This window comes from Rutidosis leptorrhynchoides, chromosome 8 (genome assembly GCF_046630445.1).
Source record: "Rutidosis leptorrhynchoides isolate AG116_Rl617_1_P2 chromosome 8, CSIRO_AGI_Rlap_v1, whole genome shotgun sequence".
Classification (NCBI taxonomy): Eukaryota; Viridiplantae; Streptophyta; class Magnoliopsida; order Asterales; family Asteraceae; genus Rutidosis; species Rutidosis leptorrhynchoides.
In genome coordinates, this window is record NC_092340.1 from 98,678,615 (window position 1) to 98,750,703 (window position 72,089).

Here is a 72,089-nt window from a genome sequence, read left to right on the forward strand (position 1 = left end):
TTAATTAGGATAATATATGTTATTATATATAAATGCTAATACTAATAATAATAATAATAATAATAATAATAATAATAATAATAATAATAATAATAATAATAATAATAATAATAATAATAATAATAATAATAATATTAATAATAATAATAATAATAATAATAACAATAATAATAATAATTATAATAATTATAATAATTATAACAATCAAAATAGAAACTTAAAAAAAAATTGTAACAATAAATATACCATAGGTGACAATTAGGCTTGTGAGTTGATTTGTTAATGGATCAAAAATTGGCCTGCTTAGCATTGGGCCTTCCCTTGGTAACCCATTTAAACACAGCCTCATTTTATTTAATCAACAACTTGCTGCAAACAGGTTCGTTAGGGTTGAGGTTATAACAGGAAATGGTTGTTCCTTGTTCACCACCGATCCATCATCATCAATAGATAAATCGAACGGCAAACGTCACTGGATAGCAGGCCAATTGATTCGTCATCATCCTTGTTCAATTTCATCATCAATCTTCCTCATCATCGATAATCATCATCCTCCATCAATCGATCAGAATAGTCGATTCATTAATTGATGATATAGGTAATTTGTTCTTTAATATTCTTTTAATTTCTTCATCCCTCAATAAATTTTCTGTGCTTTGATTGAATCGAACACGATTAGTAACAGTAGGAAGTTTTCAAATGATGTTGATGATAAATCATGGCATTTTTAAATAGGTGGTGATGGTGATTGATTGGGGGGTTTGATTGTGCAGAAATTCGAAATAGAACCAGCAAGCGTGTAACAGCATCATGTAATTACAGATCTGGTAAGGGTTTCTTTCTTTTGTTTATTTATTTATTTAATCATTTATAAAAAAAATGAATTGCAATAGCAGCATACTAAACGCAGGTTATGGGTTGATGATAATAGGATTGTTGTTGAAGTGGAATGACAGTATGAACATGAATTTGTTTGACAGGAAAAGTAAAAATATATAAAAAAAAAGTAGAAATCTGCAAACAACTGTATAGTAGTTTGTAGGATGTTTGGTTTGATTGTGGAAAATAGTGGTGTACTGGACTGAAGATGATGATGGTTATCAATGATGGAATTATGGTGATGATAGAATGAAATAAAGACAGCAGTGGATGCAGTATGTGACGCCCCGTACTAAATCATCATGTACGGACCATCAACAACAGGATCATTACAAGGTTAAGTACTATATGCGTTTTCAAAACAGAGTTTACATTCATAAATAAAAGTGACGTCATAACATACGTCAATTGTTTTACAAATCAAAAGTATGCTTCGCTAAGTAGAAGCATTAAATAAGTGTACGTGACCATAATGGTCGTTACATAACATAAGTTCATAAGTAAAAAGTTTGAATGCAACATAAGTAGTCATGCGATAACAACTCTAGGCAGCGGGTTCTACAGCACGACTAGTAAGATAGCGGAAGCGACTTCAAGCACCTGAGAAAATACATGCTTAAAAAGGTCAACACAAAGGTTGGTGAGCTATAGTTTAAGTATAACAGTAATGTAAGTAGGCCACGAGATTTCAGTGCTACAACGAGCGTTTCAAAAGTATGTAAAAGTATATGCTTAACCGTGGGCACCCGGTAACTAACTTAACGTTTAATGTACCCCCTTAAAGTGCACTTGGCAAGTGCGTATAACCTCGAAGTATTAAACACTCGTTAAATGCTAGCGCTACTAGCCCGAGTGGGGATGTCAAACCCTATGGATCCATATCTAAGATTCGCGTTCACGGTTCAAAAACCAATGATTAAACGTTACCGAGCTAAAGGGAATGTTTCTGCCGTTATATAACCCACACATATATAAGTTTAAGTACTCGTGCCTAGTATGTAAAACATAAAATCCGCATGTATTCTCAGTTCCCAAAATAAGTTAAAGTAAAAAGGGAATGCTATAACTCACAATGATTAGTAGTAATGGTAAGGTAGTAGTCGGAAAGTGGTGTGCAAGTAACGGTCCAAACGTCCTCAACCTAAGTCAAATAGCACTAAGTCAATAAGTCATCTCAAAAGGTTTACAAGTACGTAATTAAGGTCATAAGGGTCATCATCAATCATCATTAAACAAAAGGTAACAAGTAAGACTCGTTTATGAAAGTCGTTTAAAACAAAGGCTGACTTCGGTCAGTCACCACGGCCTCTACCCTTACTGAATTAAGGTGAGACCAGTGGTCATGGCTCCGTCTATGAGTCCCTTAAGTGTGGTAAAATTTACAGAAGCAAACTCGTCTTGGTTTGACCGTGGCGACGGTCTAAGTGCGAGTAGGTCAGAAATTTCTGCACAACGTTAAAGGACATGGTAACGATCGGAGGGCCATAAATCCTAAACCGTAACTCGGATTAAGACGAGTCCTATATGAAAAGTTATCTACTCGAAAAGTTCTATCTAAAAATCAAGGTTAGAACAGCCCAGGTCTACTGGTCTGTTCCAGAAGCATCAGGTCAGTAGGTTTTGGACAGAACAGTGGGTTTTGGAGAGTTCCGGTTGTCTCGGTGCTTGATGTTCATCACGGTTCTCATCCTTGATGCGTATAGCTTCAAGTGTACAACTCGTTGAGGTGTTAACATCATTTTGACCAAGGTTTGTCCATCATAACTCAAGTGCAAGTCTAAGACATGGAGAACAACTCATCTAAGTGTTGTAAGTGTTTTGATGAACCAAAGTTACACCAATGGTCTTAGATTTAGCATAACATGAAATGTAAAAGTAATACAACTAAATTTTAACAACTATAACACAAGTGGGAGTCCTAAGACATGTAGATCAACTCACTTAAGAGTTGTATGAGGTTTGATGAACCAAAGTTGCATCAAAGTCTTAGGTTCAACACTTATATGAACTTTAGAAGTAAAGACAAGTTACAAAACTTAATTTACCAACTAGTAAAGTGTATGTAAGCTTAGTAGCTCTTGTTTATGACAAATAATGAAGACCATAAGCTAGATAACTTAGATCTTTCAAAAGTATTTGAAGTTGTAACTAGTAAGTTACACTTCTATGTTCTTGAAACTTAATAAAGTTAACTTTTGTTCAAGAGAAATGAGATCAAGACCAACTTGTAGTTCTTGACCAACTAACCAACAAACAAGTAATTTAAAGTGCTAGTAAACTTAAATAAACAAGAAAGATTCATGGTTGTTCATACTTTAAAGATTCAAGCCTAAGTCTTGATCTTTAAGGAAAGTAAACTTGAAGTTTACATTCATGATTCACAAGTATGATTTTAACAACAATGAACTTATAACCTTTGAAACATTTTATGTAGAACATAAACTAGTAAGTTTAGTTCTTGTGTTCTTGATAAATACAAGATATAAATGAAGAATCAAACTAAAGAGTTGATTCTTGAAACATGTATGTAAGTAACAAGTAACTACTAGAAATCAACACAAGTAACAAAAAGATTTAACAAACAAAGTATGATGATGATGATTGTGGTCTCTTGGTTTCGGTTTTTCTCAAAGAAAAGAGAAGGAAGAACAAGTTAACTTACTTACAAAAGTTAAGAGAAAAGAAAGAAAAGTTTGAAGGTGTTTATGTGTGTGTAAGTGAGAAATGAAGACTAGTGAAGAGTAATAAGGAAAAAAAAAAGAAAAAGAATCCCCTTGTGCACATGGAGACCCACGGTTTGCAGCTCAAAAAAGAGGGGAAGGGAATGTTTGATGGTTACAAGCAAGTAAAGCTTTACAAAAGTGGTTATTAGATGGCCATGTATGGGGATTAGTTGCTAACAAGATTCCTTCAAGTAAAACTAGCTAGTTACCTCTAAAATGGTACTTACAAGTGCATGGAATGGGCTAACTAAGTCCACATGTGATGTAGGGTGGGCTTACAAGTCTAAATTCATGAGTTCATAATGCTAACAAGGCCCAAGTTCAAGTATTCAACAAGTTAAACCAATTAAAGCCCAAGTAATTAATCTATCACCTTAGTTAATTAAAATGATTAATAAAATTAATCATGAATGTAAATAATATCTTAAAATATTATTCGTGCAAGTTCCGGGTGTCACAAAGACGTTTCGGGCATTTAAAGTTCAAGTACGGGCAATCAAAGCAACATGTAAATGTAATAACATACATTCGTTTAATCAAGCGTATTAATAATAATAATTATTAATAAATAACGTTGGTAAAACCAGGGTCGTTACATTACCCACCTGTTAAAGAAAATTTCGTCCCGAAATTTAAGCTGAGGTAGATGGAGGAGTCGGGAAAAGGTGAGGATACTTTCGCATCATTTGATCCTCTCGCTCCCAAGTAAACTCAGGTCCTCGTTTGGCATTCCATCGTACTCGTACAATCGGAATCTTGTTGCGTTTCAAAGTTTTGATCTCACGATCCATAATCTCAACAGGTTCCTCCACAAAGTGGAGTTTGTCATCAATAGTAAGTTCTTCCAAAGGTATGATGAGTTCGGGTGCAGCAAGACACTTCTTCAAGTTTGACACATGGAAGGTAGGATGAACTGAGCTCAATTGTGCTGGTAGATTCAAACGGTAAGCAACTGGTCCAACACGTTCCAAGATTTCAATGTATCGTGGGTTCAACTTTCCACGTTTTCCAAAACGGATCACACCCTTCCAAGGTGCAACCTTCAACATTACACGATCACCAACATTAAATTCAAAGTCCTTCCGTTTAAGATCGGCATAGCTCTTTTGGCGATCACGGGCAGTCTTAAGTCTAGCTTGGATCTGAGCAATCTTCTCCGTGGTTTCGTGAACTATCTCGGGTCCGGTGATTTGCTTTTCGCCTACTTCGGCCCAACAAATAGGAGATCGGCACTTACGACCATACAATGCTTCAAAAGGTGCAGCATTAATGCTTGAGTGATAACTGTTATAGTACGAGAATTCGGCGAGTGGCAAATGCCTTTCCCAGGCCTTTCCAAAATCAATGACACATGCACGCAACATGTCCTCCAAGGTCTGAATCGTTCGTTCACTTTGCCCGTCAGTCTGAGGATGATAAGCAGTACTCATGTCAAGACGAGTTCCCATGGCTTCTTGCAAAGAACGCCAAAATCTGGAAGCAAAACGGGGATCGCGATCGGAGATGATTGATAAAGGTACACCATGACGAGATACAACCTCTTTGATGTACAGCTGAGCAAGTCTTTCCATTGTATCAGTTTCCTTCATCGCTAGGAAGTGTGCAGATTTGGTGAGGCGGTCAACAATAACCCAAATAGTATCGCATCCGCCCACCGTCTTCGGCAGCTTAGTAATGAAATCCATTGTGATCCTTTCCCACTTCCATTGTGGGATTTCCGGCTGTTGAAGTAACCCAGAAGGTCTCTGATGCTCGGCTTTAACCTTCGAGCAAGTCAAACACTTACCAACATAAGTCGCAACGTCCTTCTTAAGATTCGGCCACCAATACTGTTCTTTAAGGTCGTGGTACATCTTACCTGCACCGGGGTGAATCGAATATCTCGATTTGTGTGCTTCATCAAGTATCAGGCTTCGTAGATCTCCATAGTAAGGTACCCAAATTCTTCCGGCATAACATCGGAGTCCAGACTCTCTAACCTCGAATCGAGAGACAAGTATGTTCAAATGCTCGTGAGATATGTTCTCCTCCTTGAGAGCCTCAACTTGGGCTACTCTGATCTGGTTGTTGAGGTTCGAATGGATGGTGATGTTCAGAGCCCTAACACGGAGAGGTGCCGTCCTCTCCTTTCGGCTTAAAGCGTCAGCTACAACATTGGCCTTGCCAGGGTGATAACGGAGTTCACAATCGTAGTCGTTGAGCGTCTCGATCCATCGACGCTGTCTCATATTCAATTGCTTCTGATCGAAGATGTGCTGGAGACTCTTGTGATCGGTGAAGATAGTGCTCTTAGTTCCATACAAATAATGTCTCCACAATTTGAGTGCAAAGACAACGGCTCCAAGTTCAAGATCATGTGTAGTGTAGTTCCGCTCGTGAATCTTCAATTGGCGGGAGGCATAGGCAATAACCTTTGATCGTTGCATCAGTACACAACCAAAACCACTCTTCGATGCATCGCAATAAACAACAAAGTCGTCGCTGCCTTCAGGAAGTGATAGGATAGGTGCGGAGGTTAACTTCTTCTTCAAAATTTGGAATGCTGATTCGTGTGTGGGTTCCCAAATGAACTTCTTGCCCTTGTGAGTCAGTGCGGTCAAAGGACGCGCAATCAGAGAAAATCCTTCGATAAACCTTCGATAATAACCGGCGAGACCTAGAAATTGGCGAATATGCGTTGGAGTAGTGGGGGTCTCCCACTTGCTGATGGCTTCAATCTTGGCGGGATCAACTTTGATACCCTGGTCGCTCACAACATGACCCAAAAACTGTACTTCCTTCAACCAAAATTCGCACTTGGAGAATTTTGCGTAAAGTTGCTCTTGTCTTAAGAGTTCAAGCACTAGCCGAAGGTGTTGCTCATGTTCTTCTTCGCTCTTAGAGTAGATGAGGATATCATCTATGAAGACGATAACAAACTTATCCAAGTAAGGCTTGCAGACACGATTCATGAGATCCATGAACACGGCAGGTGCATTTGTCAAACCGAATGGCATCACGAGGAACTCATAATGACCATAACGGGTCCTGAATGCAGTTTTCATCACGTCACTTTCCTTCACCCTCAGCTGGTGATATCCGGATCGCAAATCGATCTTTGAATAAACGCTCGATCCTTGTAGTTGATCAAAAAGATCATCAATTCGTGGAAGAGGATATCGATTCTTGATAGTCAATTTGTTGAGTTCACGGTAGTCGATACACATACGGAAGGATCCATCCTTCTTCTTTACAAACAACACAGGTGCGCCCCAAGGCGAGAAGCTTGGTTGGATAAACCCTCGATCTAATAGCTCTTGTAGTTGACTCTGTAATTCTTGCATCTCGGAAGGTGCGAGTCTATAAGGTGCGCGAGCTACAGGTGCAGCTCCTGGCACTAAGTCAATCTGAAACTCTACTGCTCTCTGCGGTGGTAATCCAGGCAGTTCTTCGGGAAAGACATCGGAAAATTCGTTCACAATACGCACATCGTTCACGTTCTTCACCTCAGTTTCTACCGCTTTCACATGTGCTAGGACAGCAAAGCGTCCCTTCTTCATAATCTTTTGCGCTTTCACGCAACTAATGAGATTCAACTTCGAGGTACATCTCTCTCCATAGATAACCAGTGGTTCGCCATCTCCTTGTGGTATGCGAAGTGCTTTATCTCCACAGATAACATCGGCCTTTATCTTGCTCAACCAATCCATACCGACGATCGCGTCAAAACTTCCCAGTTTGATAGGTATCAAATCAATTTCGAAATCTGCACCATCTATGTTGATAATAGCTCCACGACTAATATGGTCAACCTTTTCAAGTTTTCCATTGGCGACCTTGACAAGCATACTTTCCTTCAAAGGAACTAACGACCAATCTAACTTATCACAAAAATGTCTACACACATAGCTCCTATCGGCACCAGTATCAAATAGAACAGAAGCTAAAAGATTGTTGATCTTGAATATACCTGTCACCAAGTCGGGGTTGTCGCGAGCGTCCCTTGCATTAACGTTGAAGGCTCTAGCACGTGGTGGTCCGCCATCCTTACGCTTGTTAGGACACTCGTTTCTGAAATGGCCCGTCTTTCCACATTCATAACACTTCTTAGGCCCATTGTTGTTGTGGTTTGGCTTCACGTTCAAAGTGGTAACCTTGCAATCCTTGCCAACATGTCCAGATCGTTGGCACTTCTCACAGATAACATTGCAATACCCAGTGTGGTGCTTGTAGCACCTATTGCATTGTGGTAAGGTTCCTTTGTAGTTCGGATTGGTGCGGTTGTTGTTGTTGGGGTTGGTGTTGTTGTTGTGCATGTTGTTGTTTTGCCTGAACCCTTCATGTCGTTTTGCCGGGTTTTGATCATAGTTCCTACCCCTGTTGTTGTTGTGGTTGTTGTCCCATTTCCTCTTTTCACCACTAACAGTTTCAAACTTAGCCTTCTCCGGCTCGTCCAGGATGATTTGATTCAAGAGAGTATGCGCCATGCGCATTGCTTCGGGAACACTTGGTGGCTTGGATGAGGTAACATTACCCTTGATGGACTTAGGAAGTCCCGAGAAGTATTTCTCCAAACGCTTAAATTCGGGGGTGACCATGGTTGGACACATAAGAGCCAATTCCAAAAACCTACGGTTGTAGTTGTTAAGGTCGTTCCCTACGGTTTTCAATTGCATAAATTCGATTTCCATCTTTTGAATCTCGGTTCTCGGACAGTATTCCTCGATCATAGCACATTTAAATTCTTCCCAAGGCGTAGCATACGCCTCATCAATTCCTTTCGCTTGGGCCATGGTATTCCACCATGTAAGCGCGCCATCCGAAAGTGTGCAAGATGCAAATTTCGTTTTGTTAGCCTCAGAATAGTTGCTAACCCTGAATACCGATTCCAACTTTTCGAACCATCTGGTGAGACCGACGGGTCCCTCAGTGCCACTGAAGTAGTGTGGCTTGCAGTTTTGGAATTCCTTGTAAGTACACCCATCTCGGACGACAGGTGGATTGACAGGCGGTGGTGGTGGAACTTGGGGTTGTCTTTCAGCTAGTGCAGCAGCGACTCGCTCGTTAATCATTTCCTCAATTTGTGCCGCGGTGGGGATAGATCTCCCGTTGGCCATGATGTTCTATACAAACATTTTGACTCAAGTCAAAATCCATTATGCAAATAATAATAGTACATTATATAACAACCAACATGAAAACAGCACAACACATGTTGATTAAATAACGCAAGCAGATATAGGTACCACAAAACCATGAGATGATAATGTAAATAGAACACTTGCGCAAGAAGTAAGCAACACAAATTCCATTCATTAATGATAATAAGTTCATACATTACAATAAGTTCGTACATTACATAAGTGAAATATGAAATTACAAAAGAGATTACAATACAGAATCTAGTACAAAGTCCTACGGCGATGGTGGGTACAAGATGTCCAAAACATGAGTCATCTGCTCCTCGAGCTCAGTAACTCGAGTCTGGAGAATCTCAATCTCCCGCCTCATTTCCTCATTAGAGGAAGATGGTGGGGCAGGTGGTGCTGGCGGTGCAGGTGGAGCAGGTGGTGCTGGCGGTACAGGTGGAGCCGGTGGTGCTGAAGTGGATGGTCCGGCTCTGGGTGGAGACGGTAATATCAGTGGGTCGGCGGGGTACGGCACCAGCCGTTTACGAGCAGTGATCCTACGACGCCGACCATAAGCGTCAGTGACAGTACGACCAGGAATTATGCCAGCGAAGCGATACCGCTTCTTCGGCGGGGTAGAAGGTGCCTGAATCGGTCGGTCAGCGGGATCCTCCTCATCACTGGAGTCGTCAGATGAGGTGTCGTCTGAAGAAGCATCGGTGGAAGAACCGTCGTCTGAATCATGCGGTGGTGGTGCGGGTGGCTCAACATATCCGAAAGCGGCCAACATCTGTCGGTGTCGGCCTGGCGTGATCACGGCTAAGCGGCCGTCGGCAGTGCGTCGGCAAGGTGTGCGCCAGTGATTACGGAAGGGTCCTTCCCCGAACTCCGCGGGGATCTCCATGCCACCAATGCGAGCCAGTTGCCTCAGGGGTCTGGAAGAGGACGCCGGGATAGGCACACTAGAGCTAGCTCTAGAACTAGAGGCGCCGGGGTCGCCAGTAGGTGTCGGGGCCGGAATGTCAGCAGCAGCAGCAGCAGCAGCAACAGGTGCAGCAGTGGGAGGAACAACGGGGCCTGAGCCGCTCGGGATGTCAGTAGGTGGAACGTCCGACATCTGAACAAGGAAAAATAAATTTTCCATGTCAGTATGTCATAAAGCAAGCAAATAATAGGCCAACAGTTTAAATCATGTATAACAATAAGTAGCATGGCGATATCAGTAATCGTACGAAACTAGCATGCAATCGAAAGCAAGTAATAGCATGCAGTAGTGAAATCATGTAGTAGCATACGGCATATAGCAGTAACAGTAAGCAGCAGCATGCAATAAGTTCAGCGGAAACAAGTAAACTAACAAGTTGTAGATTAGCCCTATTAGTGAATCCTACTCGGGTCGGTCTTAGACTCACTAATGCATCCTAATTCCCTACAACCAACGCTCTGATACCAAATGTGACGCCCCGTACTAAATCATCATGTACGGACCATCAACAACAGGATCATTACAAGGTTAAGTACTATATGCGTTTTCAAAACAGAGTTTACATTCATAAATAAAAGTGACGTCATAACATACGTCAATTGTTTTACAAATCAAAAGTATGCTTCGCTAAGTAGAAGCATTAAATAAGTGTACGTGACCATAATGGTCGTTACATAACATAAGTTCATAAGTAAAAAGTTTGAATGCAACATAAGTAGTCATGCGATAACAACTCTAGGCAGCGGGTTCTACAGCACGACTAGTAAGATAGCGGAAGCGACTTCAAGCACCTGAGAAAATACATGCTTAAAAAGGTCAACACAAAGGTTGGTGAGCTATAGTTTAAGTATAACAGTAATGTAAGTAGGCCACGAGATTTCAGTGCTACAACGAGCGTTTCAAAAGTATGTAAAAGTATATGCTTAACCGTGGGCACCCGGTAACTAACTTAACGTTTAATGTACCCCCTTAAAGTGCACTTGGCAAGTGCGTATAACCTCGAAGTATTAAACACTCGTTAAATGCTAGCGCTACTAGCCCGAGTGGGGATGTCAAACCCTATGGATCCATATCTAAGATTCGCGTTCACGGTTCAAAAACCAATGATTAAACGTTACCGAGCTAAAGGGAATGTTTCTGCCGTTATATAACCCACACATATATAAGTTTAAGTACTCGTGCCTAGTATGTAAAACATAAAATCCGCATGTATTCTCAGTTCCCAAAATAAGTTAAAGTAAAAAGGGAATGCTATAACTCACAATGATTAGTAGTAATGGTAAGGTAGTAGTCGGAAAGTGGTGTGCAAGTAACGGTCCAAACGTCCTCAACCTAAGTCAAATAGCACTAAGTCAATAAGTCATCTCAAAAGGTTTACAAGTACGTAATTAAGGTCATAAGGGTCATCATCAATCATCATTAAACAAAAGGTAACAAGTAAGACTCGTTTATGAAAGTCGTTTAAAACAAAGGCTGACTTCGGTCAGTCACCACGGCCTCTACCCTTACTGAATTAAGGTGAGACCAGTGGTCATGGCTCCGTCTATGAGTCCCTTAAGTGTGGTAAAATTTACAGAAGCAAACTCGTCTTGGTTTGACCGTGGCGACGGTCTAAGTGCGAGTAGGTCAGAAATTTCTGCACAACGTTAAAGGACATGGTAACGATCGGAGGGCCATAAATCCTAAACCGTAACTCGGATTAAGACGAGTCCTATATGAAAAGTTATCTACTCGAAAAGTTCTATCTAAAAATCAAGGTTAGAACAGCCCAGGTCTACTGGTCTGTTCCAGAAGCATCAGGTCAGTAGGTTTTGGACAGAACAGTGGGTTTTGGAGAGTTCCGGTTGTCTCGGTGCTTGATGTTCATCACGGTTCTCATCCTTGATGCGTATAGCTTCAAGTGTACAACTCGTTGAGGTGTTAACATCATTTTGACCAAGGTTTGTCCATCATAACTCAAGTGCAAGTCTAAGACATGGAGAACAACTCATGTAAGTGTTGTAAGTGTTTTGATGAACCAAAGTTACACCAATGGTCTTAGATTTAGCATAACATGAAATGTAAAAGTAATACAACTAAATTTTAACAACTATAACACAAGTGGGAGTCCTAAGACATGTAGATCAACTCACTTAAGAGTTGTATGAGGTTTGATGAACCAAAGTTGCATCAAAGTCTTAGGTTCAACACTTATATGAACTTTAGAAGTAAAGACAAGTTACAAAACTTAATTTACCAACTAGTAAAGTGTATGTAAGCTTAGTAGCTCTTGTTTATGACAAATAATGAAGACCATAAGCTAGATAACTTAGATCTTTCAAAAGTATTTGAAGTTGTAACTAGTAAGTTACACTTCTATGTTCTTGAAACTTAATAAAGTTAACTTTTGTTCAAGAGAAATGAGATCAAGACCAACTTGTAGTTCTTGACCAACTAACCAATAAACAAGTAATTTAAAGTGCTAGTAAACTTAAATAAACAAGAAAGATTCATGGTTGTTCATACTTTAAAGATTCAAGCCTAAGTCTTGATCTTTAAGGAAAGTAAACTTGAAGTTTACATTCATGATTCACAAGTATGATTTTAACAACAATGAACTTATAACCTTTGAAACATTTTATGTAGAACATAAACTAGTAAGTTTAGTTCTTGTGTTCTTGATAAATACAAGATATAAATGAAGAATCAAACTAAAGAGTTGATTCTTGAAACATGTATGTAAGTAACAAGTAACTACTAGAAATCAACACAAGTAACAAAAAGATTTAACAAACAAAGTATGATGATGATGATTGTGGTCTCTTGGTTTCGGTTTTTCTCAAAGAAAAGAGAAGGAAGAACAAGTTAACTTACTTACAAAAGTTAAGAGAAAAGAAAGAAAAGTTTGAAGGTGTTTATGTGTGTGTAAGTGAGAAATGAAGACTAGTGAAGAGTAATAAGGAAAAAAAAAAGAAAAAGAATCCCCTTGTGCACATGGAGACCCACGGTTTGCAGCTCAAAAAAGAGGGGAAGGGAATGTTTGATGGTTACAAGCAAGTAAAGCTTTACAAAAGTGGTTATTAGATGGCCATGTATGGGGATTAGTTGCTAACAAGATTCCTTCAAGTAAAACTAGCTAGTTACCTCTAAAATGGTACTTACAAGTGCATGGAATGGGCTAACTAAGTCCACATGTGATGTAGGGTGGGCTTACAAGTCTAAATTCATGAGTTCATAATGCTAACAAGGCCCAAGTTCAAGTATTCAACAAGTTAAACCAATTAAAGCCCAAGTAATTAATCTATCACCTTAGTTAATTAAAATGATTAATAAAATTAATCATGAATGTAAATAATATCTTAAAATATTATTCGTGCAAGTTCCGGGTGTCACAAAGACGTTTCGGGCATTTAAAGTTCAAGTACGGGCAATCAAAGCAACATGTAAATGTAATAACATACATTCGTTTAATCAAGCGTATTAATAATAATAATTATTAATAAATAACGTTGGTAAAACCAGGGTCGTTACACAGTAGCAGGTAAAAGTTTCCATCTTTGATTTAGTTACTCTTTGTCAAAGTAACAAATGATAAACGACTTTGGTTTGGTCTAGTATTTTGTGGTTTTAACAAAACTTGGATCTTTATAATCAACTTCACTAAATTGTGTATAAGCAGAAATATTATAAGGTTGATGAGAAGATTTTATATGTTATTGCAGATTGCTTGAAAAGATAGGAGTTGAGGTCTTGTTTGAAACAGAAATCAAATGTATTTCGATGGTTATTTGGGTGATGTTAATTGCAAATAGAAACATAAGGAAATGAAGATGATGGTTGTAATTTAGAAGTCCTGTGTATGTGTAATTATTTATCTATGCTATGTATATGTATACATATATATTGGGTTCGTTCGATCAGGGATACAGATAAATAAGTGCAGCCATTTTAAGATTGTGGTTGCAGGTCTTCATAGATCGAAGGTGAGTACAACAGCAATTATGGTGTCCGATTGTGATGGTGGTTGTGATTATGGGTTGAAGTGGGTTGTAGTTTTTTTTTTGTAAAGATGACCAAGGTAGTCAACAGGTTAGTGTTTGGCTTGATGAAAATGGTGGCTGCAAATAGAAACCTTTCGTAGCAGTAGTAACAATAAAACAAAATAGTGAATGTGGTTGTGTGTTTAAAACAGAAAGAAAAATTGTAGTAGGTGTTTTGTTTGTTATGGTGCCTTCACTCACAGACACAATAAAAAGAAGAAAATAAAAGTTTGAAAATGATTCTTAACTGACTTTGTATTATATCGTTTGTCTTATGGTATAAATAAAGTTCGATTCCATTATCCTATCAGACAAGAACAAAGTTTTGAAAAAGTTGATTGAGATGGGAAACAAATTTGGATTCCAAAGATTACTCATATGATTTTTATATAATTATTATTAATATAATTTTAATTATCAATTATTAATAATAATAATTTAAATACAATAATAACATTAATAAAATATATATATATATATATATATATATATATATATATATATATATATATATATATATATATATAATGATAATAATAAGTCACGAAGATAAAAATTTTAATGAAAGTGATAGTAATTATTATTAATAATAATATTCATATTAATATTAAATAATAATGTTATTAATAATAAGAATATTAATACTAATAATAACATTATTAATAATAATAATATCAAAATATTAAAGATAAATAGTGATTCTGATATGATAATATTTATATACAAAAAAGAAGTTCAATAATAATTAATAATAATGATGCTAAAAATAATAATATTATTAATGATAATAATAATTTGTCTTACTTCATAATAATAATAATAATAATAAGGATAACTATAATAATAACTATAATGATTATTGGTAATGTAACAATAATATTTAATAATAATATAATTTATAATGACGATATAACATGTTACATATTTCCAATTTTTATATAATAATATTAATACTACAGATTTTGGTATAAGAAAAATAATGATAATAATATTCTAGCAAATATATTTTTAAATTACAATTATATATTATACGATAACATATGTTGAATATTTTATATTTATTCATTTTAACAATACCTAGTTATTCTGTTTAATATCTTATATTTTATTATTTCAATTTATTATATATACTTTCGTTTATATTTATTTGTATACATATATATATTTACTTACATACAATTGTTCGTGAATCGTCGGGAATAGCCAAAGGTTAATTGAATGTATAACAACAGTTCAAAATTTTGAGACTCAATATCACAGACTTTGCTTATCTTGTCGGAATCATATAAAGTTTACGTTTAAATTTGGTCGGAAATTCCCGGGTCGTCACACTAAGAAGTAGTGAGATTTGACGGAATAAAAAATTAACTATCTTGCCGTGTTACGAAGTGCTAAGTAGATGTGTTGAAACCTATTTCCGTTGCCATATATTTATTGGCGGAATAGGGTATTAAGACCTTTAGTTTATAAACACGTCTAGAATTGAAGGTGTAGAGGTGCATAAATGTACATGTACTACCACCAATTCTTGCTGGTTTTTTTTAGTATTTTCAACAAAATTGGCTTAATTAGAAAAAACAAACAAAAAAGAATGTAAAGTAATTAATTAAATCAAATGATTTTACAATGAAGTATAAGCCAAACTTTAAAAAAGGAAGCCAAACTAAAATCTGTACGGACAAAGACTGATGGTTAATTAAGGATATGATATTAACCTCTCACCACTCGACACGTGTTACGCACATTGAAACTTGATGACAATTTGACAGATTTCTACGCGCTACTACAAGACTAAAACCTACTACTTGTATGACATAACTCATCACGCGCTACATTGCATCTGGTGGTCATACTACACTTAATATATGGAGTAGTTTGCTTGTGTTTATCAAATAGGTTTAAGAGGATGAAGAAGCTTTGAAGGTAAACACAACATCCTCCCCAAATTTCATATGTTTTTTTTCGCAACAGAATCTTTGAACCCTAAAACCATAAAATCAACCAAACCCATCTCAGTTTTCATGTCTTTTTCAATCTTTTTTATAAACCTTATAATCAAATATTCTGTCTGATCAGTCACAATCCATCACAGATTTTAAAAAATAGTGTATAAAATGAAAAAAGAATTGATCTTTTTCCTTAAAAATTTGATCTTTTTCATCTGGGTAGCAATAGTTTTGATCAAATAAAGAGAAGGTATCAAGAATCAAGAAAATAAGAAATGGGTAGGGGAAGAGTAGAACTGAAGAGGATAGAAAATAAGATAAACAGACAGGTGACTTTTGCTAAAAGAAGAAATGGGCTTTTGAAGAAAGCTTATGAGCTTTCTGTTCTGTGTGATGCTGAAGTGGCTTTAATCATCTTCTCAAGCCGTGGCAAGCTTTATGAGTTCTGTAGCACCTCCAAGTACTTTACTATCTCTATCTCTATATATATGTATATGTGGTGTGTATATATGTGTATGTGTTGGTGTTTTGTTTTGTTTTACAGATTTGGAATATGGGGGTGGTACATGTTTTTATTGTTGTTTTGATGATGGGTTTAGTTGTTTAGTTTTGTTAAAAAGTATAGATTTTTGCTCAATTACATGATTTAGTATTCATATAGGGTTAGAGTTAGGCTTTTTTAATCTGTCAATTTGTGTGAAAAAATCTTGCAAGTGTCAGACTTATTCAACAATAAGTTGAAAGAATCATAACACAAGTGAGTGGAAATATAGGATCTAAGAAGAAGAAAAAAAGTGTAATATTTCTTGCATATTTTTTTTCTTAATATGGAGGAATTGAAACACCCTTCTTGGGTTTGTAAACATGATGTACCGGTCTTTATGTTGAATTATGGTGAAGGATTTGGTTTTTGCAGCTGCAAGATTTACTTGAATCCTTAAGATTTAGACATGGCCTGAAGAAGAAACCTTTTATTCTTAACTAACTTTTTTGAAACTATAAACTGGCTTATCTTTTAAATATGAAGTCAATCATGAAATGGTCTTATTTATTTATTTCTTTTTTTTTATGTTTCTCGGATCTCGGATCTTAATTAACATCTTGGATGTTGTCATGACTTTCTTGATTCTCAATATAATCTTTCACCCACCCTAGGAAGTTCACAATAGTGAGTTTGTATAGTTCAAGTTCTATTGTTTGGGTTCATATCATTATGCAAGATGCGTTTAGCCTTTTTCTCGAGCCATGAGTCTAAAACATATCTTGTGGGAAAGGGTCGAAAACCATTACAAAATGACCTGATTGGGCCAAGTACTTTGGTGTAAATATACCCGCACTCACCGAGTATTCTGAACTGGAAAACTGTTGGAGATAATCAGTAAATAGTTGTCCCACATAATACATTGAAAGAAACAAATGTGTGCATATAAGTCTAGGAGAACCTTCCTCTACTATCAATTGATTTTAGAGTATTATGGAACTCGTAGGTTTATATTAAGGATAATTTGTTAGGCTAATACGAACCAACAAATATTATTAGAGCTACGGGTAGCACACCCTAAATGGAGAAGACATACGGGTGTAATCATTGTCGGTGGGGGTGTAGATGTTACAAATGTGGTGCGGATAAACGATTAAGGAGGTTAATTGTTAGATATAATCGGTTACAAGGTGTCCCAATAAGTCTATAGAAACCTCCGTTAATCCATATACCCGACTCGTTAAAAAGTTTCAATAATATATATATATATATATATATATATATATATATATATATATATATATATATATATATATATATATATATATATATATGTTTGTGTGTGTGTAAAATTAATATTATATTAATGGTGTAAAATGACGAAAATATCTTTTCTGATTTATAAAATCTGATGAACAGTTAACGATATGTTCTCTAATTATAATATTTGTAATGTATGCAAAATTAATAATATACATATTGATCATATACATAGCATTGTATATGTATATTTTATTGGCTAAAGGCCAAAGGAAAAACTACGCGAATTATAATGCAAAGTTGTGGAATATTCGCTGAAAGTAAGTTCAGCGGTTATGTTTTCGCATTAATGCAAGACCGCGGTTTAATCCGCTGAATTTCTGCGGATAGTTAAGTAACTCGCAGACCGCGGATATTTCGATTCCTATAAATAGAGAGCTTGGCCTCTCATTTATGGGTTGTTGATTCTCTGTCATTTTGCCTAAGCCTTTGTAATTTCCACTTGTGATCTTGCCCAAGGGATTTTTACACCGCGCAAAGGTGAATTAAGCTAATTAACAATCAAGACCGGGTCGGGGTGGTTGATCACTTGATAGTTAAAGTGAAAGACGATCATCGGGGCCCAAAATAATCATCAAACATTCCATCCTCCATTACAATCTTATTGCACTCAATCCGTAATTAAGTAACATCATTAATTAAGGATTGATCAATTGGCGCCATCCGTGGGACACGTTTTACGAATTAAACTGAAAATTTTTTGTTTTATGCCGTTAAAACAATTAATTCGATGGTTTAATTTTTGTTGTGACGATTTGCAGGTGCATACATTTAAAATCGGCTGCGAATTGCTTGATTGCTTAGAATTATGAGTAATATTGGAAATAATAGTGATGTAGTGGTCGCTGTGCGAGCGAATGCCCAAAAAAGAGGAAAAAAGCGAAAGTCCGCTAAAATGTATCATAATTGGCAATTTGCGCCAATTAGTTTTCCGAAAATGCAGAGCGATGATTTCTCTGAAATGCCGATAATGGTATCGTGTAAAATCGCGGAAGCTGATATCACAGTCATGAAAGTCCATGTCGACAACGGCAGTAGCGTTGATATTATTTACGAACAATGCTTCGCTCAGTTGCCAAAAAGTATTAAAACAAACCTGCAAACAACCGCAGTTTCACTAACCGATTTTGCAGGAGAATCTTCATTACCTATAGGTGTTTTGTCATTAAACATCGAGTTAGCTGATGTTAATGATGACGCTTTGGTGCGACAAGCGCGATTAGATTTTTATGTTATGCGAGCCTCTTCTCGCTATAACATGCTGCTGGGGAGAACCGCTATAAGTAAATTTGGAATTGTCCCGTCTACAATTCATGGCATGATTAAGTTTCCAACATATAAGGGAGTTGCCACAATATGTTCAATGAGCATTATGCCTATTTGTGCGGCTGTTAACGTAAAAACCACAGGGCAAGAACCTGTTGATGGTGCGGATGCTTTGGAAATAATTAATCCAGCATATCCAGAACAGAAAATCAAAGTAGGACGCAATGTTAGTGCGGATACTAGAAAGCAAATTGTGCAATTACTTGTCCAGTATATGGATGTTTTTGCCTGGTGTGAAAACGATATGACTGGTGTTCCGCGTCATATTGCGGAACACAGGCTTAATGAGAATCCAGCTCTAAAACCCTTAGTGCAAAAGCGAAGGGGCATGGCCCCAGATCGCGTAAAATGGTTGTGTGAAGAAGTAACAAAATTGGTAAGAGCCGGAATTTTGCGCGAAGTCCAATACCAATCATGGATTGCGAATCCAGTATTGGTGAAAAAAACCTGATGGTTCTTGGAGAATGTGTATTGATTACAAAGATTTGAATAAAGCGTGCCCCAAGGATAATTATCCGCTTCCAGAAATTGATTTAAAAGTTGAATCTTTACATGCTTTTCCATATAAATGTTTTCTGGACGCGGCAAGAGGATATCATCAGATTCCTATGGCTCAAGAAGACGCAGATAAACCGCATTTCATACGGGCAAAGGCATATATTGCTATATAATGATGCCTTTCGGTTTAATCAATGCGGGTGAAACATATCAACGGTTGATTGATACCGCATTTGATAAACAAATAGGGCGTAATCTTGAAGCTTATGTAGATGATTTAGTCATCAAAAGTGCGAAACAAGAGCGAATCATTGAAGATATGCGCGAAACATTTGACAGACTGCGAAAAATAAACATGAAGCTTAATCCGCTAAAATGTAGTTTTGGCGAAACTGAAGGAAAATTTTTGGGATATCTTGTTACAGAGCAAGGTATTCAAGCTAATCCGAAAAAGATCGCGGCTATAGAAAATATGACCGCGCCGAAAACGGTCAAAGAAGTGCAAAGTTTGACGGGAAAACTAGCCGCATTAACGCGCTTCTTGTCTAAAGCTGCCGAAAGGCAGTTGCCATTTTTCAAAACTTTGAAAGGGTGCTTGAAGCAAAAGAATTTTGTTTGGTCCAACGAGGCAGAATCTGCATTTCAGGAGATGAAAACGTTGCTAAAAACTTTGCCTACACTAACAGCGCCGGTTCATGGCGAAATTCTTTATCTTTATATTTCAGTAGTAAACGAAGTTTTTGGTTCAGTTTTGATTGCGAAAAGGGACAAAATACAAAAGCCAGTGTATTTTGTTAGTAAAGCTCTTACGGGGAGTGAAATAAACTATGCGCCGATTGAAAATTTTGTGTATGCGCTCATTTTAACAACGAGAAGGCTACGAAGATATTTTCAAAGGCATTCCGTGCATGTATTAACTAATCTACCAATCAGGCAAGTCTTAACAAAGCCAGAGATATCTGGTAGACTCGCATTATGGGCGGTAGAATTAGTTGCTTATCAAATATCTTACCTTCCGCGTAGCGTGGAAAAAGGACAAGTTATGGCGGATTATCTCGCTGAACTGTCTGGAGAGTTGGAGGTGATTAATGAGCGAACTGCACTAAAACCTGAACACGGTGAAACTTGGGATTTATTTATTGATGGTGCTTCGTGTGCAGAAGGTGCAGGTGCGGGTTTAGTTTTGGTAAGTTCAAGCGGTGAAGAGCATACTTATGCTCTGCGGTTTAATTTTGACGTAACAAACAATGAAGCAGAGTATGAGGCATTGCTTGCAGGTTTAAATATTGCGCGAAAAATGAATGTTGTTAAGTTGCGTGCATTTACGGATTCGAAGTTAGTAGCGAATTAGTTTAATGGATCTTTTGACGCGCATGATCCCTCTATGCAAAAGTACTTGCAATTGTTGAAAGAAATGGCAATGCGATTTGAGCATTTCGAACTCGCACAAGTCCCAAGAAGCCAAAACAAAAAGGCGGATGCGTTGAGCAAATTGGCTGCGTTGACGTTCTCGCACTTTCAAAAACAAGTATGGGTTGAGGAATTGCCAAGTAAGTCAATAGATAGTGACTTAATGGTTGCATCTGTTACAGAAGAACATCAAAATTGGATGGATCCAATTTTACAATATATCCGCAGTGATATTCTGCCAGATGATGGTCGCGAAGCCCGTTTAGTAAGAGAGCGAGCACCGATGTATATCATCCAAGATGATATCTTATATCGCAAATCATATTGCGGGCCAATGATGCGTTGTGTCAGTCCAATCGAGGCAGAAATGATTATAGAAGAAGTGCATAATGGTACTTGTGCACTGCATTCAGGCTACAAAACTATCGCAGCAAAAATTATGCGAATGGGATACTTTTGGCCATCCCTATACCACGATGTAGCAAAAATTGTTAAACGTTGTAAAAGCTGCCAAAGGCATGCTCCGCAGAATCGAATTCCGCGGCATGATATGATTCCTGTTAATTCACCATGGCCGTTTAATAAATGGGCTATTGATATTGTAGGGCCATTTCCTGCAGGTCCTGGAAATTTTAAATTCCTGATTGTCGCGATTGATTACTTTACCAAATGGGTTGAAGCTAAGGCGGTTCGCACTATTACTGGTGTGCAAGTGCGAAATTTTGTATGGGAATACATTGTTTGCCGATTTGGCATTCCGCGAGAATTGGTTAGCGATAATGGTGCTCAAATAGCGAAAGATCCTTTTAAGACATGGTGCACTGATTTAAATATTATACAAAAGTTTACATCAGTGGCGCACCCGCAAGCCAATGGGCTGTGTGAAGTAACCAACCGCGATATTGTAAGTGGTATTAAAAAGAGGTTATGCGAAAGGAGAACTGGTTGGGTAGATGAATTACCCAATGTGTTATGGGCACATCGCACTACTTTCAAAAAGAGTACAGGCGAAACACCTTTTAGTCTGGTATATGGTTCTGAGGCAGTAATCCCCGCAGAAATTCTGGTACCAACGCATCGAATTGCTAACTTTGATGGCGAAGCAAATGATGTTGCGTTGAGCGAAAATCCAAATTTCATAGAAGAGCGGAGATTAGTGGCTGCTATTAGAGAAGCGAATAATAAAAAGCAAATTGCTAAGTATTATAACAAAAGAGTGCGTGCTTTGTCTTTCGCAATAGGCAAATGGGTGCTGCGAAACAATGAAGCAAGCAGAGCAGAAAAGCTTGGCAAGTTGGGTCCTAATTGGGAAGGCCCTTATCAAATTGTGGCAATTAATGCCGCAGGCTCATATAAGCTCGCGGATATGGAAGGGCGAGTTTTACCTAATGCGTGGCATGTTGTTTTGTTAAAGCGACATTATGCGTAGTTTTGCAAAAAAATATCAAAGATATATGTGCAAAGTGTGACATTGGATTCAAGGCATATGGCTGATATGCTTATTAGGTGTTTTTGTTTTTTATTTTTCTTGCAAGCCTTGATCACGCTTGTAGGAATTTTAAAAATAAGCACTTGTAAAAATATGCGAAAAGCTTATTTGTGACATACGAATAGTTATGAAATGTTTTAAAGATTGTTTCATAATGATTATAGTATTTCGCAATGTTTAAACAGCAAAGTGATGAAATTGCCCACTTTTGCATACGAATTATTGTGAAAGGAATTTTATATCCTAAGTGTTTGATTTTGCCAATGCTTAGATGCTTCGCAATGCTAATTAACTGCCTAAGGATCGTTTCGGCAGACTTAGAAGATTCATAACGTATAAGCATATATGCATACAGATTGTTTCGCAAAAGTACGCATTTATTATGTGCACAATAATATATGTTGGAAATTGCAAAGGACAAGTTTGTGTTATGAATGTTGATAATGAAAGCGCTATAAAAATAGAAGTATTTGCAAAAATATGAAACAGCGAAATTTTATTAATAATGTCGCAGAGGCAGCTGCGTGCTGTTATACAAAGTGCGTACTAATCCTTGGTTAAGTCAAGCTTGATGATGTCATCTGCAGTGACATCTTCTTGCTCACTTATTGCGGTTATCTTGGGGAGGGGAATTTCGGCTATGCCCTGCTGAGCAACCGCGTATGCTGATTTCGCGTCTTCCAGTGAGCAAAGGCGATCAGCTAATGCAGATGGTAGTGGGTCTGGCAGTGGGCAGCGAATAGCAATCTCATCCATAAATTCAACCCTCTCGCATAGCCTTAATGCGGCGGCAAATGTTGAAAAATTTACAGAAACAGGCTTGGAATTGAGAATCTTTCTAGCCAGTTCAGGGAGATGTTGGCGAACCTTGGTGAACTCAAGTTCCTCAGAGGCTTTAGCAGCAAGAGCATTGTCTCGCTCTGTTGTTAGTTTCGTCACATTCTCTGACAGTGCTTTAATGGTGTCCTGCAGTTGGTTTTCTTTCTCAGTCGCAGTAGCAACCTGTTGTTTCAAGTCATCAACGGTGGTTTTTGCTACGGTTAGCTCATGAGAAAGATTAGCACAGCGTTTTTCGCTGTCTTCAGCTTTGATCTTCTCAGCATTATACTTTAGTTATTCAGCTTCAAGAACATTGAAAAATTGTTCTTGACGGCATATAACGTCATATGCTGAATTGAAGCACATGTAGAAATTTTGAACAAAACTATTATGCGCGTCCAGCACAGAGAGTTTAGAGAACTCGCGGCGAAGCTCGCCGGGACAGCTAACTTCTTCTGTTGGCGCTGATCCAGAGCAGCAGCAGATGAAGCGCAAGTATATCCTGCTAAACCATCAATCCGCACTCCGTAAGAGTCAGGTGGAGTGCGGAACAATTCGATGATTTGATCAAGAGTGTTCGGGCTTACAAAGAAAGGATCACCAGAAGAATCGCCTGCAAAATAACATCGTTGGTTAGTTGGTGAAATAAAACTAATGTATATTTTACGTATGCAATAACAATACGCAATATACCAGTTTGCTGGTCCCCTTCGTGTTCCGATATAACTGGATTGTCGTGAGGGGGGGTCTCCTGTTGTTTATGTTTTTTGCTTTGCGAAGACGGCGGTGTTTGTAACGGCCGCTTGGTAGAGCTTGGCTTTGTATAGGGAGATTTGGAGGTTAAATCGACGATTGGAATGGGTTGCTTTTCTTTTGATGATGACGATTTAGCTTCTGGGCTTGTTAATAGTTTGGTGATCAAGGTTTTTGGATCAGCCTTCCTATCTAACTCGTTAATCTTCATTTTAAATTAAAGAAGAGCTGCAAGTAATAATTAAAATGATAAAGATTGACTGACGAGCTGAGAAATTTTCTGATACTTTGGAAAATGAGTAGTGAATTTGTGATTTCAGGTCACAATATATATAGGCGACGGGGTTAATTATGTTAATTATCTATTGAGATAATTCAAACGGTAACAATGACTGTTATAACGGTAACAAAGATAATGCGAAATATGTTCAATACGAATAGTGGTCAGATCAAACTGCGAATTTTTAGAGTTTATCATGATGCATTTGTTTCGCAATATGTATCATAATAAACTGGGGGGACTTGATCATATACATAGCATTGTATATGTATATTTTATTGGCTAAAGGCCAAAGGAAAAACTACGTGAATTATAATGCAAAGTTGTGGAATATTCGCTGAAAGTAAGTTCAGCGGTTATGTTTTCGCATTAATGCAAGACCGCGGTTTAATCCGCTGAGTTTCCGCGGATAGTTAAGTAACTCGCAGACCGCGGATATTTCGATTCCTATAAATAGAGAGTTTGGCCTCTCATTTATGGGTTGTTGATTCTCTGCCATTTTGCCTAGGCCTTTGTAATTTCCACTTGTGATCTTGCCCAAGGGATTTTTACACCGCGCAAAGGTGAATTAAGCTAATTAACAATCAAGACCGGGTCGGGGTGGTTGATCACTTGATAGTTAAAGTGAAAGACGATCATCGGGGCCCAAAATAATCATCAAACATTCCATCCTCCATTACAATCTTATTGCACTCAATCCGTAATTAAGTAACATCATTAATTAAGGATTGATCACATATGTTAGTAAGTAAATGAGAACCCGGAAATTTGTGTGGATATCCGTTTATTCGCGAGTTAGTTTGTAAATGAGGACGCGTCAGGTATGCATCCGGGTTTGAGGCGGGTTTTCTTAATCGTGTTCGAATATGAGATTACCTATACTCAGCCCATATCCGACCCGATAACATCCCTGACTATCAAATTAGTAAATAAAGGTCTGTCAATTGATAATAAGTGCATTGAGGTTTGTATGAAAAACTTGGATATAACCTCTTAATCAGAAATACTCAATCACTTTTCAAAGTTAATATTATGACCCTATTAAATTGCCGAGTTTCATGAATTCCTCAAGAGATAATTATAGAGTTTTTTCTATTAGTATGTTGTAAATTGTAGATACAAAATAGTAAACTAGAATGTCGTAAGTACACCAGTGTCTCTTATGTAGGTAATATATGTAGTATACACGAATCATGAAAGTTACCTATAGTTGAAACTGTTCAAAAAATGGTTATCACTAAGTTACAAATTAGTTGTAACTGTAGTTGCATCGTTAGTCAGCTAGACAAAAAAAGGGTGCTCAAAGTTTTCAGAAATAATTAATGGTGTTACTGATCAAGGTGAAATACCTAATTTAGTTTTAACAAAACCTAAAACGTTTGATAGGTTAAGTATACGTAAAAATAGTGGGTCGTCTGGCATCACATTAAGATTTAAGATTTAAGATATATATGGTAACAAAACTAAGATGCAAATTTAATGTAGATATGGAAGATGGATATACAGTTAACCGCAACCATTTATTAATGCATACCATTTTGGTTTTAACATTGCATATAACTAAAATAGTGTACCCGCGATGAATCCGGGCTATCCGCAAAACTGGTAGCCATCATGAGATTTATAGGTTCAGAAAGCTGATTTAGGGATGACAATGGGCGAGAAAAAACCCGTGACCCGCGGGTACCCGATCCGCGATGGGCGGGTAAAATTATTAAATCTTACCCGCGGGCACGGGTACGGGTAAAAATTTATACCCGCCGACGGGTCACGGGCGGGTCGCGGGTATATACCACCCGTCGCGGGTAAAACCTGAACCGTGAATACATGGAGACTTTTTTTAATTTACCCACGAATTAATACTTACAATTATTAAATTGAAAAGCTATTTTACAAGTATATGAATAATGATTAAAAATATAATATTATATACAAGTAAAAAACTAAATTTTCATGTCATTATGCATATAGCTTGTACATATACTTTTATAATTAATAAAATTATGTGGATTTTCTAATAAAAAGCTGTATATTATTATTACCCGCGGGTCACGGGTATCCGCGGGTCACGGACATGGGCGAAAAGTTTTTACCCGTGGGCGGGTAACAGGTCTCAAAGTGCAAAAAAGAAACCTGACGGGCTGGTATATAGAACCCGTGCTCATTACCCGCGGGCGCCATCCCTATTCGGATTGAAAACCTAGGTAAAAAAAAAAACCAGTGTATAAGGGCAAGTTATATATATATTGCTAACTATATGTACAATAATATAAGTGGAGAGGACGATCTTAATTAATGATCGGGATTTTACATTAGTTATATTGTATTTACTAAATATCATCCCAATAAAAAAAAATGGTGAAACTCTCTAGATGTTCTAGATTTAAATCCCTCCTAGTGCAAAATAACTCATCATGTGGCTACGGAAGTTCACCCGCGATGACTCCGGACTATTCTCAAAGCGGGTGGTCGCCCTTAGATTAGTTGGTTCGCAAAACGAAACGGAAACTCAGGTATACGCAAATAAACAAGTATATAGCCAAAAGTTCAAACGAGAACCATAAAAAATGCGAGAACTGCGAGAACTTTTGATTTATAAAGATTTTCACATATAACTAGATTGAATCACACATAAACATTGATGAAGAGTATGAATGAACATAAAATACTTGAAAACCACTTATATTTTACCTATATAATTAAATATATAGTTTCTCGTTCACTTGTGCATATTTGTTTTCGAGCATGTGAACAGTTTCATATAATTAACAATTTAACATGTAATTTGAGCTAATGAACATATGTTTGTTAATGATATGTACATTAATTAACATTTGTATGTAATTTGTTGGATTTAAGCGCATAAAAACTATTAAATTGAATAGTTCTCGCAGTTCTCACATTTTTAGTGGTTCTAGTTTGAACCTGCCCCCTATATATATATTCCCTATGTCCCAACTGTCTCACTTTAGTTTTTGAGATATTTCTTTATCAACTTTGACTATAGATATTTTTGTTTGTATAATATAATGTTTGATAAAAATTATATGAATAAGTTGAGATTTAAATGTATTTTTCATTGGTATGACTGTTGTGAAATATTTTATAATATAGATAAAACAATTGAAAGTTAAATTTGAAAGAGAAAGACTTTGAAAAATCAAATGAGACCATTTTATATATCTTTTGCTAATATTAAGAATCAGTTTTTGATTAGTTCTCATGATGTAGGAATATTCAACTTTTTTATGAAGAAAACGATAACATTGAAACAGATTCAAAGATCAGCCGAAACAAAAGGAAATCCATAACATAGTCAAAAAACGTGTCAATAAAACAGTAACCTAAATTAAATTTTCAGTCAGCGGAGCGAAACGTAAATGACAAAGAATGTAAATACATGTCTAACGAGCTAACAATGGAGACCTATTTAACAGTAGTACTAAAAAGCAGAAAAATAAACAGATACAATAAACATCAACGGAGGTCGGGAGAACGAAACGTCGTTAGGGATGACAATGGATTAGATATAGATCGAGTGATCCTATATCCATATCTATATTTATTTAATTTTCTAAATCCATATATATCCATTTAAATATAATTCATCCATCCATATTAGTTGGATTAAGCAGGTTAATAGATATCCGTTAGATGTTAAGTTTTCCTAAAGAAATTACTTTATGAAATGACATCATGAAAGTATTTTTTAACAAAGATATGTAATATATATTTATTTAATACGATTCACATATTTCTATAATCACAATCTATATTTCTAAAAACATTTTAGTAATTTATTATGTACATGTATAAGGATATGTATTGTACATGCGAATATATAAGTAAATATGTATATATTCGTATGTATATACCAGTGATAAACGGATAAGTGGATGATAAACTGTCATACATATCCGATCAACTAATTTTTTACATCATTCATATAAACATCCATATCCGCTTATTATCCATTTATATCCATTTAAATGGATCGGATTGGATGAATATCTCATGGATCGAACATCCATTGTCATCCCTAACTATCCTAGTAACATAAAAAAAACCTGCAATCGCATGCAACCTGAGCCGTCACCAGATGAGCCTAAACTGCAAAAATTGAATACTCCTTCAAATCTGCAATTAGATCTCCAACTGAAAGATCGTCGTCGGGTCCAAACATAGAGGCACCCCCGAAAAGGAAAGGGCCTCAAACGCACCCACGACATTAGTCAACACAAAACCACCATGGACCCCACAATTTCTAGTTGATGGAAGAAAAAATTAATATAATATAGACCTATAATATGCTGTTCACTTAATTGTATAACCAAGTTAATATAGCCTACATCAATCTTAGAAGCTGAGTATAGAATAATAATCTGAATTTCTTCCTGATTCGTGTAAATACTTTCTTTGTGAAGTATTTTCAACAATAAAATCAAGATTAATTTATTAAAGTAAATGCATGTGTTTCTGTGTTTTCATATGAAAGTTTACTATTGTTTTTTTAGAGAGAAAAATAGTTAAATTAAGTTGAAAATGAATGGGTTCAATCCTTCGTTTTGGTGGAAAAATACAGCTCGGTATATGGCGAGAAAAACATTTGGGACACAACTTTTCATTAACGAGTATGGTAAAATACCATTTTGGTGGAGTGCTTCCCCGCACCTTGCGAGGGGCTGCTTGCCTACTTCCCCTCTACCTCCACCCCTTAGACCCCTGCATGGGTCGCTGCCTCTTGAACCCCGCTATTTACGCGACAATAGTTAACTCTCAAGGGCTTACACTTCACACTCTCCACACCCGTTATTAAGTAGATAACTTGATAATCATGCATGAGATAAAGGTGTGAGAGAACCAATTCGTTTTCATGTCGGGGCGATCTTCGAAGGAGGCAGTTCATATTATTAGGAGCTTTATGGAGAAGTATAGGAAAAGCCAAAAGAACTTACACATGGCTTGCTTAAATTTAGAAAAGCTTATGACAGCGTCCCCCGAGAGCTGATATATTAGATATGTTAGAGTTATTAGAGATATGTACGAAGGGGTCAGGACTTGCGTACGGATGCCAGTGGGAAGCGCAAAGTTTTTCCCATAGGCGTAGGTTTACACAAAGGATCATCCCTTAGCACATACCTTTTTGCTCTGATCCCTGACGAGGTGTCTCGTGAGATTCAGGAAAGCATACCATGATGCTTGATCTTTGCCGACGATATTATACTAGTTGCAAAATTCAAGGAAGAGCCAAATAGAAGACTGGAGCTATAGAGGGAGGCCTTAGAACGAAATGGTTTGCGTATTAGCATAAAGAAAATGAAATATCTTAGGTGTGATTTTGACAGGAACGAAGACGATCATAGGGATAGAGAAAACATCCACATTGGACGTCAGATCTTATACCTGCAGGATTCTTTTAAATACCTAGGATCGGTGCTCCACAAGTTGGGGAGGATTGATGATGACGTGTTCCACCATATAAAAGTAGGATCGTTAAAATGAAGAGTAGCAACAGGGGTCATGTACGACAAGAAAGTACCTTTCAAATTGAAGGAGAAATTCTTCAAGGTGGCAATTAGACCATCTTTGTTATACGGATTATAGTGTTGGCCAATGAGGAATAGGGATAGCAATGGGCGGATGAAAAACCTGTGACCCGCGGGTACCCGTGCCCGTGACTCGCGGACATTTATAAAAAAATGTACCCGCGGACACGGGTCAGGTAAAATTTTATAGTCGTTGGCGGGTTGCGGGTATCTCATATCCGTCGCGAGTAAAATCCGACCCATCAATCCGTGATGCCCGTTTCAGCTACTCGCGGGTATCAGTGGCGGATCTAGGTTTGGTAGTCACTGGTGTCACTAGCTAAAAGTTCAAAAAAAATTACACTATCCAGTGGTATAACTAGTTAAAAACCCCGAAATTTTCCACTGTATCGCGTATTTCAGTGGTAGCCCATGCTACCACTAAATATTATATACATCCGCCTTTGGCGGGTATACCTGTTTACCCGCATACATATACTTAATTATATAATCTATAATTTATTTTTTTTATTGTATTTTCCTAATTATTCGCGGGTTTACCTGCGGGAAGCGGGTACTCGTGATTAAACATTAGTTAAACTGCATATTTTGTAAACTCACGGGTTTACCCGCGGGTCACGGTTACGGGCACAAAATTTTACCCGTTGGCAGGTAAACGGGTACCCGGGGGTACAAAAAAATCCTGACGGGCGGGTCGCGGATATTAAGCATCCGTGCCCGTTACCCGCGGGTGCCATCTCTAATGAGGAAAGCTCAAAAGAGAAGAATGGAGGTGGCCGAGATGAAGATGCTTAGGTGGCTGTGGTGTAAAACAATGTCGGATATGATTCCAAATGGAGTTTTTAGACGAGACTTGGGAGTCAGAAGCATCATCAACAAGATCATAAAATGTCGACTTAGATGGTTCGGCCATGTTAAGAGACGACTACCTACGACATCTTATATGATTTTTATTTGTGTGTGTGTGTGTATGTATGTATAAGTAGGTATGTTTATGTATATACGTTTATGTATGTTTATATGTGTTTATATATGTCTATCATTCTTCTTCCCGTGGGTGTGGCAACATGTCTAACATATACGTCCATGAGTTCCTTAGTAATCTTAAACCAAGGTGATAGAGGTAGGTTCTCATAAACTTAGATATCGAAAATATTTCTTTCCAACCAGAAATGTGGGATGTTTTTCATCTATAAGCTTATATAGTGACAATATTTCTTTCCAACATTCGATGTGGGATGGTGTTTCATCTATTTATATCCAATTATACTCTAAACACCCTTAATCGGTTTGGCTACATGCTACATGCTTGCTACTGCTTTCTTTCTACTAACCTGCTTCGATGTTGCACCATCCACATCTGTGCTTCAACCTTAGCTCTGATATCATTTGTAGGATCATTTAAGTCCAACAACATGTCTAATATATAAACCCATGAGTCCATTAGTACTCTAAACCAATTGGTGTGGTAGTAGAGGGATGTTCTCATAAGCTTATATACTGACAATATTATTTCCAATTCCAATGTATGATGGTTTTTCATATTTTTATAACTGATTATGCTCCAACAGTTGTTGTTTTCAAGTAAATCACAACTACCTAAATTAATCTTTAGATGAACAAAAATCTCGAAGAATTGAGAAAGCATGAACATGATGAAAATAAAAAGGGGTGCGCAATTGTAGAAGCTTCATTTTTAGTTGATTAGGGAGTCTCATATTTCCATTTTTTCAAAAAATCAATATTTGAATACTATCGTAAGTATCGGAATATTGTAATACATGCAGAGTTTATGAAATTAAATTGCATACTTGGCGCTTTGCAAAATGCTGCAAATTAATTCAGAAGTTTATATCTATATAGTTTCTATTAAAATTCTATAATGATGATGTAAGACCCGAATATTTATCTTGCTTGTTTGTGTATTAAGACATTCGAGATTGGGTTTCGCGGATTATTTATATAAAGTTTAAAATGAAAAAGAATCTGTTTCAGAGAGGCCGCGCGCCGCGCGGGGTAGGGGCGCGCCGCGCCGATTGCTGCTGACAGAACTCCCTTGTTTTTATTTAAATTAAATGAGGGGTAAAAGGGTAAAATCACATGGGGCCGGATTTGTGTGCCATATTAGCTACTTTGGATCAGTTTTGGATCATTTTTCATGTCCATTCATCCCTTCCAAATATTTAGAGAGAGATTGGAGGTTTTGGTGAAGAAGAAGCTCGAATCGTTTAAAGTCTCGGGTTTTAAAGTTGTTCCTTTTGTTCTCGGCTACGCGGTGATAGTATTGGTAAGCTCAAACTCCGAATTTCATTTATCTAATTTGATATTCAAGTTAGGGTTTTGAGTTAATTAGTTGTAAAACCCTTTTAGGTGATGAAATGAGTTTAGTGATGCTAGTAATCGGGTTTGTTGTTAATTGTTGGCGGATTTCGGGTTGGTGAACTATTTGGCCATGTTTAGAACTTGAAATTAGTTAAATCACTTAAGTTAGTGATTATGGAAGTATTGGAACCCATTTAGGGTTATTTGGTTGACTAACTTTGACTTTGGGTCAAATTAGGGTTTCGTGGTGATTATGACCCAATTGGCGATTTAATGAAGTTTATAAACTTAAAATGGATTAAGTTGAAGTATAAAACCGAGTTAAATGTGTTTTGGTGTCAAAACTTGCAAAGAATGAGATTTTGACCTTTATGGGTCAAAATTAGGGTTTAAGTGTCAAAATGGGTATGACACGTGTTTAACACTTGTGTTCGGGTTTAATTGGCATATTAGGACCATTCTCACTTGTGTTAGTGACTATTGGTTAGTTTGGGCACGGTTTGTGCTTGGAAGTGCATTTGGGTCGAAATTGAACTTAGTGACGAATTGGGTTGATTTGTAAATCCACTCTAAGTGTATTATTGTAATTGTGGTAATGGAATAGGTACTTTCCATTGGCGAGTTGCGGATTACTTGGAAGCATTCTTCAAGACTTCAAGGTGAGTGGAATATCTATATATGTATGTATATGATTTATGTGCCCGTGGAAATGGTGTCACATAGCCGTTTGGTGACCATAGTTGTGGGATATAGCCGTTTGGTGACCATAGTTGTGAGATATAGACGTTTTGTCCACATTGATAGTTGCCCGTAGTAATGATGTCACATAGCCGTTTTTGTGACCGTAGTGGTGGGACATAGCCGTTCTTGTCCATAATGATTATTGTGAGTGGAATATGTATATATGTATGTATATGATTTATGTACCGTGTTGATGGTGTCACATAGCCGTTTTGTGACCAAGGTTGTGGGACTTAGCCGTATTAGTCCATGTTTTGTACTAAGGCACATAGCCGTGTTTGTGCATTTAGTGGCAAGTAATAGCCGTGTTTGTGTATTTAGTGGCAAGTAATAGCCGTGTTTTACTCCCACGTTGTTATTTGAGTTACCCGTACACATAGCCGTGTTGGTGTACGAAAGCGTGAGTAATAGCCGTGTTCTACTCACATTGAGCAAGTGATGCCATAGCCGTTTTTGGAACACTTGAGGGGTGATGCCATAGCCGTTTTTGGAACACCTCGGGGGGTTAGCATGCCATAGCCGTTTTTGGAAGCTAACGAATGTTATGAACATCGATGACTTGATTCGCGAAGTCGTTCCCCAGCGAAGAGATTGGTTAACCATGAATTGTAATTGTTGATGCTAGCATTTAATTTGATTTATTATTTATATTTATTTATGCTAATGATGTTGCTAGTTGTACGGTTTGACGTTACTAGCTATTGATTGCTTATGAGGTTGCTAGTTATACGATTTGATGATACTAGCGTTTGGTACGATGAGGTAAGTGATTTATGTGTATTTATGTGATGTCGTGGATGCGAGTAGGTAAGTTGTATATGCATGTATATATTTATTCTACTCACTAAGCATTAGCTTACCCTCTCGTTGTTGACTCTTTTTATAGATTGCATGCGGATTGGTGGCTCGGGTAAGCGCGAGGACTAGAAGACTTGCATAGTTTGCTTTAGAGGCTTGCTTTTGGATTGTTTAGGATTGGGTAGCGTATCCCCAATCGCCATGCTCGGCTTCGTTTTGTATTAAATGTCTTATGGTCAAATATTGCATTTTGGTACTCAAGGGGTAATTTGGGTCGAAGTGGGACCCGCTTCGTAAATTTGATTTTATTAATTAAACGTGCTAGTTTTTCATATATGAAGTCATGGTTAAAAGCGTTTTAGCTAAACGTGTCGGGAACTAGTCAAACATTTTCATTAAATTGACTTCCGGGGACAGCGGGCTGTCCAGGTGGTTTGGCGCGCCGCGCGGCCACCTGGCGCGCCGCGCAGATGGCCTGCACCAGAAATTTTTTTTTTTGTTTGAAATTTCGTCGTGTTTGGTCGGTTACGGTTTGGGTTGTTACAAGTGGTATCAGAGCATGGTCTAAGGGATTTAGGTGACTTGAGATAGGTGCCTAGACTTAGACTTGTGTGTGCTTAAATTGTTGCGGGACTTGTAGGATTACGGGTCGGAATGGGTTTAGTTAGTGCCTTGTTTATAGGTTGACTAACGTTTATATTAGTAATGCGGATATTATTAATATGCTCTTGTGTTGTGATAGTAATTCTCGCGTGTGTTTGTACCGCGTAGAATTTTGGTTATGTTTGTGTATATCATCGAGCGAGACGGTCGTTGTACTAACGAGTCGATGCGGCATGTGTGCGTAATAAGAACTTGCAAACCTTATTACGGGTGCAAATCGTGTCTAACAAGTGATGTACGATGAGTGTTTAGCAAGATGGGGCTGTGTCGTGCGTACGGTTTTATACGTTCGTGATCTAATCGTGTTGCATTCCTTAGAATGGCGACGGGAAGTGGGATCGATACGAACGACGCGGAGTTTAACGCTAGAGTTGCGGCCGCCGTTGCGGAGCAAATGCGTGGGTTGGAAGAAAGAATGGAAAGGAAGTATTCCGAACTTCAAAGTAGTAGTGAAATGGAGCGTTATCTTAAAAGCTTCATGAGGACTAAACCCCCGATGTACGACGGAAAACCGGATCCTTTGGTAAGCACAACTTGGATTTCGGACGTCGAAGGGTGTTTCCGTACTATTGATTGCCCTCCCGAGAGAAAGACGAGACTCGCTACGAGTTTGTTGCGGGGTAGGGCAAGGGATTGGTTGGATGGTAAGATTGATCTTGTCGGTGGCGAGACGTTTATGGCCTTATCGTGGGACGAGTTTAAGGAGGAATTCTTTGAGGAGTTCCGGACTTCGGCCGATTTGTGGGAATTGCGTAATGAGTTGCGAAATTTGCGACAAGGACCTATGGAATTGAGTACTCTTAAGGCGACCTTTATGGCAAAGGCTCGTTTTTGTCCGGAGTATTTGGGAAATGATCGTTTGTTGATGGGGGATTTCTATCGGACCTTGAATGATGACTTGAAAAGTAAGATTAGTCGGGGTCAAGCGAAATCGTTTTCGGAATTATTCGACTTGGCTAGAGGTTTCGAGTCGCATACACGATCGAAGAAGGGTGAACCTTCAAGGGAGATAAGGGTTGTTTCTTATGGTGCTCCGAGTAAGAGGACTAAGGGTCCGAGCGTGAGCACGGGTGGTACACGGACGGGTATATCGGATTCTAGTGCGCCTAGGTGTTACAATTGTGGCGTGAGGGGTCACAAATATTGGGAATGTTCGGTACCAAAGGGTGGTAGTATGGTGTGCTTTTATTGCCAAAAAGAAGGACATCGTAAGTCGGAACGTCCCAAGTTAGCGGGGACGGGTGCGGCGAGGAGACGTTAAGGCACGTTTCATTTTAATAAATATGTCTTTTGATTGTTTATCGAGTGCCGTTTGGAAGTGAGTTGTTAAATGCCTTGGTTTGTGCATATTGTTGTTATGGGTGACGTTCCTAATGGAAGTACCCTATGGTGACGTTTTAATTGATTGGTGAAGGGTGTAAGACTTGGTGCAACCAAGCATTCCTTATTGTTTGGGAAATGTTTCTACCAAGCCACGGAAATGGTTTTGGTGTCCGATTGTTAAGCGCGTGTTCGCTTTTATGTTGAAGTGATGAACCATGAGGTTCGCCGGGTGATTGGAACCCTTGAGATCGAGTGTTTGAAATCTCGATGTATGTCGGTAATGGAGTCTTTATGACGCGACATTAGGTGCCTCTTTTATACCTACTAGCGTGGTGTCGACTCCGATTGTGTTGTGGTTACATTGTACTTAGGGTACCGGGAGAAACCCGTAGGTACATGAGTGACTAGGTGAAACTTGACAAACTAAAGCAATCGGATAATTGCGAGGGTATGGTTTGTGTAATCGTGCTACACTTTTCGTTCGAAGTGTTTAAGGATTGATTGAAATCCTTTGTATGCTCAAGGTTGGAGCAAGGTGTAGTGATGGGTCGTGTGTACCCAATCGTCGGTAAAGTCTACCTTTGGTAGCATTGTACGGTTGTACGAGTTGTGAGATAGGAACGTGGTTCCAAGTGGGGGAGTCGCACTCCCGCACGAGGAAGTTTTAGTGTGATATTTCGGATGATGCTTTTGGTAGATCCGGAAATTTTTGTCGAGACCTAGTTTTGGTCGATTTGTGGTAGGGTACGATTTCGGATAAATTGTACTTATGGTTTGGATTGGAATTACCACCGAGGTGGTAAGGTGGTAAACCTCGTTGAGAGATAATGGTCGTGTTTGGTGAGCAAGGTGAAATCCTTCGGTTAAGGAAGGTGTGTGTCGGGTTCTCTTTTGGAGAATTCTTGTTCGGTACCTATGTTTGATATAGGTGGTTCTTGCTCGATTATGGTATGTGGTTGATGGAGCATGATCTTTAGGGTCCGCTGACTTCATCGTAGTATTGTGGATTAATGAAGCATGACTTTCGGGTCCGCTGACTTCATTATAGTATGGTTACGTGATGGAGCATGATCTTTAGGGTCCGCTGACTTCATCATGGGAGTACGTGATTGATGGAGCATGATCTTTAGGGTCCGCTGACTTCGTCATGAGCGTGGTGTTGAGATCGGTGAAGCATGATCTTCGGGTCCGCTGACTTCATCCGGTATTGAGATTGGTGGAGCATGACCTTCGGGGTCCGCTGACTTCATCAAGAGAGTTGTGTTGTGGGACGTGAATATCGGGTTGTTCGTATTCACAATATTTCGGGTAGTACGATTGTCCCTGTTGGTTGGGCTCATAGTTTGAGGTAGTGAATGTCGGGTGGTTGTGCGAATTCACAAAGGTTCGGGTTGTTTCGACCATCCTCCATATGTGTTTTGGCTCGGGTTGTTTCGGCCATGTTGAGTTGTAATCTATTGGTTGTTTGATACACCAATGGTGGGGTCGTAAGGACCATGTTGTGGGAACTATCGGTCGTTTTATGCGTCGATGGTGGGGTCGTGAGGACCACGTGGTATGATTAGTGATGCGATAGCCGTGTTTCGCTCACATGTTTGTTACGGGTGTGACGATGGATGATTTCGTACACCTTGGGACTTGTGTTCCCATAGCCGTTTTGGGCGCTATCGGTTTCTAACCGTGGGTTTGTGTTGTTACGGTAGCTGCGTATGGGTCGTATTGCGCACTACAATGGATGTTGTTAAGTGGTGTTGTCCGTAAGGATTCGTTTGGTTCGGTCTTCATCGTTTCGGGTTGATGACCTTAGGTTGAGACTTAGTTGCTTTTAGCGTTGTACTCGGTAATAGTACGCTAAGGGATTTATATCTCGGTACGAGAGTGGTTGAGTTTTCCCGATGTTAGGGAAGGAGCATGGTTGTAGTGCTCGGATTGTGGTTTTGATAAATCGCGGGTGACGATTTAGTTGTGGAAAGCGATTCGTTGGGAAAGAGTTGCTTAGGAAAGTCGGATTGGGACTTATGTCGAGGACCGTAGGGTGAGGTCCACGTGGTTAAGTGATGAGGATCACGAGGACGTGATCGAGTTTAAGTGGGGGAGAGTTGTAAGACCCGAATATTTATCTTGCTTGTTTGTGTATTAAGACATTCGAGATTGGGTTTCGCGGATTATTTATATAAAGTTTAAAATGAAAAAGAATCTGTTTCAGAGAGGCCGCGCGCCGCGCGGGGTAGGGGCGCGCCGCGCCGATTGCTGCTGACAGAACTCCCTTGTTTTTATTTAAATTAAATGAGGGGTAAAAGGGTAAAATCACATGGGGCCGGATTTGTGTGCCATATTAGCTACTTTGGATCAGTTTTGGATCATTTTTCATGTCCATTCATCCCTTCCAAATATTTAGAGAGAGATTGGAGGTTTTGGTGAAGAAGAAGCTCGAATCGTTTAAAGTCTCGGGTTTTAAAGTTGTTCCTTTTGTTCTCGGCTACGCGGTGATAGTATTGGTAAGCTCAAACTCCGAATTTCATTTATCTAATTTGATATTCAAGTTAGGGTTTTGAGTTAATTAGTTGTAAAACCCTTTTAGGTGATGAAATGAGTTTAGTGATGCTAGTAATCGGGTTTGTTGTTAATTGTTGGCGGATTTCGGGTTGGTGAACTATTTGGCCATGTTTAGAACTTGAAATTAGTTAAATCACTTAAGTTAGTGATTATGGAAGTATTGGAACCCATTTAGGGTTATTTGGTTGACTAACTTTGACTTTGGGTCAAATTAGGGTTTCGTGGTGATTATGACCCAATTGGCGATTTAATGAAGTTTATAAACTTAAAATGGATTAAGTTGAAGTATAAAACCGAGTTAAATGTGTTTTGGTGTCAAAACTTGCAAAGAATGAGATTTTGACCTTTATGGGTCAAAATTAGGGTTTAAGTGTCAAAATGGGTATGACACGTGTTTAACACTTGTGTTCGGGTTTAATTGGCATATTAGGACCATTCTCACTTGTGTTAGTGACTATTGGTTAGTTTGGGCACGGTTTGTGCTTGGAAGTGCATTTGGGTCGAAATTGAACTTAGTGACGAATTGGGTTGATTTGTAAATCCACTCTAAGTGTATTATTGTAATTGTGGTAATGGAATAGGTACTTTCCATTGGCGAGTTGCGGATTACTTGGAAGCATTCTTCAAGACTTCAAGGTGAGTGGAATATCTATATATGTATGTATATGATTTATGTGCCCGTGGAAATGGTGTCACATAGCCGTTTGGTGACCATAGTTGTGGGATATAGCCGTTTGGTGACCATAGTTGTGAGATATAGACGTTTTGTCCACATTGATAGTTGCCCGTAGTAATGATGTCACATAGCCGTTTTTGTGACCGTAGTGGTGGGACATAGCCGTTCTTGTCCATAATGATTATTGTGAGTGGAATATGTATATATGTATGTATATGATTTATGTACCGTGTTGATGGTGTCACATAGCCGTTTTGTGACCAAGGTTGTGGGACTTAGCCGTATTAGTCCATGTTTTGTACTAAGGCACATAGCCGTGTTTGTGCATTTAGTGGCAAGTAATAGCCGTGTTTGTGTATTTAGTGGCAAGTAATAGCCGTGTTTTACTCCCACGTTGTTATTTGAGTTACCCGTACACATAGCCGTGTTGGTGTACGAAAGCGTGAGTAATAGCCGTGTTCTACTCACATTGAGCAAGTGATGCCATAGCCGTTTTTGGAACACTTGAGGGGTGATGCCATAGCCGTTTTTGGAACACCTCGGGGGGTTAGCATGCCATAGCCGTTTTTGGAAGCTAACGAATGTTATGAACATCGATGACTTGATTCGCGAAGTCGTTCCCCAGCGAAGAGATTGGTTAACCATGAATTGTAATTGTTGATGCTAGCATTTAATTTGATTTATTATTTATATTTATTTATGCTAATGATGTTGCTAGTTGTACGGTTTGACGTTACTAGCTATTGATTGCTTATGAGGTTGCTAGTTATACGATTTGATGATACTAGCGTTTGGTACGATGAGGTAAGTGATTTATGTGTATTTATGTGATGTCGTGGATGCGAGTAGGTAAGTTGTATATGCATGTATATATTTATTCTACTCACTAAGCATTAGCTTACCCTCTCGTTGTTGACTCTTTTTATAGATTGCATGCGGATTGGTGGCTCGGGTAAGCGCGAGGACTAGAAGACTTGCATAGTTTGCTTTAGAGGCTTGCTTTTGGATTGTTTAGGATTGGGTAGCGTATCCCCAATCGCCATGCTCGGCTTCGTTTTGTATTAAATGTCTTATGGTCAAATATTGCATTTTGGTACTCAAGGGGTAATTTGGGTCGAAGTGGGACCCGCTTCGTAAATTTGATTTTATTAATTAAACGTGCTAGTTTTTCATATATGAAGTCATGGTTAAAAGCGTTTTAGCTAAACGTGTCGGGAACTAGTCAAACATTTTCATTAAATTGACTTCCGGGGACAGCGGGCTGTCCAGGTGGTTTGGCGCGCCGCGCGGCCACCTGGCGCGCCGCGCAGATGGCCTGCACCAGAAATTTTTTTTTTTGTTTGAAATTTCGTCGTGTTTGGTCGGTTACGGTTTGGGTTGTTACAGATGATGTCATTATTAGCTTAATTCATTTATTAAAAAAATCAAAAAGAAAAAGAAAAAAATCTAAACGCTTAAAATGATATCATTAATCTAATTAATAACTAATTGAATGAGATCCATTTATCTATTTCATGTTTTTGGAGAAAAAAATTCACTCTCATTAATTATTAATTATTATTATATTATTATTCAAATTTAAATATGAGTTCTATTTACGAGATTAATTACGTTATATATGTATGTAAAATAACGTCTCAATAAAAGGTTCTAATGTAGACTTTTATAACATGAAAAATAGTAATAGTGATGAAAATTGGAAGATGATGGTGAGAGAATAAATGTAGTTCATTTATTTCGATCAAGTTAAGTACATCAATGTGTTTATAAAAACAACGAGAAGTTTCTTAGTCGGAATCCGTCGGGTCATTAAACTAAATGACTTTAGCGTTTAATTTCACTTAATACCTATAATATAACATTAACTGTTTCGTTTAAATAAATCCGTAATTTCACGGGTCATTTCACTAGTATCAATTCTAAACGTCTAGACCCTCCTTAAAAATGAAGAATATAACTGCTATAAGGCATTTTATTGCTAACATAATACACATCATGATATAGAGTAAATCTTATTTCCACTAATTTTGAATAGTGAAATGGATACATTATTGGGCCAGTTTATCCTCTTTTTTTACTTCTATTTGGGCTGTTCTAATTAAGTGGGTTTTAAGGTTTGTTGTGGGCTATAGTACTCGCATGTGTTTTCAGTTACGTGTAGAGAGGGGATGCTTTTGGGGAAATTGTTCAAAATACACTTTTTTTAAGGCTTCAAACAAAATACACTTTTTTAAAAAAAATTATCTTTTTACACCATTCGGTAGACGGAATTTCTGTCTACCACCTTTATCTGTCATCTACTACCATTTTTACAAAGTAGTAGACAGTAACAACAAGGTAGTAGACAGTGAGAACAAAGCAGTAGACAGTCAATTACAAGGTAGCTGACCGTCTACTGCCTTGTTGTTACTGTCTACTACCTTGTTGTAGGTGTCGACACCAATAATACATATCAGTCGACACCTACAACAAGGTAGTAGACAGTAACAACAAGGCAGTAGACGGTCAGCTACCTTGTAATTGGCTGTCTACTGCTTTGTTGTCACTGTCTACTACCTTGTTGTTACTGTCTACTACTTTGTAAAAATGGTAGTAGACGACAGATAAAGGTGATAGACAGAAATCCCGTCTACCGAATGGTGTAAAAAGGCAATTTTTTTTTAAAAAAGTGTATTTTGTTTGAAGCCTTAAAAAAGTGTATTTTCATCAATTTCCCGATGCTTTTGCACCTTTGAACTCTTCAAATGTGCATATTTTAGTGCATTAAAAATAATAATTTGATGGTCAAGATCCCCTAGTTATAAATTCTAACATCCCCTAATTTTTATATTGATATTTACTTTTCGAGGAATACCACTCTCTTATCCGTAAATCTTGGCTTCGCCTTTGATTATGTAGCGTAGTCTAAACCTAGAACGAGTAATGTTTTCCTTTATTTCAGGTTAGTCGGAGTAATGTTTGAACGTGTCTATTGTTTACCTTTGTAATGGGTCTTGTTAGCTTATTGTAATCGGCTATAGAGATTGCTTAGTGTGATATTGCTTCTAATTCTCATACATTATAAGCAGCTAACTAGCTAGGAATTAAAATTATTCGATAAATACAAATTACACTCACAAACATTGCTAGTTCTTGTACTTGTGGAACAGACGAACTTTGGGAGACATAATCAGGGGCGTACCTACTTAAAGTCCAGTGGTAGCAAGGGCTACTATTGAAATACGCTATGCAGTAGAATTTTTTTTGAAATTTTAACTATTGATACCACTGATAGTGTAAAATTTTTTTTGTGTGACACTACTGGATACTGTAAATTATTTTGAGCTTTCAACTAGTGACACCACTGACTACGAATCCTAAATCCACCCCTACACATAATTATGTAAATGACAAACGTACATGAATCATTTAAATTTAAAAATAAGTGATTATCACAATTATAATCAAATCATTAATAAAAATGTAGTTTAATTCTTACTGAGTGCATACATTTATGAGTGGGTGCAATTGATTATGTACTTTCATGAAGATCCATGCACCAAATATAGTTGATCATCCTAGTTTAATACCAACAGTAACAGTATCATATATACTTATAAGTTTGCTAAATTATCCTACCACTATTGATCATGACTCGCTAATTCGCATTAACTTGATTAGTTATCAACGAATTTTAAATGAACTTGAGTAATCTTATTTCAGCATGGTGAAGATGCTTGAAAGGTACCAGAATTGCACTTACGGTTCAATGGAAATCGACAGATCAACAAACAACGCAGAGGTATCTTTTAAGTTCACAATATCAGATGTTACTCAACTTTTTGTTTTAAAACGATAATACTGTCTGCTAATGATACTTGAACACAACGTGTTGATGAGATCCGTTAGGTCAAAAGGTCCTTTGATCCAACTTTATTAAATTTGAACCCATAAATTTTTTATTTTTACTTGCTTTAGACCTATGTGCTGACAAAAGATCTCGGGTTCAAATCTAGCCATATCTTAAAGTGGCCAGGGAAAAGGGTCGGAAACAGTCACGGAATAACTTAGTTAGACCGCGTACAAAATGCTCCATTCCTCGAGTAGTCTGAATGAACAGTGAAAACCTTATTTGTTTACCCGTTTAATTACTTTCTTTAGGAAACCAGCTACAAGGAGTATATGAAGCTGAAAGCCAAATACGAATCTCTACAACAGTACCAAAGGTACGATTTAATTACACATCTTTTTAACCGGTGCATGACATAAGGAATTAATGATATGATGCACCAATTAGGCTTACAAGATTTATGTCTGTATGACAGGAAAGTATCAGGGGAGGACTTGGAATCACTAAGTCTCAAGGAACTTGAACAACTAGAGCGACAACTAGACTCTACCTTGAAGCAAATTCGGTCCATAAGGGTAAAAAAGTCTTTTCAATGTCTCTATGCATATATTGTTCTCTGCATGTAGTTAAAATTTTACTCCCCCGTTCCAAATAAACTGTCTAATTTGACTTTTCAAATTTTTTCAACTACAACATTGACTTTAAATTATATCATAAAAATAAAATATTTAACGTTAAAGTTGGAAAAAAAAACTTTAAAAGTCAAACTAGTACAGTTTTTGTGGGATGGAGGGTAAAAGATCATAACATTTTTGTCGATTGCTTTATTGTAGACGCAGTCAATGTTGGATCAGCTTTCTGAACTTCAAGCTAAGGTAAATTTTTTTTTTTTCTTTGAATTTATCAACCAAAAGTGATGGTAAATTACAAGTATTCGGCGATGAAATTACAGGAAAGGATGTGGCTTGAAGCTAACAAAGATTTGCAGAATAAGGTAATAACATCTACCAAGTCCACACATTTTAATACGAATTAAATTGCATAAATTAACATGTTATGGAAAACAATCAAAAGATCAATTTTCAATGCATAAAACAACGAGTTTTGTGTTTTTAATTTGTTTTAGCAGCTGGAGGAAGCGTATGCAGAAAATCAAGCAGGACCATCATGGGCAGCAGCAGAAAACTATTGTTCATATGAACAACAACATCAACAACAACAGCATTCGCAATCTTATCAAGATTTCTTTCAGCCTTTAGATTGCAACGACAATTCACACGTTGGGTAAATACCTCAGAGTTATTCGTCTACTTTCATATTTTGATGGGTTGACGAGTCTACATAGTATCATGTCCTTTGACCGCACTATTTTTTAATTTCTTTTTACAATTTACTACTAAAATTTGATAGGACACCACTAAATTTAAAGATAGAACCTCATATACTTTTAAAATTGATAGTTTTTTGAAACAAAAACGGCCATATTTTAGAAAAATAATTCGTAAAGTACCACTCATATAGTATATGACCCCGCTGAATATCGATCCTAGATTCGTCGCTGGTTGGGTGCGACTTGTACTTCTAATTGTATTGACCGCATGTTAAACACGTAATTATGCATTAATTCTTTCTTACTGTCCGTTAGGCGCAAGAATAGAAACTATCAAGAACTAAATGAGTTTTAACTGACAGGTATAACAGAATTGGTTCAGCCCAGTTAACGGCTTCAACAAGTGGGCAGAATATGAATGGAGTAATCCCTGGATGGATGCTTTGACTTTTTACATGGTCAACCTTTATATATATTTTGGTGATAATCTTACTATATGATAAAATTATATATAGTATGTTTGTATGTAATTTAGCATTTATATAAGAGGCGTGTAAGAACTTAGAATTATAAAAACCAACAAAAACAAAATCAATCTGTTTGTTAAGTTAAATGTGTATTTGTCATTGATGTTTGACTTGTCAAGACAATTAAAGTCCCCATGTGTTTTGTTCTCTTGACAACTAATCACTTATTCCTATAATCCCCTATAAAATTTTGTTAAATTATACAATGTCATAGTAAATGTTACTTTTGCTCTTATATTCAATATATGTTTGACTGATTTCTTTTTAAGAAATGTTATAATTCAGTAGGCTTATAACTACCTTTAGTGGTTTGATTCTTGATGTTATAATTCAGTAGGCTTATAACTACCTTTAGTGATTTGATTCTTGATTAAGAATACTAATAATGAAGTGTAAGAACAAAGATGATAATGGAGAGAAAGAAAGAAACACTTTGTAAGTGTGAGAAATTGTGCAAGTTTAATGCTTGCATTCATGGCTATTTATAGCAAAAATATCACAAGTTTAGGTAATACAATAATATTACTTTTGTGTATCAATAATTGACTATTCATTTATATATATATATATATTTATATATTATAACACTCCCCCTTGGATAACAATTTTGTTTGTTGAAGATCAACTGTAAGTTACTGCCTCGTTAAAAACCTTGCTAAAAAAATCCAGTGGAAAAAACTTTAGCTAAGGGAAAAAGAGTGCAGCATGGAGTTGACTCCCCCTCAAGTAGACATCGCTTCGGTTGTTACATCTTTTGAACATGTCTCATGCCAATGTTATGAACGTGTGTTCTGAAAATAGCAGTTGGAAGTGCTTTCGTGAAAAGATCAGCAGAGTTTTTGCTGGATTGAACATATCTCATTTCAATCTCGTTGTCCTTAATGAGATTTTGAGTGTATGAGAAGAATCTAGGAGGTATGTGTTTGGTTCGGTCACTTTTGATATACCCTTCTTTCATCTGTGCTATGCAAGCTGCATTATCTTCATAGATAATTGTTGGACTTTTATCGCGTTCTAGTCCACAAGAATCAGTAATGATTTGTGTCATTGATCTCAACCAAAAACATTCCCGAGTAGCTTCATGTAATGCAATCACTTCGGCATGATTTGATGATGTAGCAACAAGTGTTTGTTTTTGAGAACGCCATGATATTGCAGTACCTCCATTTAGAAATACATATCCAGTTTGAGATTTAGCTTTATGTGGATCAGATAAATAACCTGCATCAGCATAACCAACCAAATCTTGTTTTGATTCGTTAGAATAAAATAATCCTAAATCAGTAGTTCCTCGAAGGTATCGAAATATGTGTTTGATCCCATTCCAGTGTCTTTTGGTAGGAGCATAGCTGAACCTTGCCAACAAATTAACTGCAAAAGAAATGTCAGGTCTTGTACAATTTGTAAGATACATAAGAGCTCCAATTGCACTAAGATATGGTACTTCTGGTCTAAGAATATCTTCATGATCTTCACATGGACGAAATGGATCAGTTTCAACATTGATTGATCTAACAACCATAGCAGTACTTAATGGTTTTGCCTTGTCCATATTGAAACGTTTCAAAATCTTTTCAGTATATGTTGTTTGATGTACAAGTAAACCATTAGGCATATGCTCAATTTGTAAACCAAGGCAATACTTGGTTTTTCCGAGATCTTTCATTTCAAATTCTTTCTTTAGAAGTTGAATGGCTTCATAGATCTCTTTATTTGTACCTATGATGTTAAGATCATCAACATAAACAGCTATGATCACATATCCGGATGTTATTTTCTTAATGAAAACACAAGGGCAAGTAAGGTTATTTGTATACCCTTTGCTTATCAAGTAATCACTTAATCGGTTATACCACATACGTCCCGATTGTTTTAACCCATATAAAGATCTTTGTAATTTAATCGAATACATTTCTTTGGGTTTTGCATTTGATGCTTCTGGTACCTTAAATCCTTTAGGTATCTTCATATATATATATATATCACTATCAAGTGATCCATATAGGTAAGCAGTCACAACATCCATGAGATGTATTTCTAAATTTTTAGAAACTGCCAGGCTGATTAAGTACCTAAAAGTAATTGCATCCATAACAGGGGAATAAGTTTCTTCATAATCAATTCCCGGTCTTTGAGAAAAACCTTGAGCTACAAGTCTAGCTTTATACCTTGTAACTTCATTTTTCTCATTTCTTTTTCGGACAAAAATCCATCTGTATCCTACAGGTTTCACATCTTTAGGAGTGATCATGATGGATCCGAAAACTTTTCTTTTATTGAGTGATTCTAATTCAGCTCGTATTGCTTCTTTCCATTGAGCCCAATCATGTCTATTTTGACATTCAACCATAGATGTTGTTTCTGGATCATCATCATTATTCATGATGTCATATGCAACATTAAATGAAAATTTCTCATCAAGATTTTTCATTTCATTTCGGTTCCATAATATTTTTGAATATGCATAATTGATTGCAATTTCTGTATTGACATCATCAATCTCCTCTACAGTAGGAGTACTGATTTGTGGTTCTTCTTGAACACTTTCTTTTACTTCATTATCAGCTGATTTTCTTTTTCGAGGATTTTTATCCTTTGAACCAATTGGTCTTCCACGTTTCTGACGTGGCAAAGATTCATGAGTGACGTTATTGCCAGCTTTTGGAATTTCAATTCGAGCTGGAGTATTTACTGCTGGTATATATGATTTTGTCACCGTTTTTGTATCTGTAAATGCATCAGGCAATTGATTTGCAAGTTCTTGTATATGCATTATCTTTTGAACTTCTGTCTCGCATTCTTTTGTGCGAGGATCAAGATACTTTAATTGAGGTTCACACCATGAAACATCATTTTCTTTATTTTTTATTTCTCCCCCTAATCTAGGGAACAATGTTTCATTAAAATGACAATCAGCAAAACGTGCTGTAAAAATGTCACCTATCATAGGTTCAATATACCTTAATATTGAAGATGTTTCATATCCAACATATATTCCCAACCTCCTTTGAGGACCCATTTTTGTACGTTGTGGTGTCGTAATTGGAACATACACTGCACAACCAAATGTTCTAAGATGGGAAATATTTGGCTCTTGACCAAAAGCAAGTTGTAGGGGGGAATATTTATGACTTGCACTTGGTCTGATGCGAATCAATGCAGCAGCATATAAAATTGCATGACCCCATATAGATACAGGGAGTTTTGTTCTCATTATCAATGGTCTAGCGATTAACTGTAAACGTTTAATCAATGACTCGGCTAAACCATTTTGTGTATGCACATGAGCAACAGAATGTTCAACAACAATTCCTATAGACATGCAATAGTCATTAAATGCTTGAGATGTAAATTCACCAGCATTATCAAGTCTTACCCTTTTAATGGTGTAATCAGGAAAATGAGCTCTCAATTTAATAATTTGGGCAAGAAATTTTGCAAATGCCACATTACGGCTTGATAACAGACAAACATGAGACCATCTGCTAGATGCGTCTATTAGAACCATGAAATATCTAAATGGTCCACATGGTGGATGAATTGGTCCACATATATCACCTTGAATTCTTTCAAGAAACATTGGTGATTCTTTCTCAACCTTAAGTGGTGAGGGTCTAGTTATCAATTTTCCAAGAGAGCAAGATGTACATGGAACCATTGTATCATGATGGAATTTTCTATCCTTTAGTGGATGTCCATGAGTACATTCAATAATCCTTTTCATCATTGTTGATCCTGGATGGCCTAATCTGTTATGCCATAAACTGAATACAACAGGATCGATATATTTTTCGTTAACTACCATATGTATTTCTGGTACATTTATATGTGTATAATGTAATCCAGAACTAAGTCTTGGTAGTTTTTCAACCACATGACTCTTGTCAGTGATACTTAAATATTTCTCATTTTCTGTTGTCACTGACTGATAATCATACCCGTTAAGGTATATGTCGGAGAAACTCAATAAATTTCTGCTTGACTTGGGAGAAAATAAGGCATCATTTATTAAAAATTTTGTACCATTTGGTAGTATGAAATTTGCCTTTCCTATCCCTTTTATCAAGTTAGTAGGTCCTGATATTGTATGTATAGTTCCTTCCATTGGTTTTAGATCAATAAAATATTTCTCAGATTTAAGTATAGTGTGTGTAGTTCCACTGTCTGCTATACAGAGATCTCCACCACTTGATTGATGTTGTATTCCAGCAAAATTCATATTGAACTTCATATATAAGAAATAAATAGTGAGTACATTAATATTACACAATATTTTAAACGCAAATAGATAGTACTGAAACATTTAGCAAACATAATGACAAAGACAGACGATATTAAATCGTTTATTTTTCGAAAGACACACAACTTAAACATTCAAGAAATCTTCATATAAATCAGATGGTTTCTCAGTGACTGTTGGATCGACGTTATCCACAAAGTTTACTTCCTTTTCTTTATCTTTCAGCGAATCCTGATACATCTTAACAAGATGTTTAGATGTTCGGCAAGTATTAGCCCAGTGGCCCATTCTACCACATCTGTAGCAAGATTCTTCAGAATTTTTAGAAGAATTTTCTTCAACATCTTGTTTAGTGGGCTTGTTTTGTGGTTGATATTTATATTTTCGTGGATTATTATTTCTTTGACCACTACGGCCACGACCACGACCACGTCCTCGCCCATTACCATTACCATAAGGATGGTTTCTACCATAGTTATGGCTTTTGGCATGATGATGGTGATGGTTATTATAACCACGACCTTGCCCGCGTCCTTGTCCCTGTTTATAATTATTTACAGTATTTGCTTCAGGGATTGCAAGTGTACCAGTAGGACGGGATTGCTGATTTTTCATTAATAGCTCATCATTTTGCTCTGCAACTAAGAGATATGAATTAAGTTCAGGATATGTTTTGAACTTTAGCATTCTCAAATTTCTTTACACCGTGATGTTTGCAGCATTCATTGTGGAGAAAGTTTTCTCCATCATGTCTGCATCACTTATTTCATGTCTACAGAATTTAAGTTGTGAATATGTATTATACAGAGCTGAGCTATATTCATTTACTTTCTTAAAGTCTTAGAACCTTAATGTTCTCCATTGTTCCATAGCAGCTGGAAGTAAAATTTCTCTTTGATTATTGAATCTGCTTTTGAGACCTTCCCATAAAACATGGGGATCTTCTACAGTGACATAATTATTTTGTAAGCATTCATCAATATGTTGATGAATAAAGCAACATGCCGTTGCTTGTTCTTTTTCAGAACAAGTGTTGTTTTCATTTATGGCTTCAAGAATGCCCATTGATTTAAGATGCATTTTTACTTTTATAACCCATGACATGTAGTTGTTTCCAGTTGATTCTAAAGGAGTAAATTTAAGCTTTTCCAGATTCGACATTTTCTATTAAAACAAACAACATGATAAATTATAGTCACTTTATATTCATAAGTATATAAACATTAAACATAAATTTAATATAACATAAATGATAAGTAGGTGACAGTGTCGACCATATGTAAGCAATCATTAATAAATGTTATATAACATAAATATAAATATTAGTAAACATAAATGATAATTAGGCGACAGTGTCGGCCATATAAATGTTAGATAATAGAAATATAAATGTTAGTAACATAAATGATAATTAGGCGACAGTGTCGGCCATATAAATGTTAGATAATTGAAATATAAATGTTAGTAACATAAATGATAATTAGACGACAGTGTCGACCATATATTATTCAGGTGGTATAACCGACCATATATCATTTAGGTGGCAGAGCCAACCATAATTAGTATTAAGATTATCATGCTGATAACGTGTTATAATTCAGTAGGCTTATAACTACCTTTAGTGGTTTGATTCTTGATGTTATAATTCAGTAGGCTTATAACTACCTTTAGTGATTTGATTCTTGATTAAGAATACTAATAATGAAGTGTAAGAACAAAGATGATAATGGAGAGAAAGAAAGAAACACTTTGTAAGTGTGAGAAATGGTGCAAGTTTAATGCTTGCATTCATGGCTATTTATAGCAAAAATATCACAAATTTAGGTAATACAATAATATTACTTTTGTGTATCAATAATTGACTATCCATTTATATATATATATATATATATATATATATATATATATATATATATATTATAACAAGAAATACTTTGTAAATGAGTATGATTAATTAATGATTGAAGATTTTTTTTGAAGTTGAATGAATTTAATAATTATAGTTTTTTCTGCAAGTGGATATCTTTTTGAGAAAACAAAAATATTAAGGTGGATGAGACGGAAACTATTCCTTAGTTTCATTTTTGTGAGCAATGAAGAGAAACGGAAAAAAAAATTAAAAAAATTTGGAGTTCTTAAAGGAAATGAACTGAATTAATGATTTTATTATTACTTTTCTTTCAATTTTTCTTTTCAAATCGAAAGAATCTCACTTCTTCCACTTCATTTATCTTGGTTTCATTTCTTTTGTTTCATAAAAAATATTAAGGAACAAGGAGAGATATTTTGCTTATAAACAAAGAAAGTACAAATGCTTCAACGTAATGTACTACTACTTTCGTTTCATATTAATAGTTATGTTTTGACTTTACAGATCTTTTCATTGCACCTTTAACTTTAAATATTTTTGCAACAACAACAACAATAAAACCAATACCACATAAGTGGTGCATGGGAGAGGTGAGATGTAGACAATCTTTCCCCTATCCGAGAATAAAGACATGCCATTTTTTCACCCAGAGTGAAAACACTCTCAAATGTAGAGAAAGTCATCTTGTCTCTCTATTCGACGGATAGAGAGATTGCTTCCGAGTGGACCTCCGGCCAATAAGAAAGGAAATTTTTTTTAAAAAAAATAAAATTAAATTAAGACGTCATGAAAATGGTAAAATCAAATTTTTATGGGTTTTAAATCATGCCTGAAATTTTATTTAGGCTCTAAGAGTCAGTTAAGTCGCTAATAAATCGACGCTTGCTGTCGACTCAATAAATATTATTCGATAAAAGTTATATCAATGGATTGATTTTGAATATATTTTTACCGATGTATCGTTCATCAAATACTATATAACACAAAATATTAATTTAAATTCAAAATTGAAAAGAAAATACCTCTGAAATTAAAAGAGGACAACTAATATGGAATGGAAGGAGTATTTAGATGGGATTATCACCAAAATGCCCATTTTTTTGAAGCTTGTTGACTGACAGCCCATAAAAAAAAGTTTGACAATTTGCCCTCGCAAGGCGCAAGAGTCCTTGCGTCCTTGCGACCTTGTGTCCTTGCGACCTTGCGTACTTGCGACCTTGCGTCTTACCTAAAAAGAGCTGGTTAAATAATCATTTTGCGTTCACTGTTCACCTCACCAACCACACTCTTACGCAAGCTTCTCTCTGGTGCCCATTCGCTTGTCACTCGCAAAATCGTCATCAAGCTTCCTTAGATTCTCGCAAACACTCGCAAATCACTCGCAAAATCTTCATCATCATCCTCACATCTTCATCGTGTTCATCCTTCCATCTTCATCGTCACTAAGCCGCAACCTTAATCATTCCATCTTCGATCTTCGAAAGTACAAGCGAGCTAATACGCCACCTACATCATCGTATCACCATCATCGTTCATTATGTCTCAAGAACATATTAGATTTTCTTAGATATATGTTATATTTGTTATATTATTCGATCTATGTTAGTTTTCTTCGTTCTTTGTGCTTAAACAAAGTTATTTTACGCCAACTGTTCGATAAAATGTGTCAATGAAATTTGTTTGTATTTTGTGATATTGTTTGTATATTATTGAGATTGCGTACGATACCCAGGACTTTTTGCTAGTTTTAAGTTGTAAAACTCGGTTGATATTTAGACGCAAGGTTAACCTTGCGTATTTGCGTAGGACTCACATTGTACGGAAGGTTTTGTTTGCGTCTTTGCGTATGGCATATGGTTTTTCTTTCATGTACACGCAAAGTTTTGTTTGCGTACTTGCATCTTTGTTCTAGGTTACGCAAGGTGTCAATTGAGTCTTTGCGTCTAGATTGCATGATGCACGTGTAACGACCCGGATTTTTCCGATCGTTTTACACTTATAAGATTAATATTTACATAAATTAAAACTTACCAACATGATAAGCAATCTAAATTGTTGAGATTTATGATTTTGAAAAGAGTTTTACATAACGTTTAACCGTCTAGTTTGACCGATGATATCACGAACTATACAATATATGTTAATTATACGTTTGTGTATATATATGTATATATACATATTTAACATGATTTAAGGATGTTTAAATATATCATTTTGTATTAATAACAATAAGTTATAAGTATATTTTGAAACTACTAACTTAAGCTTTCAAAACGATAACTATACGTAACGTTATTTGACATAAATACTTACGACCTATAATGTTTATACATATATCGTATATATAATGTATTTAATCACTTTTAAAGACTTAAATACATAAAACAATATAAGTATATTCACAAAAGATAGCTATATTTGAATCCTCATTCCATTTTTCACAAGATTTCTATACGTATATCTAGAGTATATGTACTCGTATCATACCTAGCTTCTATACGTATTTACTATTGGTATATACACATCAAATCACCACCAACCAGCCCTTGTTCATGCCTTATGTATAAGGTAACTACTTTTGTTATTTAGTATGACAATTTCACATGATTAAAAGATCTTTTCACAAAATTACAAATTTATACACCTTTTACACCACCATAAATACATGCATCCATTTTCAATTTTTGGAACATCATTTCTCTAGCTAAACACACACACTTACTAGCCTCATGTCTCTCTAAGAACTCCAGCAAAAATCCTCTCAAGAATCACCTTAAACACCACCATAAAAAGATCAACAAAAACACTACAAAAATACAACTTTCAATTCAAGTTTATGTCTTAAGTTGCTTCCAATCTTTCATCCAATTTCATCACTCTTTTGGTTCTAGGTTTTTACTCCTCTTTTACAGCAATCTTGTCCAAGTAACTTGAGGTAGTAACTTTGTTCATAACCTTATTCGATTCATATATATATATAGCTATCTTATCGTATGGTATACAATTTTAACAACAAAAACATAGTTTGAATGATTTCAAACTTGTTTGCAAACTAAATAGATCCTTCTAACTTAACTTTTAAAATACTTCAAGACCTGTAATATAACTTAAATATATGCTAATTTAACAAGGTATAACTTGGTTTTTCAAAGAATACCTTAAAAAACTGTTTTTATGACGTCGGAGTGCAACCGGGGGCTGTTTTGGGTTGGATAATTAAAAACCATCTTGAACTTTGAATTGGAGGTTTATATTCTGGAAAAATGATATTTCTTATGAATATGTTAACACATAAAAATTTCATGATTTAATTCATAGTATAAGTATTTTTAGAAAAATGGTCATTAAATGATGTTTTTGTAACAAAAATGATTAACTTCATAAGTTTCACCAAAATTTGACCTATGACCTATGATTTCGAATACAAACTAAGGTATTTACAGTTCATATTCTTAAAGAGGGACTCGATCCAAGGAAGTGGAAAGTTGAATCAACGAAAACGGAGTTGTAACGAAGAAATTATGACCAAAACAAAATCGGATATCCAAGACTAGTTTAGCCACGAAAATAATTGGAGAAAATTAAATAAATCACATCTTCCTAAAGTAACATGATATTTTATACATATGTACTCATAATTTAATTTTATATGGTTCAGGATCACCCGTAAACAATACGAGAAGATTAATCATAAGATCCCATGATTGTACGCAACACGTCATTTGACAACACCGGTACTTTATGTACGCAACACGTCATTTGACAACACCGGTACCATGGGTCAAGATTAATCTCGACCAATACATATACGATGGGGGTTTTATTTATTTCATTGGGGGTTTATTAAACAACTAAATATGAACCATTAAAATTGAATTACTAACATCGGACTGCTAACTACGGACTAAGGAATTATTAAAAGTATTAAAAGTATTATAAGTATATATATGTGACGATTGTTTAAAAAGAAAAGGTATTGATATATTATATATGGATAGGTTCGTGATATCAATTGGAGACCAAGTCGAAATTACATATCTTCAAGACAAAAGTGAGTATATAGTCCCACTTTTAAACTCTAAATATTTCGGGATGAGAATACATGTATTTTATGTTTTACGCTATGGACACAAGTAACTGAAAAATATATTCTACGTTGAGTTGTACCACTCGCATACTTCCCTGTAGCTTGGTAACTAATATTTACAGCGGTATTGTAAACGCGAATCCTGTTGATAGATCTATCGGGCCTGACAACCCCAACCGGACTGGACGACCAGTATTCAACGGTTGCACAGTACTTCGTTTCGTGACTACACCTTGGTACGGTGTAGTAAGATTTCATAATAAAGGGAATATGCTACGTGATTAAATGTTAAGTATGGTTACCAAGTGCTCAACCACTTAGAATATTTTTATTAAAATGTTTATATATGAAATCTTGTGTTCCATTGTTATAACGCTGCTAGCATCAAACCTATATATCTCACCAACTTTATGTTGACGTTTTAAAGCATGTTATTCTCAGGTATGAATTAAGTCTTCCGCTGTGCATTAGCTCATGTTAAGGATACTACTTGGGACCTTTTAAGCCATGATACAAAGACGTTGCATTCGAGTCATTGGAGTTCAATAGAGAATATAAATAAGTAAATGACAGATTAGGTCATTTGGATATTATGAAATGTTAGACGAAAATGTCAAATATTGATGTAATGATAGTTTGCCTTTTAAGAATAAATGCAACGTTTGTAAAATGTATCATATAGAGGTCAAGTACCTCGCAATGTTATCATATGTTATTGTATTCGTCCCTATGGATTGGGTCGGGTCGTCTCATGTGGTATCAGAGCGTTGGTCTTAGCGAACCAGGCCTTGCATTAGTGTGTCTAACTGGTAGTTGTTAGGATGCATTAGTGAGTCTGGACTTTGACCGTGTCTACATGTCAAAAGTTTTGCTTATCATATCTAGTCGAAAATCATCTGCTTATCATCCTTAAGAATTGCCTGCTTAGTATTCTTAAGTCTAGACACGTCTTACTGCATTTGGTGCATCGATAGTGTATAGACAAAATTCGTATCCTAGCGTATCTGTTGCTATAGACATTGCCTGACGAATTTCAAAGATCCTCCGTAATTCACGGGATTTTGAGTATTATAAATACATATGTAAATTATGTATTGAAGAATACCAAACCCAACTCCTATAATCTATTCCAAACCAAAAATTCATTTCCCCGACTGTACAAGATGAACTCCGCGTCCAGTTCGAATTCCTCCGACTCCGACAGCTACGCTGATATGGATTTCCATTCGGGCTCCGAAGGCAGCGTCACTGGAATGGATCAACCAATTTCTCATCATCTATTCTGGATGAATTGGGGATGGGTTCGTAGTATACTAAATTATTGGAGACAAGAAGAAGGTGATCCCTTTCACCCACCGAATTGCCCCATTGGCGACGAACCTGAAGCACTTACCGGCGAACCTGTTCGAGAAACCATTTTCTCTCTCATTTCTCGAGTATCTCGTCACGATTATATCCTATCCCATATTTCGGATCTTGTTCATTCGCTCACTCCAACCGCCAATCATCCTGGTGTACTAGCAGAAATTAACGAACTTCGCGCTCGTGTGACGGCTTTGGAGAACACGGTGCAAAGGTTACAAACACCAGCAGCAGAACCAGCAGCATAACCAGTACCGTTAACAACATCAACCTCGCAATCTTCAGTACCAGTAGCATCATCGACGTCAACGACATCATCAGCATCAACACCAACCGTATCATTACCACCACCAACAATCACATCCGCACCACGTACCTCAACATCATCATCTGAACTTCGAATATGATCTTTGTTCTACATATCATTCTACACCGATTACCTCTTCTTTACGTATCGTTCTTCGTTCGACATGACGATTATGTAATCTCTAATGTTTTGGAGATTATGTAATCTAGTAATAACGATAAATCAAATGAGTTGAATATTTTATTGACTCATTAAATTCATAGTTACCTCCGAAGAAAATATATATGCAAATATATTTTCATAAAGATTGTAATTAAAAATTTCATTCGTACAAACTGTTAATGATGAAAATATTTTAACGGGTGGGTAGTACCCAAGGAATATTTAGAATTCACATTAACAAGTTACACTGTACATTCTTCGAATCTGATTCAACGATCATTTATTATCCTACTTACAATTACCGATATACGTATCCGTTCACCCCAGATTAACCATTTCCATTTAAATTTCATATTTGGATTTTTACCTATCCGAATACAACAAGTGGCATAATGAAGAAACATTGGCAAAATAAAAATTGTTAGAAACAGATGAATTAATTAATTGAAATTGTGATAGGATTACACGCTAACTGTTCCGGCTAACTGTTCCCAGCTAACTAATTAATATTTAATTTATCGCAATTTACATTCTTGCAATTTTAATTTCTGTACTTTACATACCGTCGGGACACATGTACAACAACACGTCGGATTAATTCTGAGACAACACGTTGTATAATGGGTCATGATATATATTTATTTATTTTACGCATTTTAAATAACGGGACACGTATACAAGGTTTCGACTTATCATATTGATCCATCTATATATATATTTCGGAACAACCATAGACACTCTATATGTGAAGGTGGGAGTTGGCTATACAGGGTCGGAGTTGATTCCAAAATATATATATACTTTGAGTTGTGATCGACACCGAGACCAGTACACGGGTCACGATACGTATTAAGTAATTTGAATATTATATATTTAGTTCATATATGAATTTATTGAACCATTGGACAATCGGACTATTGGACTGCTAACTTTGGACAATTAAAAATGAGTTAAAATGATGATTATTACATATGAAACTAAACAATCCTTCAAGTTTGCCACTTGATTATATTTTAAACCTCATTTGTATCTTGACGATTACAATTCGCATTCACAACTTTTCATGATTCTTGAAAACATCTCGATCGAGAAGTTCAACCAGCCGCACCTCGTCTACGGAATAAAGATTTATGCATACAGTTATGCACCTAAAAATTTTTGAACTCGAAGTTATAGTTAAAACGTATCCGCATCGAATTCCTTATCATCCATTAGCAAAAACAATCACGCGATTCCTTTTCAATTAACTAATTTTGTCACAGCTCCACTTCGATATCTCAGTAAGACTACTCTTATTACAATCTCGATATATATATATATATACGTTGTTCTTTCGCCATCGTTACCGGAGAACCTTTTATATTCCATCATATTACCATCAGCGTTTAATCATCTAAAAATACAATTCTCCTTAAACCATCTTGGTTTGATAACCAATGACCCAGATCCGATAACTTTGAAAATACTGACAAAGCAGCATGTTGTAGAAGGTCTTAATGACCAAATGTTGATGATAAAAGAAGGAAGTGTTAGGAACGCTCGATAGAAAATTGGTACTGAAAACCGGATTGAACAAACCATGAAGGAGACTCTGAACAAGTTACAAGGACTAAACTTGTACATAAAGAATTATGACGATTCTGTAGCAAACACCTTGCTTCTGAATCTAAACCCTTACGGGTCAATCTTCATCATCATCCTTCGACATTAGAAATTCCAAGATATTATCATATCTTTCATTATAAATATCCTCAATATTTCTGAAGATATTTTCACCACTATCCTTATCTGAAATCATTTATCTCTCTGTAATATTTGCGTTACAATATAAAGGAAACTGTGTTAGTTTCTAAATCCTTCAAGTTTAAAATAGGAATGTTCTGAAGCAGTGTTGGGAACTGATGCATGAACTAGTATAATATAATGAAACTTGATCAACTTCATTATATTACAGTAAGTCATGTTAAGTTTCTAATGGAATATGATGATTCACAGTACCGTCATCATGTGCCATGTTACACGACTTTTACATTCTATCCAATTCCGAAACATATTAAGAACAAATCATCTTGATAGTTCTATTTTTCTGGATATTCTGGTAATTTGACAAATCAAAATCGTGCCATTACCATTCCTTTCTTAGAGCATTAGCTATGTTCATTCCGAATTTTATACCTACGAATTTCGAACTATTGATCGCTTGACTCAAGGACGGGAAGAAGAAACGAAGGGACAAAGTCCCAAAATAGAAATTGGGGTATAGATTACAGCAAATAGGAGAGAGTATTAACTATGGATGACAATGATTATGGAAAACAGAAGCAGGAGCATCGAAATATAAGGAAAGATATCAAACCCAATAACCACCCAGAAACTACAAACCGTGTGTATCAATACGTATGGCGACGTAAAGACACGGGAGAATTAGAAACATTATAATTCCAAGAAAATCATAAAAGTGAATAGATTCTTCTAGCGGTAGATGAAAGAGAAGAATGAAAGATATGAAAGTTAGAAGTATAACAAAAATCAGAACGGGATGAAGCATTTTAAAGGATACCTTAAGGTATGAATTAGAGGAGGAAGAGTAAGAGATGTGAGGTATGGAAGTAAGAAAGGGAAGGAGGTGGATTTATAGTGAAATATCCGACAAAGAAATCGAAACAGATTATCGCATTAAATCAAAGGAGATCCTGTTTTCTAAATCATCGAAGAACCAAATCTTATTACATAAGATTTTCTTTAAATCCCTTAAATTCTGGAAATCAATCCTAATCTCGACATCGGTTAAAACAATTCTATATTCACTCATTTCATTCTTTTGTGATAGCTTCACTCGTGCGCTTCACATGACCGAATTGTTTTATCCATATCTTCCAATAATGATAAAACTCTATTAATACCTCATATTCGTCATGAAAACATTCCTATTGTTATTTATGACAACCTCTACCAAATTTCGGGACGAAATTTCTTTAACGGGTGGGTACTGTAACGACCCGGATTTTTCCGATCGTTTTACACTTATAAGATTAATATTTACATAAATTAAAACTTACCAACATGATAAGCAATCTAAATTGTTGAGATTTATGATTTTGAAAAGAGATTTAAATAACGTTTAACCGTCTAGTTTGACCGATGATATCACGAACTATACAATATATGTTAATTATACGTTTGTGTATATATATGTATATATACATATTTAACATGATTTAAGGATGTTTAAATATATCATTTTGTATTAATAACAATAAGTTATAAGTATATTTTGAAACTACTAACTTAAGCTTTCAAAACGATAATTATACGTAACGTTATTTGACATAAATACTTACGACCTATAATGTTTATACATATATCGTATATATAATGTATTTAATCACTTTTAAAGACTTAAATACATAAAACAATATAAGTATATTCACAAAAGATAGCTATATTTGAATCCTCATTCCATTTTTCACAAGATTTCTATACGTATATCTAGAGTATATGTACTCGTATCATACCTAGCTTCTATACGTATTTACTATTGGTATATACACATCAAATCACCACCAACCAGCCCTTGTTCATGCCTTATGTATAAGGTAACTACTTTTGTTATTTAGTATGACAATTTCACATGATTAAAAGATCTTTTCACAAAATTACAAATTTATACACCTTTTACACCACCATAAATACATGCATCCATTTTCAATTTTTGGAACATCATTTCTCTAGCTAAACACACACACTTACTAGCCTCATGTCTCTCTAAGAACTCCAGCAAAAATCCTCTCAAGAATCACCTTAAACACCACCATAAAAAGATCAACAAAAACACTACAAAAATACAACTTTCAATTCAAGTTTATGTCTTAAGTTGCTTCCAATCTTTCATCCAATTTCATCACTCTTTTGGTTCTAGGTTTTTACTCCTCTTTTACAGCAATCTTGTCCAAGTAACTTGAGGTAGTAACTTTGTTCATAACCTTATTCGATTCATATATATATAGCTATCTTATCGTATGGTATACAATTTTAACAACAAAAACATAGTTTGAATGATTTCAAACTTGTTTGCAAACTAAATAGATCCTTCTAACTTAACTTTTAAAATACTTCAAGACCTGTAATATAACTTAAATATATGCTAATTTAACAAGGTATAACTTGGTTTTTCAAAGAATACCTTAAAAAACTGTTTTTATGACGTCGGAGTGCAACCGGGGGCTGTTTTGGGTTGGATAATTAAAAACCATCTTGAACTTTGAATTGGAGGTTTATATTCTGGAAAAATGATATTTCTTATGAATATGTTAACACATAAAAATTTCATGATTTAATTCATAGTATAAGTATTTTTAGAAAAATGGTCATTAAATGATGTTTTTGTAACAAAAATGATTAACTTCATAAGTTTCACCAAAATTTGACCTATGACCTATGATTTCGAATACAAACTAAGGTATTTACAGTTCATATTCTTAAAGAGGGACTCGATCCAAGGAAGTGGAAAGTTGAATCAACGAAAACGGAGTTGTAACGAAGAAATTATGACCAAAACAAAATCGGATATCCAAGACTAGTTTAGCCACGAAAATAATTGGAGAAAATTAAATAAATCACATCTTCCTAAAGTAACATGATATTTTATACATATGTACTCATAATTTAATTTTATATGGTTCAGGATCACCCGTAAACAATACGAGAAGATTAATCATAAGATCCCATGATTGTACGCAACACGTCATTTGACAACACCGGTACTTTATGTACGCAACACGTCATTTGACAACACCAGTACCATGGGTCAAGATTAATCTCGACCAATACATATACGATGGGGGTTTTATTTATTTCATTGGGGGTTTATTAAACAACTAAATATGAACCATTAAAATTGAATTACTAACATCGGACTGCTAACTACGGACTAAGGAATTATTAAAAGTATTAAAAGTATTATAAGTATATATATGTGACGATTGTTTAAAAAGAAAAGGTATTGATATATTATATATGGATAGGTTCGTGATATCAATTGGAGACCAAGTCGAAATTACATATCTTCAAGACAAAAGTGAGTATATAGTCCCACTTTTAAACTCTAAATATTTCGGGATGAGAATACATGTATTTTATGTTTTACGCTATGGACACAAGTAACTGAAAAATATATTCTACGTTGAGTTGTACCACTGGCATACTTCCCTGTAGCTTGGTAACTAATATTTACAGCGGTATTGTAAACGCGAATCCTGTTGATAGATCTATCGGGCCTGACAACCCCAACCGGACTGGACGACCAGTATTCAACGGTTGCACAGTACTTCATTTCGTGACTACACCTTGGTACGGTGTAGTAAGATTTCATAATAAAGGGAATATGCTACGTGATTAAATGTTAAGTATGGTTACCAAGTGCTCAACCACTTAGAATATTTTTATTAAAATGTTTATATATGAAATCTTGTGTTCCATTGTTATAACGCTGCTAGCATCAAACCTATATATCTCACCAACTTTATGTTGACGTTTTAAAGCATGTTATTCTCAGGTATGAATTAAGTCTTCCGCTGTGCATTAGCTCATGTTAAGGATACTACTTGGGACCTTTTAAGCCATGATACAAAGACGTTGCATTCGAGTCATTGGAGTTCAATAGAGAATATAAATAAGTAAATGACAGATTAGGTCATTTGGATATTATGAAATGTTAGACGAAAATGTCAAATATTGATGTAATGATAGTTTGCCTTTTAAGAATAAATGCAACGTTTGTAAAATGTATCATATAGAGGTCAAGTACCTCGCAATGTTATCATATGTTATTGTATTCGTCCCTATGGATTGGGTCGGGTCGTCTCAGCACGCAAGGTTAACCTTGCGTCCTTGCGTCCGTCATTATAGGCACGCAAGATTTGTTTTGCGTCTTGCGTATGAGTGATTTGTCTGCTGATGTTCTTCTCACTTTTACAGGGCTATGTTGAAGGTAAATTGACCATGAAGAATATGTTGACCGTGATACCTCAGGTCAAGAAAATTTTGACTGAAAATCAAGAAAAATTATTCCGAGGTACATGCTTTGGTCCCTGGTTGGATCTTTCATACACGGGTAATGATCCTGGACTAGTACATGCCATGCTCCAACGGGAATGTGAGCGTTCATCAAAATTAGATGCTACTAAGTACCCGGAAGAGCAACAAGATACTTGGTTTACTTTTTCTCCTAATTTTATGATTAGATTTGGTCGGCGTGAATTTTGTTTTGTGACGACCCGAAAATTTCTGACCAAATTTAAACTTTGATCTTTATATATTTCCGACACGATAAGCAATGTTTGTTAAGTTAAATCTCAAGAAATTTAAACTATGTTCATACATTCATTTAACCTCGACCAAATTCAAACGATTCACGAACCATTATATGAACGGATATGATTATATATGTATATGTATATATATATTATAACTTAGAAATATTAACAAAGTATTAAACGTATAATACTTTACATGAACGTATTTGTTTCAATATGATTAATGATGGAGTTAGAAGATAATATCCAATGATTGAATTATCAGATACATTGAATTATGATTACGACTCTCTGTTGAGATGTCCACTTTGATTTAGGAAACCTTTCCTTTTTAACGGTATTCGGAATAATTAGTGACCTACGAGAAAGAACAAATATGCCAATTAACGATAGCTGGACAAGGGTTAGTAGAAATTCCTACTTAACTTTCAATACATGCCCTACAATAATTGCCCCGTGACTTTGATAAGATAAAATTAATTAACCTACATATTATGTATTGTGAAAGTGAAATTAGGGAATATAGGAAAATTAGAAAATAGATATTGACAAGTTAAATAGATCGACATTTTACATTAAGATGATTCTTTACGTTTGATTTTCCTTTAGACTTAATCCTACGAGGCATGATTAAACTAGAAGTTAAAACCTTGAAACCTGATATGATTCATATATGATTTCACGTTCATAAACGAAAACGTCTTCTCGATATAATAGACTTTTTAAGAACGTCTTATGACATAACAACTTCTACTATTATAACCTTTGTAATAAAATGTTTTGGAATATAAAGTAATTGGAATATTAAAATGTCTTTGTAAACATTTTTATATAAATAAAATATATCAATTTTGAACTTTAAAAATACAAATGTTATGAAATAATATTTCTTATTATTTAAGCGATTTCAAGATATATAAATTTGGATATTATTAGTTTTGAAAAACCATATATTATATATTGTCCCAAATTTATATTTCGAAATGAAAATATAAATATATATAACTTAGTCATAAAACATCCTGATTTAAAATAATATATTTTGATAAACAACGAGTCACTGATTTATAGAAGCAAATGACCACAACGTTCAATTTTATAAGTTACATTTTTTTAAAAGGTAATTTATTGATGTGTAAGTCAAATTATTAATAAGGGTACACGTCGCGTAACATAAAAGGCTAGTTTTCTAAACGTACGAAAGTGCGTTCGAAAAACCGAAAGTGGTACATGAGTCGAGTGACAACGTACGAGTCATTTGAACAAAATTACATTTTTGCTACGCACGTAAATATAATATAATATTTAATTAATTCTAAAGATTTAATATATTATATATTAATTAATATTATTTATGTTAACAAATGAGATCTTAAACGAAGTTGAGTGTCGGCAGGCTTTTTGTTTAGTGCATATGAGCTGGTAACAAGACCTCATGTGATCGCATGAGGCCTCCCTCACTTTCTCATGCGATCGCATGAGAGGGTTAGGTGGGTAACATCTATTTAAGTCGAACGAAATTCGGGTTCTGGTAACTCATTTCATCACACACCTTCCCAGAAACATAAATATTTATATTTATATTATTAATATTATTATTATTATTAATATTAAGTTTATTAATATTAATCTTATTAGTATTAGTATTTTAAGTAGCATTATTTTTAGTAATATACATCAAAATATTACGACGAGGTCATGAGCGAGTTATTTCAAAACGGATTTTAAGAGCGGGATAGAGCTAAGGAAATTATGGGTTATAGCTATGGAGGTTATGAGTATGATTCGGGTGTATGCTTGTGAGATCAAATTAGTGTTTATCATCTCCGTTGCGTCTACGTACCTTTCCTGCAATATTGAATCTCAATATTGATACGTGAGTACTCATAATTTAATTTTTATATACTAATAATGTATCCCTGACTAGTGCTCGAGTATATAGGATTATGCATGCTTGTACTTTTGATATTGCCATTAGATAGGTTATGTTGAATCCTGAATTAGTTACATATGCGGTTGAGATAAGGTATAAGATATGCATGTCGTTGGAAAGCTAGCGAAAAATTAAGAACTTTTCATTTAGATATCGAATGGTTTCGATGAACGGAATTGAAGTTATAGTCAATTGAATCTTTGTATTATTATTGAAAATGATTATTATTATCGTCGTTATAATTTTTATCTAATTATTATTATTATTATTATTATTATTATTATTATTATTATTATTATTATTATTATTATTATTATTATTATTATCATTATCATTATCAATAAAAAGTATTATCATTAAAAATTGTTATTTTTATTATTATTACTATCGTTATTATCGTTAAAGTTATAATTAAGTATTATCATTAATATTATCATAATATTTATTAGCATTAGTATTATTATAATTAAAAACTAATATTAGTAACACCTAATTTTTATGATTACTATTATTATCATTAACATGAACGCGATATAAAAGACGATTAAAATCTATTAGACGAATCGATTACGAAATAATGAGTATGAGTATCATGATGAAATTAAAATAATGTAAGATATTGATTTAGATAAAATTATCGTTCTTATTATTTTTATCATTAATATTATTATTAAAAGTATAGTTAATATTTAAACTATTATTTTAACAAAAATTATCATTTAATAGAAATGTCATTATTATTATGAAATATCATTATTATTATTATTATCATTTTAAATAAAATTATTATTTTAAAGTTAATATTAAAAAGTATCGTAAATATTAAAGTTATCATAATTAGAATTATCATTTTATAATAATATCATTTTTAGGAAATATAAATATTGATATTTTTATTAATAGAATAATAATTATTATTATTACCAAATAATACAACTTTTACTTATTATTATTATCAACGTTATTTTATCAAATAATTATGTAATACAAATAATATAATTATCTTAATAAAATCTATTATAATATTTTTATGATATTAAATGAACTTTATAAATTTTATTACTTAAGATATATAAAAGTATATGTTTATATAAAATTTTATTTATTAATAAATGAATTATATTATTTACTCTAATAAATTTTAAAAAAAATATTTAAAAATATAAAACGACGATCTTTAAACTATATAATAATCATGTATAAATTTTAGAAATCATTTTGAGTCAAAATGACTTTTGTTGACTTTTGCATATTAAGGATTGTGGTACACTATGACCTAACCTAAATTGTTAGACAAATATTGACCAACATATAAATATATATAATTAATATAGGTTTGTGAATCAAAGGCCAACCTTGTACTTGTTCAATGATGTTATATGTATTTTTACTACGAAATACAGTATGGTGAGTTTCATTTGCCTTTTTACCCTTTACATTTTTAGGCTGAGAATACATGCGCTACTTTTATAAATGTTTGACGAAATAGACACAAGTACTTAAAATTACATTCTATGGTTGGATTATTAACCGAATATCGCCCTTCAAGTCTGGTAACCTAAGAATTTAGGGAAATGGCCCCTGATTGACGCGAATCCTAAAGATAGATCTATGGACCTTGACAAGTCTCATTCGGGGTACGAATGCTTTAGTACTTCGAGATTATTATACAAATGAGAGGTTCTATTTTGGGGATATTCTATGCGTTAAGTTAACGTCGGTTACCAGGTGTTCAATCCATATGAATGATTTTTATCTCTATGCCGTGCGAAATGCCTGATATGAGATTAAGTTTATGAGAAATTGGAATATGAAATCTTGTGGTCTATTAAAATTATGGAAATGATTGATTACGATAAACTAATGAACTCACCAACCTTTTGGTTGACACTTTAAAGCATGTTTATTCTCAGGTGTTAAAGAAACCTTCCGCTGTGCATTTGTTCAATTTAGAGATATTACTTGGAGTCATTCATGGTATATTTCAAAAGACGTTGCATTCAAGTCGTTGAGTTCAATAAAGATTATTATTAAGTAAACGAAAGATTAGGTCTTTTATAGTTGAATATTATGAGATGGTATGCATGCCAGTCAATTTTCGATGTAAAGAAAGTTTGTCTTTTAAAAACGAATGAAATGTTTGAAAAATGTATCATCTAGAGGTCAAATACCTCGCAATGTAATCAACTATTATGAATCGTTTGTAATCGATATGGACTTCATCCAGATGGATTAGGACGGGGTGCTTCAGTTGGTATCAGAGCGGTGGTCTTAGCGAACCAGGCCTGCATTAGTGTGTCTAACTGATAAGTCGTTAGGATGCATTAGTGAGTCTGGACTTCGACCGTGTCTGCATGTCAAAAGTTTTGCTTATCATTTCTAGTCGGAAATCATCTGCTTATCATCCTTAAGAAATTACCCGCTTATTATTCTTAGTCTAGACGCACCTTACTGCATTGATTGCATGAATAGTGTATAGACAAAATTCATATCTTAGCATTTCTGCTAAATCATATCTTATCGTATCTATTACTGTAAATTTTGCCTGACATATTCCGTAAATTCTTCCGTAATCTACGAAATCTTTTGCTCTATATATATAGATGTTCTATGTAGTTAGAATATCATCTAATATTCGAAAATCACTTCATATCAAAAATCTTTTATTCAATCGAACGAAATGGAATTCCTCATTAGTTCAAGTCCCTCGAATTCCGATATGGAATCCCACTCAAGCTTCGAAAGTAGTGTGACTGGAATGGATCAACCAATCATCCATCATCTATTTTGGATGAATTGGGGATGGGTTTGTAGCCTCCTCAATCATTGGAGACAAGAAGAAGGCGATCCTTTTCACCCACCACATTGCTCTCTTGGCAAAGAACCTGAAGCACTTACCGGCGAACCTGTCCGAAACACCATTTTCTCTCTCATTTCCAGAGTATCTCGTCACGATTATATACTACATCAAATTCTAGATTTTATTTATCCGCTCGTCCGAACTGACAATCACCCCGGTGTAATAGAAGAAGTCAAAGAGCTTCGCGCTCGGGTAGTGACTTTGGAGAATATGGTGCAAAGGTTACAAACACCAGCATCAGCACCAGCAGCATAACCAGTACTACCATCATCAACACCAACAGTACCATTACCACCCCCAACCACAACCGCGTCGTAAACCTCAACTTTAATATCTGTCCCACGAGCACCAATGTCATACTCCCTGTAGATACCAAGGAATACCAACAACAACAAACGATGAAGTGATGATTCATAACTTCATTGGAGAAATATTCTGCGACGATTATGTAGTCTCTAAAGTCTTAGAGATTATCTATTCTAGCCCTAACCATAAATCAGTTGAGTGAAACAAAATGATAGAAGAAAGAGTAGGAACCCTGACAAGAATGGTGTGTGATTTACAAGTTAGACTTGTTTTACCAACAGCATCAACAGTATCGTAGCATCACCAACACAGTCAGTGCCGTCAGCATCGTCAGAATCAGCAGCACCTACAACATCATAAACTCTGTCAGTTCAAGAATCACGGTGGACATCATTACGAATCAATAACGCGTATATTGTATCAACGAGTTATGAAGCATTAACTCATTTTCTCTGAAAAATTTATATGTATATTTTATATATATAAATTTTGGAACCATAATAAATCTTTCGGTACCAAGCTATTACGTGTGAATCTTAACTACTCAGTTAATTCACATTACTAATATGCTATAATGTACATCCTTCGTTAACAACTTAACCAACGTTAAGTTACAACCTCTGTTTCAAATCAATGAATTCCAACTCATAATAAACCAAGTGTATTATTTAAATATATGTTTGATTTTACACTTTCATCATCAATGTACTCGAAACTTTCCAAATAACATCATTCGTACCTGGCGAAGTTCACAAGAATTTCACAAAAACCAGCATCATGTATCAACAAATAACAAAGTATTGATTCATAATATTATTGAAGAAATACTTATGTAATTTCTAAAGTTTTAGGGGTTACTCAATTCTAGTTTCAACCATAAATCAGATGAGTTTAATTTAATATTAACTCATTAAATATATGTTACATCTAAAGAAAATATACACATATATATTTTCGTAAAGACAGTAATAAAATTCTTTTGTACAAAATATTAATTGTGAACTTTTTTTTAACGGGCAGGTAATACCCGAGAGATATATAAATTCACAATTAATATGGTACATTCTTCGAATCTGATTCAGCAACCATCAACTATACTCACTACTTTCACAACAATATACATTCTTTTATAGAAATCAAAACAATCATTCTAATCCAAATTTGATTACATATTCTGATTTGACAAATCAAAATCTAAGTCAAGATTTAACAGAAGGCATCATGTAATAACCCGACTTCGCTAATCCAAAAACACGCCCAAAAAAAAATTCTGGACCTGCCTATCTGGACGGCTTCCAGATTTTATTACGGCGTCCAGATTTTTGGACGGCGTCCAGATTGCCTGGAAGCTGCTGTCCCCTGGGCCCAACTCACGTGAGAAGAAATCCCGCTTCCCGACACTTTTAAACGAAAACCTTTTTACAACGTAACACAATATAATAAAATAAGAGGTTTCCATCATTAAAACAAGTTTTACAACATCGGGCCCACATCGACCGGTCTTACGCGTTTCGATCAAAAATACAAGTTTCGACCAATACAAGTTTAATTTCCAAACGACACTAGAGCATGGTGTTTGGGGTTAAACTACCCAAATCTTGGCTGAACTTTCAAAAGCTAACCCAAAAGCATCCCCCATCAAAATAAGCGGGAGACCACTAATCCAACCGAATACCTTTGCCTTTGTCCACGCCGGAGCCTAAAAAGGTAAACAACGAGAGGGTAAGCTAAAGCTTAATGAATGCAATAATTATACATATACATATATAACTTACTTACTTGCAAACACTTACACCAAATCCGCATACATACTGGCTACATAATTAGCATACCTTTAAAATGTATATCGCTAAACCCACGAAAGCAACGCTAGTATAACAATAGCATATAACACAATAATACAATATGCTACAACATGAATATATAACATTGATGTTCACAACATCCATAGTACTCAAGATCTTAAGGCTAGCCCAACGAATGGTATCGTCAACATCGAACTTAAAACCCATTCGCCTATATTAATGTGGTATCGTCAACACCGAACTTTAAACCCACATATGAGGTATCATCAACAACGAACTTTAAACCCTCATCCAACGTCACTACCATAGTCGTATGGCATCTTCAATATCGAACTTAAATTCCATACATTTATATTAATGTGGTATCGTCAACAACGAACTTTAAACCCATAAATGAGGTATCGTCAACAACGAACTTTAAACCCTCATCAACACCACAATATACTCTAGGGTACGGTATCGTCAACAACAAACTTTAAACCCTTATCCCATAAGTAAATAAATCATATACATACATATATAATTATTCCACTCACCTCAAAGTCTTTTGTGAAAGATAACCGAGCTTGCAACTTCAATGTAACGTACCTATTACATTTAGTACAATAATTAATCACGACTCAAGTTGGTCAACCAACTCACTCACCATTCTAGTGCCATTTTGACCCAATGTGCAATTTCGACCCATTTGCACCCTTAACCCCAATATTTGGGTCAACACCAACAAAACTCTAGCACTAGTCAAATATGGTCTTAAACACTTTAAAATCACAAGTTTAGTGTGTTCTCACACGCATTTAACAACCTAGGTCGCCCAAGACCCATTTGACCCATTTCGAGGTCAACACGCCCATTTGGGTCACCCACAACCCAAATGACACTCGCTAACATTAACTACAAGTGTGCTAGTGATTTACTAAGCCTTTAAGACCTATTTACACACTTTAACATTTCAAAACCCTAGGTTAGTCATCTTTTGGGTCTTCATGACCCAAACTTACCCAATACCCCCCAAATCACTATCAAATGGGTTTTATGTGCAACACTAACCCAAACCCTAACCCTTAAACTAATTAAAGTAAAGAAATCAAGGTTAAGACTTACCAACACAATCAAAACGTAGCTAGTAAGGAGATGAACAACTTTAGAACTCGCACCAAGACCCGATTCGACCTTCTTCTCCCTTGATTTGAGCTCTCTTACTCTAGAATCTTACTCTCTCTCTAGATTTTAATGGAAGGAGATAAGGTAGTTGAAAGTGGAGTGAATGAGGCTCCACCAACTGATCTTGGGCCTTTAAGTCGTTCCCCAAGTGAAATTACCAAAATACCCACTTTAAAATATCTAAAAACATAAAGCTGGCTGATCAGGCCATCTGGACGGCGTCCAGATTTTTGGACGGCGTCCAGCCCTTCAAAACGGGACGGCGTCCAACCTTGCTGAGAAATCAGGATCTTACAACTCTCCCCCACTTGAACCAGATTGCGTCCTCGCAATCCAAGCCGCATGACAAGCAGGAAGATACACAAGAACAAACTCTTCGGGCTCTCAATTAAACTCGGAACCTATACTACGCTGCCATTGAACTTTAAAAGTTCTCACCTCTTTATTTCTCAATCTTTTCACTTTTTCGTCAAGTATGGAAACCGGCTCCTCAATATACTCTAGCTTGTTGTTTAGTTCAATTTCGTCTAATGACACCCACGAAGAATCATCCGCAAGACACTTACGAAGATGGGAAACATGAAATGTATTATGAATCCCCGGCAAGTTCTTTGAGTAATTCCAAACGATATGCGACTTCACCAACACGAGCTAAGACCTTAAATGGCCCAATAAACCGAGGAGCTAACTTTCCCTGTTTTCTAAACCGAATAATGCCTTTCCATAGTGAAACCTTAAGCATCACCATGTCGCCCTCTTGGAATTCGATCATTCGCCTACGTTTATCGGCATACGACTTTTGTCTATCTTGCGCCTTTTTCAAATGATCCCGAATCACATCAATCTTGCTATTCGTCTCTAAAACCAAATCAGGACTCCCGATTTCCTTTTGTCCCACTTCACCCCAACAAAGTGGAGTTCGACAGCTTCGCCCATAAAGCATCTCATACGGTGGCATCCCGATACTAGTATGATAACTATTATTGTACGAGAATTCCACCAAAGGTAAGTGCTCGTCCCAACTACCACCGAAATAGATAATACACGCCCGTAACATATCCTCTAATGTTTGATTCGTACGTTCGGTTTGACCGTCCGTTTGAGGATGATACGCCGTGCTCAATTTTAATTGTGTACCCATATCGTCATGAAACTTTTCCCAAAACCGAGATGTAAAACGGGTATCTCGATCCGAAATAATAGATATAGGAACCTCATGTCGAGCGACTACTTCCTTGATAAACAATTTAGCCAAGGTCTCCGACGATATTGCTTCCCGAATGGGAAGAAACAAAGCACTTTTTGTCAATCGGTCAACTATCACCCAAATCG

The 72,089-nt window shown here is 35.8% G+C and overlaps 1 protein-coding gene across 2 annotated transcripts; it reads left to right on the forward strand.

The window, feature by feature from the left end:
• The first annotated feature begins 15,702 nt into the window (after positions 1-15,702).
• LOC139861221 (agamous-like MADS-box protein MADS2) lies at positions 15,703-44,475 on the forward strand. Of its 2 annotated transcripts, none has more exons than XM_071849538.1 (8): positions 15,703-16,120; positions 42,364-42,442; positions 42,802-42,866; positions 42,966-43,065; positions 43,324-43,365; positions 43,443-43,484; positions 43,617-43,774; positions 44,183-44,475. In XM_071849538.1, exons 1-8 carry the CDS (start codon positions 15,936-15,938, stop codon positions 44,265-44,267), a joined length of 756 nt encoding a protein of 251 aa, XP_071705639.1. In that variant the 5' UTR covers positions 15,703-15,935; the 3' UTR covers positions 44,268-44,475. The 2 variants fall into 2 exon arrangements, with proteins under 2 accessions (XP_071705639.1, XP_071705640.1); XM_071849539.1 differs by having other exon boundaries at positions 43,620-43,774.
• Positions 44,476-72,089: the final 27,614 nt, after the last annotated feature.

Excerpts from the sequence above, each read along its gene's own strand:
- LOC139861221 (XM_071849538.1), top strand. The coding sequence starts at position 15,936 with ATGGGTAGGGGAAGAGTAGAACTGAAGAGGATAGAAAATAAGATAAAC. Across the intron at positions 43,366-43,442 it reads TTTCTGAACTTCAAGCTAAG|GAAAGGATGTGGCTTGAAGC; the intron begins GTAAATTTTTTT and ends ATGAAATTACAG. Across the intron at positions 43,775-44,182 it reads AACGACAATTCACACGTTGG|GTATAACAGAATTGGTTCAG; the intron begins GTAAATACCTCA and ends TTTAACTGACAG.